Source organism: Hyperolius riggenbachi, chromosome 1 (genome assembly GCF_040937935.1).
Source record: "Hyperolius riggenbachi isolate aHypRig1 chromosome 1, aHypRig1.pri, whole genome shotgun sequence".
Lineage (NCBI taxonomy): Eukaryota > Metazoa > Chordata > Amphibia > Anura > Hyperoliidae > Hyperolius > Hyperolius riggenbachi.
In genome coordinates, this window is record NC_090646.1 from 535,153,871 (window position 1) to 535,225,959 (window position 72,089).

Below are 72,089 nucleotides of genomic sequence, written 5' to 3' on the forward strand. Positions count from 1 at the left end.
TCGCATCGCGGTGCGATAAAAACAGCACACCCGATGCGATGTTAAGGTCGCATGGGGTGCAACCTTAACGTTGCACCATGCGCCATTAAGGTCGCACCCCATGTGATCTTAACGCCGCATCGGGTGCGCCATTTTCGACATTGTGCGATCGCAAAACTTGCGCTCGATGTGATTTTAAAAAACAGTGCTAACCTACTTAGCACCCTGGTTAACACGCCCAAAGTCTTTAGGCGTGCTAAGTAGGTTAGCACCGCTTTGTGAATCGAGGCCTATGTGTTGTGTGTGTATGTTTTTATTTTGTTTTCGTTTGTTTTTTTTAGAAATAACATTACAGTGACCTAACGGACTGTTAGATTAGTTAGCTTTGTATTAATTGCCAATGGTCTCTAACAGAAATATTAGATAGTAACGTTCCCCAGAGACAAGGGCTGAAGTCAAGGAAATTTGTATTCTTCAAAATGCTGCAAAACTTGCTGGCGCCATACAAAAGAATTTCAGAGCAAATGATTAATTTCGACATGATGCTTCCTGAGCACAACTTAATTAAAAGGACAGTGAGATGTTTCTACTCAGTGCCGCGCATAGTAGTCAGGAGCTCTAATTATTTTATAAATAGTTTGAAGACAATGGCTTTGGGTCTTTTCAGGCAAATGACAGTATGGAATTCCAAGCTTCTCATTTTAGAAGAAGCTCGAGTACATGTTCTCATTCCTTTTCCAAATGTATCGAGCCATTTGGTAAACACATTACGTTTTCTTTTTTTTTTTCTTCGCAAAAGCTAGTAAATTCATTTCTGTCACTGTCTATCCAAAATGACCTCAATCCAACTCTAAGCAAACATAACCAGATTGATTCTGCACACAGTAAACTCTAATAAATGTATCCAGGTTAAACATGATGGGCGCATTGTAAATAAAAGGAATTTTGTACATGCTCTGTCCAGATACGCTGTCCATTTGTTTTCTGATTAAGGCAGAGAGTATGCCCTTCCAAGAAAACCCATAAAATAAAATAAGTCAAAGAAATGCTTCTGCTCCCAGTTTGGAGTTCCAGCTACTGACTTAATGGGCGTAATCTGCACAGTTTACTAGACTGGCTTTACTAAGTTACAGATGTTACTTTAGTGACTCTATGCAATACACTTAGAAGTGGTAAAGCAATCTTGTTTTTTTTTCTAAAATGTGTTTATGTCTTTAGTTATGATACATTTCAGCAATCGCAGCAGAAATGTGTCTGTTGTAAATTACACACATCTATGTTTGTTCATGCTCCAAACATATTCTGCTTTTTAGAAATGAGTGCAGGGAGTTCTTCATATAGACCGAGGTTATCTTCTAAATATGTGGGTGTGCAAATTACTTAATTTAAACAATAAATTATCTTTAAAAGTAATGTAAGGTGTTCAAATTCTGCTCTACATACCATATATCACCATGGATAAGCGTATCTGCAGAGAAGCTAACCTCCTCCCCACTAAAAGATAGGCCAGATGCAGTAACCCGCTGATAGGGCAACCTCCCAATGTCTTATCCAACCCCCCATTCAAACTGAGTGTTGGAAGAGTGCCCCTGCTGTAGAATGTGCATTGGAAGCATGCTGGGAATCATAACTACCGTACCTCTCCTTGCTCCAGTCCTCACATCTCCCCTGCAGCTTTGTAACTCACTGCTAGGCCCATTGTCAAGGAACTGCAGTGATGTGCATGCATAGTTACAATTGTTACCAAAACGCGCATGTACAGAATGCTTCTGCCCACCATGCACAGCCACTTGGGATAGATTCCCTACCCAACTTAAAAGCAAACATAAGCCAACTCAGTTTTGGAGATCTCCTCACTCTCAGCATATCAACCTTTATCAATTGATAAGAGTTATTATGAAGTCTTTTTGTGCTGTGCATTGGACGGATCTGCAGGTCAGACCCCGGTGTTTACACACATTGACATGCCTGTCTAATAGACTTGTGATAGCACCTTGGAATAGTCATGTGATCAGATGACACACCAGATTTTGAAGGCGGCAATGCAGTGCATGAGTGCACACAGCGGTGGGACAACAGGGAGCATGGACTTTGTGGAGGACTCCTAGTTTTCCTGTGCTGCAAGAGGGTACAGTAAGGGAGGGATGATGTGAATTCATACTTTGGTAAGAAAGTATGATGTGATTTCATTCCACCACATTTGTGGCCCATGAACAGTGTTATTGTGGAATTTGGCTCTCCAGCAAGGCGTTGCTGACCAGGAAAGGATTTGAGCTAGAGCTGTTGTGAAGTGAGGTATTAGGTAGGAGGTCAGCTGATACCTCCTTCTTCCTGTCCTACGTAGATACACACTGCTTATTACATGCCTATGCATATTTGTGAGAGGGGGCAAACCCAGGCTGCCGAGGTAAGATTCACACCCTCAGTTGCCCAGTCTTCCATCAGGTCCACTCTAGGACCTGATTGGTTGCTTTTGGGGGGAGGGATGATATAAAAGGTTTGTAAGGTGAGGCAGGTTTTTCATTGCTGCACTCGGGAAACAGTGTGGGACCGCTCGAAACAGCGACTGTCCGTTGTGCTTTATTCCAATCAGCCATGCGATTGACACACTGATCCTCGGGTGCTTTCCGCTGTGCTGCTGTGCATCTAAGAGCTATACTTACAGAGAGCTATATTTATATATTGCTTTATGTATGGGATGATGGCTAAAGAATTTACATTTGATGTGAATAAACAAACACCTTGAAAATCTTCAGTGCTGGTTATCGTGTTTGATTGTAGCCCAACTATATGCATACATGAAAAAAGCCTGGAAATTTGGTTGACAGAAACAGCCAATAGTAGAAGTAAATTTACAGATGTTCCACTCTTGCAGTGCTAATTACAATACTGTAGTAAAATATCAGTAATTAATACTGATATTTTATTACAGCTGAACCTAACCCTACTCTCACACAGAACCCGCCCCCCCCACCAATGCCTAACAATAACCAACCCCCCTGGTTGCCTAACCTTAATCACTTCCCACGCCTGACCGTAACCACACCCCCTGAATGCCTAACCCTAACTGCCCCCAGCCACATTCCTAACATAACCTTAAATACCAAACCCCAACCTCTCACTCCCCCGCAGCAAATTTTCAGTTTCCATCATGAGTGCCCATATAAATATCAGCTATGGGTGAAAATCTGGGTGCTATTTGTATTCGTATTTTGCATTTTGTGTGGCTCCAACACCCTGCTATTTATCAGTCCCCCACATTTCCACCCATAGCCACTATTTATATGGGCGCTTATGACGGCACCCTCACTTCCTGTTTCCCAGCTATATACCTATGGTAAGCTCTGTTTAGGAAGACATCAAGGCCCAACTGAAGGCTAAAAGAAAACTGACTAGTTCAGCCCTGCCTGACATGTTTTACCAGCCAGAGTGTGTAGCATCCCATTCCATGTACCTGTCTTGTATTTTGGCTAGCAATGTGCCTGTACAGCACTCACCCCAAAACTGAGCCCAAGGTATTGAGTGAACTCTCCAGCTCATCGTCATAGCTTTGTTTACCATCCATAGTGGCAATTATTTAGCTTTTGTCAGCATTATCTGGCCGATGTTTTCTTTTTTTTTCGATTTTATTTATATGTAATGCTTCTGTTCTTTGTTCCATAAGCTCAAATTCTGTAATAGCCAAATGACCAGCCTGGGATCCCCATTACTTTCTTTTCAGAATTTGTAACATAATGGACAGCCTGTTTCAACTTATTGGCAATATGAGATTTTACACCACATCCAGTTTGTGTGTCCACACTTACTTAAATAGACCATAAAGACTGCATTTAATGAAGTTCAGCATAATGTAATGTGTGTCTGTGTCTGTAGTGGGATATGACATGACATTGGTGCTCACAATATAATGTTACCAGCTTATGTAACTGTCATAGTGATGTAATTGTGTCAGAGATGATGAACCACTGAAACCAGACTGATGCCATGCCATTATATTTAGAGAAGAAAAGGCGCACCAATACCCGAAAGCTCTTTATGCACTTTGTGCTTGTTAAATTATGCAGCAGCTAAGGAACAGTACTTGGAAGTTTTCCTGAACCCTACAGGATGTGATAGTTGTAAGAAAGTGTACTGTATGCTGTCTGCTTTTAATCACCCCCAAAAAATAGTTATGTTGGCATATATACTATCTCTGACAGCAAGATAGTTAATGTAAAGTAGTCAGTGTACAGTACAGCTTGTATAGAAGTGTAAATTTACTGTGCCATCAAAATAAATCAACACACAGCCATAATGTCTAAACCGCTGGTAACAAAAGTGAGTACACCTCTAAGTAAGAATGTTAAAATTCTGCCCAGTTGGACATTTTCCCTCCCCTGGGTCATGTTACCTGTTAGTGTTACAAGGCCTCAGGTGTGAATAGGGAGCAGGTGTGTTCAGCTTGGTGAAATCACTTTCAAAGTCTCTCATACTGGTCACTGGCAGTTTAACCTCCTTGGCGATAATCCCGAGGTAGGGTTGGGGTGGAAAACTGCTGCTCAGAGCGGTTATCCCAACCTGTGCTTGGGGTAGCAGCCAGAGGCTGTATGCAGAGCAATGCGCGCAGCGGGCGTTTAAACATACCTCCCAGGGAATCCTGACGTCGGCCGTCATTCTTCTTGCGCTCCTCCGAGGCTCTGCTTCCCCCTGGGGAGATCACCGGCTGTTGTCATGACGACAGCCGGCAATCTCACTTTAGGGTGGCAGCGCCACCTGGAGGATGGAGGGAAAACTGCGGCGCTGGAGCCAAGGAGGTCAGTGAATGCTGGAACTGCTGAGGATCTCCCTGGCAGCACGATTTTTTTCCAGGTTTTAGGGTCTGAAAGGGTGCAAAAAAAATTGCACCGCTTTTAGACCCTAAAATCTGGAAAGAATTATAAGGTCAGTTTTACACTAAGTTTATGCATTGTGGTGCAATGCCATGAACCTGCCACATACCACTGAATTGCATAAAACCACAGTCATGGGACTCTGTGTCAGAGTGTGCCGGCCCTGTGGCATAGCAGGAAGTACATCACTGGGATTCCGTCCATCAATGCGTGCGCACTGTGCTCCGTTGTTTACACTACCTGCGTCATCCATAGACTTCCATTACCCAAAGCACCGTGCATTGTGTGTTGCTTGTGGTAACGTGCTGTTGCTGCCTGTGTCGGGATTGTGGCGGGATGATCATTTCAGGCGCAATGCAACGCGACTCGGTAAGTGTGCTAGGCCTCATTGACTTGCTTTGCCATTCCGTTGCTATAAAACAGGGTAATGCAATGCACACTTGCAATTAAAGTGTAAACGGGGCTTAAAAAAATAATTGTTGCTCTACATGAAGATGGCCTAGGCTATAAGATTACCAACACCCTAAAACTAAGCTGGCCAAGACCATATAGCGGTTTAACAGGGAAGGTTCCACCCAGAACAGGCCTTGTCAAGGTCGACAAGAGATGTGGAATGCATGAGTTCAGCATCATATCCAGGGGTTGTAGTTTGTAAATAGACATATGGGTGCTGGCAACATTGCTGCAGAGGTTGAAGGGGTGGAGGATCAGCCTGCCAGAACAGGCCTTGTCAAGGTCGACCAAAGAAGTTGAATGCATGAGTTCAGCATCATATCCAGGGGTTGTAGTTTGTAAATAGACATATGGGTGCTGGCAACATTGCTGCAGAGGTTGAAGGGGTGGAGGATCAGCCTGCCAGGGCTCAGACCATAAGCCGCATACTGCAGTGTTCCCCAACCCTGTCCTCAAGGCCCACCAACAGTGCATGGTTTGTGGAAATCCACAGAGGTAGTTAATCAGCTCTGCTGATACACTAATTACCCGCACCTGTTTGTGGTTTTCTGCAAAACATATACTGTTGGTGGGCCTTGAGGATAGGGTTAGGGAACTCTGGCATACTGCATCTAATTGGTCTGCATAGCTGTTGGCTCAAAAGAAAGTCTCTTCCAAAAATTATGCGCAAGAAAGCCTGCTAACAGTTTGCTGAAGACAAGCAGACAAAGGGCATGGATTACTGGAACCATGCCCTGTGGTTCTAATGAGACCAAAATGAACTTATTTGGTTCAGATGATATCAAGCGTGTGTGGCTGCAGCCAGGTGCGGAGTGCAAAAACAACTGTGTTTTGCGAACAGTCAAGTATGGTGGTGGGGTTTGGGGCTGCATGAGTGCTGCCGTCTCTGGGGCACTACAATTCATTAATAAAACCATGAATGCCAATATGTGTTGTGACATTCTAAAGCAAAGCATGATCCCCTCCCTTCAAAACTTGCTCGCAAGACAGTATTCCAACATATAGGCCTCAAACACACCTCCCAGAAGACTATTGCCTTGCTCAAGAAACTCAGGGTAGAAGTGCTGGACTGGCCAAGCATGTCTCCAGACCTAAACTCTATTGAGCATCTGTGGGGCATCCTCAGATGTTGTGTGGAGTAATGTTTCTAAAATCCACCAGCTGTGTGATGTCGTCATGGAGAAGTCGAAGAGGACGAGTGGCAACCTGTGAAGCTCTAGTGAACTCCATGCCCAAAAGAAAAAAGACATTGTTGGAAAAAATAATTTATGCCAAAAACAATATTGACACGTTGGTCAGGATTTTGATATTTTTCACTTTTGTTGCCAGTGGTATAGACAATAATAACTATGTGTTCAGTTATTTTGATGGGACAGCAAACGTACAAGCTGTACACTGACTACTTTACTTAGTAGCAAAGTGTAATATCTTCAGTGTTGTCCCATGAAAAGATATAGTAAAATATTTACAAAAATGTAGGGGATGTACTCACTTTTGTGACATACTTTATAGTTATATATGTTCACACAGAATTTATGGTGGGGGAATAGAATAGGTGCTTAACTAACAGTTACAAAATCTTGGTTCTTTGGACTGTAATTTATACACTTTTTTTCTGTGAAGCTTTAGTTGGCCATTAGACTGTTTAGGCTATAGTTTTTGTGATTAATCCTATTTTTTTGTGCAAACTATGATGCAAAAGATGAGCCCATGGCAAGGGAATGAGCAGAAGGAGCCAATTTGGTTGGTCAGGGAAAACAAGAGCTGATGTTTATAGAAGAAGTATTATATATATTATTATTATTATTATTGATTTATAAAGCGCCAACATATTCCGTGGCGCTGTACAAAGTAAGAAACAAACATGGGGTACATAATAATACAGACAATGGTGTACACCAATATACAACATACATAATTAGTGACAAAATACAAAGAATGATACAAAATACAAATTATAGAATTGGTAATGACAGTGATAAAATGAACATGATGAATAAAATGTATAATGGTTACCAAGACACAAAAGGGGGAGAGAGCCCTGCCCTTTCGAGCTTACAATCTAAAGGGAATGGGGGGGGGGCAGGAGGCGGGGTAGTATGCAGCAAATATATAGAGGCTTTGTGTGCAATTTGGTCTTATTACAAAGGGAAGTACCCTAAGGTAGAGCATATGCTTGTCGGAACAAGTGTGTTTTTAGAGAGCGTTTAAAGGTAACAAAGGTTGGCGAGTGACGGATGTGTTATGGGAGGGCATTCCAGAGGAGGGGTGAAGCGCGTGCGAAGTCTTGTAAACGTGAATGTGAGGAGTTGATTCTAGAGGAGGACAACAGAAGATCATGCGCCGATCTGAGATTGCGATTGGGTTTGTATCTGGAGATTAGTGAGGATATGTACCGGGGAGAGAGATTGTGAAGAGCTTTGTAGGTTAGGGTAAGAAGTTTGAACTGAATCCTCTGGTTAATTTGCAGCCAGTGAAGAGCTTGACAAAGAGGGTCGGCAGAGGAAGATCGAGAAGAAAGATGAATGAGACCAGCAGCTGAGTTCAGTACTGACTGGAGCGGGGCCAGTTTGTTAGACGGTAGTCCACAAAGTAGTACGTTGCAGTAGTCCAGACGAGAAATTATGAGAGCATGTATTAACATTTTAGTTGTGTCTTGAGTGAGAAAGGGACGGATGTGAGATATGTTTTTGAGTTGGAGATGGCAGGAGCTGGTTATGGAGTGAACATGAGGAATAAAAGAGAGAGATGAGTCGAATATCACCCCCAAGCACCGAGCTTTGGGAACTGAAGTTATGGGAGTGTTATTAACATTTATTGTTACTTCAGGCAGGGAGGTGGACAGAGACAGTGGAAAAATTATTAGTTCTGTTTTACTCATATTAAGTTTTAGGAAGCGAGAGGACATGAAGGAGGATATAGCAGACAAGCAGTCAGGAACACATTTAAGGAGGGAGTTAAGGTCTGGGGCAGATAGGTACAGTTGTGTATCGTCTGCATAGAGGTGGTATTGAAACCCGAATGAGTTGATTAAATCACCGAGACCATGCATGTAGATGGAAAAGAGGAGGGGACCAAAGACAGAGCCTTGGGGAACCCCGACAGACAAAGCATGAGGAGAAGAGATCTGATCTGAGTAGGAGACTGTGAAGGACCTTCCAGAGAGGTAGGAAGATAACCATGTGAGAGCAAGGCCCTTTATTCCGACATTTGAAAGTATTTGTAGGAGTAAGGTGTGGTCGACAGTATAATATATCATTTAAAGCACATCATTTTTTAGATGTAAATTAGTGTTGATCGTAATGAGTAACTTTGGTTATGTGAAATTAGCAGCTTTTTGATTGGATAGGATACCACAAAATGTGTTGCACTGTGACCTGTGGGGAAGGGGGTTATTGTGATGACATTACTCTAGGACAAAGGCAAGTATGACCGTTTTTTACTGAAGGACATGCCAGACTGTAATTCCACTTTAATGTATGAATTAACATCCTTCTAGATTGAGTAACTTGCAAGAAGGAAGTTAATGTGCGTTAAGGCCATCATGACTCAAATAATTCCTCTATAGATGACACTGGTACAGTATGCAGGCTTGAGGATTTGTTCATCTGTAATGCATCTCATCCCATCTTTTTTTTTTCATTTTAGAAAAATCAATATAATGATGGTTTATGCAAACAGGGATTGTTGAATAGACCCTTCTTTGGCTGTGTGCCTAAATTACAGGTCACAGAAGAAAAATACATTGCTTGTTTATAGAGAATTGAATTAGTAATGTATTTATGCTACATAGTCACCACACTAATAAACCCGTGTAAACTGTTTATATCTTAAGTCCCAGACTGCGTCATGATAACACCAAAATGGGGACACAGTAATGTACAATGTAAGCTGAGTGCAGCTCCCTCCTCACCTATTTATCCATCTGAATCTGGATTTCTTTAGAATGCCGTGGAATGTGAAGTGACATGGAAAATGGCAAGCCTCTGTGGAGAATGATAATAACTAGAAAGTTGGTCATGACAGGAAGCTGACAGACTTTTGAAACTACATAAAGATACTTCTATTTGGCAAAGGATATTCTCAACTCTGAGTAAAGACTGCAATTTAATCATCTGCTACCTCATTACACAGTTTTATGATTCAACATAAAACACTGGCAGCAAAGGGACAGATACTATACATTGATCATGTATAATAGCAGAGAAGAAACCGAGGCTAACAACAGTATATAAAGCTAGGAAAGAATTATTTTGTCAGTCATGGGACACTTCTCTCTTTATATCCTGCTTGGCTCCACTGTAGATCTTATCATTAGGTGATGATTTTTGTAAGCACTCGTCAGAGTTACATTATCGCTTTTACACATCTTTTCTGAAGGTAAATTACCTCAATACGAAACATCATTGAGAAAATGTGACTTTTCTATCACACAAAGGTCAATTAGTGAAACTATAAGGAAGGGCTCCACTGTGACTGTATGCACATTGCACACGATGCTGCCAAAGAGTATAGAGGACTTCTGGGTAAATCCCTTTCTTTTGCGTGAGTGCCTCTCTTCACTCAATTATTGCTGAATGGAAACTGGAATATGTGAACAATTAGGTTTTCATCATGCCTTACGGGCTGTCGCAGGACAGATAGTTTTAGGCCCTTTTTACACTTGCATTGAAAACCTGCATTGCGTTACCTGTTTTACCACAGTGAATGGGGCCTGTTACACTTAACACGTCCCTTGCGCCAGTTCATGCCAATGCACAGTTACCACAAGCACCTCACTTAACACATGGTGCTTGGGGTAATGGAAGTCTTTGGTGGATGCAGTAAGTGTAAATGCATCGCAGCGAGCATGCGCGGACCGCCAGAAATCCCGGTAATGTACTTCCTGTCTAGCAGGATATACGTCACTGAGCGAGGGGCGGTGCTATGCACATGACCCTGTCGGTGCACTCTGCCGCAGGTTCATATGTTTGTCATTCTTGGCGTTGCTGTGCATTGCATCAGAAGCATCACATTGCACCACAACGCCAAAAATATGTGTAAACCTGGCCTCAGTTTTGGTGTTTGAGTTCAGGTCACCCTTACTTTGGACCCAAACATTGGTCTTTCAAACCTTATGGAGGAATCCTAAAGGACAACTGAAGTGAGAAGGATACAGAGGCTGCCATATGTATTTCCTTTTAACCACTTAAGGACTGCAGTCATAAAACCCCTTAAGGACCAGAGCCTTTTTTTCCATTCGGACCACTGCAGCTTTCACGGTTTATTGCTCAGTCATACAACCTACCACCTAAATGAATTTTACCTCCTTTTCTTGTCACTAATACAGCTTTCTTTCGGTGCTATTTGATTGCTGCTGCGAGTTTTACTTTTTATTATATTCATCAAAAAAGACATGAATTTTGTCAAAAAAATGACTTTTTTAACTTTCTGTGCTGACATTTTTCAAATAAAGTAAAATTTCCTATACATTTGAGCGCGAAAGTTATTCTGCTACATGTCTTTAATAAAAAAAAAAACATTCAGTGTATATTTATTGGATTGGGTAAAAGTTATAGCGTTTACAAACTATGGTGCCAAAAGTGAATTTTCCCATTTTCAAGCATCTCTGACTTTTCTGCGCACCTGTCAGGTTTCATGAGGGGCTAAAATTCCAGGATAGTACAAATCCCCCCCAAATGACCCCATTTTGGAAAGAAGACATCCCAAAGTATTCAGTGAGAGGCATGGTGAGTTCATAGAAGATTTTATTTTTTGTCACAAGTTAGCGGAAAATGACACTTTGTAACAAAACAAAAAAAAAAAAAAAGTTTCCATTTCTTCTAACTTGCGACAAAAAAAAATGAAATCTGCCACGGACTCACTATGCTACTCTCTGAATACCTTGAAGTGTCTACTTTCCAAAATGGGGTCATTTGTGGGGTGTGTTCACTGTCCTGGCATTTTGGGGGGTGCCTAATTGTAAGCACCCCTGTAAAGCCTAAAGGGTGGGAGAAATATCTCCGTAAATGACAATTGTTTTATTTTTTTTACACACAATTGTCAATTTATAGAGATATTTCTCCCACTCAGCATGGGTATGTGGAAAAATACACCCCAAAACACATTATACTACTTCTCCTGAGTACGGCGATACCACATGTGTGGCACTTTTTTGCACCCTAACTGCGCTAAGGGGCCCAAAGTCCAATGAGTACCTTTAGGATTTCACAGGTCATTTTGAGAAATTTCGTTTCAAGACTGCTCCTCACGGTTTAGGGCCCCTAAAATGCCAGGACAGTATATGTCGCAAAATGACCTGTGAAATCCTAAAGGTACTCATTGGACTTTGGGCCCCTTAGCGCACTTAGGGTGCAAAAAAGTGCCACACATGTGGTACCGCCGTACTCAGGAGAAGTAGTATAATGTGTTTTAGGGTGTATTTTTACACATACAGATGCTAGGTGGGAGAAATATCTCTGTAAATGACAATTATTTGATTTTTTTTACACACAATTGTCCATTTACAGAGAGATTTCTCCCACCCAGCATGGGTATGTATAAAAATACACCTCAAAACACATTATACTACTTCTTCTGAGTACGGCGATACCACATGTGTGACACTTTTTTGCAACCTAGGTGCGCTAAGGGGCCTAACGTCCTATTCACAGGTCATTTTGAGGCATTTGGATTCTAGACTACTCCTCACGGTTTAGGGCCCCTAAAATGCCAGGGCAGTATAGGAACCCCACAAGTGACCCCATTTTAGAAAGAAGACACCCCAAGGTATTCCGTTAGGGGTATGGTGAGTTCATAGAAGATTTTTTTTTTGTCACAAGTTAGCGGAAAATGACACTTTGTGAAAAAAAAAAACAATACATATCAATTTCCGCTAACTTGTGACAAAAAATAAAATCTTCTATGAACTCACCATACTCCTAACGGAATACCTTGGGGTGTCTTCTTTCTAGAATGGGGTCATTTGTGGGGTTCCAATACTGCCCTGGCATTTTAGGGGCCCTAAACCGTGAGGAGTAGTCTTGAACCCAAATGTCTCAAAATGACCTGTGAAATCCTAAAGGTACTCATTGGACTTTGGGCCCCTTAGCACAGTTAGGCTGCAAAAAAGTGTCACACATGTGGTATCGCCGTACTCAGAAGAAGTAGTATAATGTGTTTTGTGGTGTACTTTTACATATAACCATGCTGGGTGGGAGAAATATCTCTGTAAATGACACATTTCTGATTTTTTTTACACACAATTGTCCATTTACAGAGAGATTTCTCCCACCCAGCATGGGTATGTGTAAAAATACACCACAAAACACATTATACTACTTCTCCTGAGTATGGCGATACTACATGTGTGACACTTTTTTGCAGCCTAGGTGCGCTAAGGGGCCCAACGTCCTTTTCACAGGTCATTTTGAGTCATTTGTTTTCTAGACTACTCCCCACGGTTTAGGGCCCCTAAAATGCCAGGGCAGTATAGGAACCCCACAAGTGACCCCATTTTAGAAAGACAACACCCCAAGGTATTCCGTTAGGGGTATGGTGAGTTCATAGAAGATTTTATTTTTTGTCACAAGTTAGTGAAAAATGACACTTTGTGAAAAAAACAATAAAAATCCAATTTCCGCTAACTTTTGACAAAAAATAAAATCTTCTATGAACTCATCATACACCTAACAGAATACCTTGGGGTGTCTTCTTTCTAAAATGGGGTCACTTGTGGGGTTCCTATACTGCCCTGGCATTTTACGGGCCCAAAACTGTGAGTAGTCTGGAAACCAAATTTCTCAAAATGACTGTTCAGGGGTATAAGCATCTGCAAATTTTGATGACAGGTGGTCTATGAGGGGGCAAATTTTGTGGAAACGGTCATAAGCAGGGTGGCCTCTTAGATGACAGGATGTATTGGGCCTGATCTGATGGATAGGAGTGCTAGGGGGGTGACAGGAGGTGATTGATGGGTGTCTCAGGGGGCGGTTAGAGGGGAAAATAGATGCAATCAATGCACTGGGGAGGTGATCGGAAGGGGGTCTGAGGGGGATCTGAGGGTTTGGCCGAGTGATCAGGAGCCCACACGGGGCAAATTAGGGCCTGATCTGATGGGTAGGTGTGCTAGGGGGTGACAGGAGGTGATTTATGGGTGTCTCAAGGTGTGATTAGAGGGGGTAAATAGATGCAAGCAATGCACTAGCGAGGTGATCAGGGCTGGGGTCTGAGGGCGTTCTGAGGTGTGGGCGGGTGATTGGGTGCCCGCAAGGGGCAGATTAGGGTCTAATCTGATGGGTAACAGTGACAGGTGGTGATAGGGGGTTATTGATGGGTAATTAGTGGGTGTTTAGAGGAGAGAAGAGATGTAAACACTGCACTTGGGAGGTGATCTGATGTCGGATCTGCGGGCGATCTATTGGTGTGGGTGGGTGATCAGATTGCCTGCAAGGGGCAGGTTAGGGGCTGATTGATGGGTGGCAGTGACAGGGGGTGATTGATGGGTGGCAGTGACAGGGGGTGATTGATGGGTGATTGACAGGTGATCAGTGGGTTATTACAGGGAATAACAGATGTAAATATTGCACTGGCGAATTGATAAGGGGGGGTCTGAGGGCAATCTGAGCGTGTGGGCGGGTGATTGGGTGCCCGCAAGGGGCAGATTAGGGTCTAATCTGATGGGTAACAGTGACAGGTGGTGATAGGGGGTGATTGATGGGTAATTAGTGGGTGTTTAGAGGAGAGAATAGATGTAAACACTGCGCTTGGGAGGTGATCTGATGTCGGATCTGCGGGCGATCTATTGGTGTGGGTGGGTGATCAGATTGCCCGCAAGGGGCAGGTTAGGGGCTGATTGATGGGTGGCAGTGACAGGGGGTGATTGATGGGTGGCAGTGACAGGGGGTGATTGACAGGTGATCAGTGGGTTATTACAGGGAAGAACGGATGTAAATAATGCACTGGCGAATCGATAAGGGGGGGTTTGAGGGCAATCTGAGCGTGTGGGCGGGCGATTGGGTGCCCGCAAGGGTCTAATCTGATGGGTAACAGTGACAGGTGGTGATAGGGGGTGATTGATGGGTGATTGATGGGTAATTAGTGGGTGTTTAGAGGAGAGAATAGATGTAAACGATGGATTTGGGAGGTGATCTGATGTCGGATCTGCGGGCGATCTATTGGTGTGGGTGGGTGATCAGATTGCCCGCAAGGGGCAGGTTAGGGGCTGATTGATGGGTGGCAGTGACAGGGGGTGATTGACGGGTGATTGACGGGTGATTGGCGGGTGATTGGCGGGTGATTGACAGGTGATCAGGGGGGATAGATGCATACAGTACACAGGGGGGGGAGGGTCTGGGGGGGTCTGGGGAGAATCTGAGGGGTGGGGGGGTGATCAGGAGGGAGCAGGGGGCAGTTTAGGGACTAAAAAAAAAATAGCGTTGACAGATAGTGACAGGGAGTGATTGATGGGTGATTAGGGAGGTGATTGTGTGCAAATGGTGGTCTGGGGGGTGGGCAGGGGGGGGGGTCTGAGGGGTACTGTAGGCGATCAGGGGGCAGGGGGGGCAGATCAGTGTGTTTGGGTGCAGACTAGGGTGGCTGCAGCCTGCCCTGGTGGTCCCTCGGACACTGGGACCACCAGGGCAGGAGGCAGCCTGTATAATACACTTTGTAAACATTACAAAGCGTATTATACGCTTCCTATCCGGGGATCGTCAGGTTAACAACCCGCCGGCGCTTCCGATTGGCCGGCGGGTTGACGTCGCGGGTGGGCGGAGCCTATTGCCGGTGGATGCGCGCGCATCCCGGCCAGAGAGTGCCCCAGGACCTGACGCCAATCTGCGTTACGTGGTCCTGGGGCTGCCACTTTGCCGCCGCCAATATGAAGTAGGCGGTCGGCAAGTGGTTAAGCAATACCAGTTTCCTGGCTATCCTGCTGATCATCTACCTGCCTTTAATATTTTTAGCCATAGACCTTGAACAAGCATGCAGCAGATCAGATGTTTCTGACATTATTGTCAGATCTGACATGATAAGCTGCATGCTTGTTTCTGGTGTGATTCAGATACTACAGCAGCCAAAGAGATCAGCAGGGCTGCCAGGACTCAGTAGACCCCTATTGTTTAAAAGGAAATAAATATGGCAGCCTCCATATCCCTCTCACTTCAGTGGTACTTTAAGGCTTGAAAATATTAAATAAGTTCAGGTGTACATCTTCTTCTAAATGCTAGTGTAGACTTTCATTCTCTGATCACTACAAACATTTGCTGAAATGATACCTGTGGATTATGTCACGAGTTTAGTGTTATAAATGGTAAGTTTAGTGTTTTGGAAATGTTAGTGAGGTCCTCCATGGCAATACAAATATTATTTTTCTCTTAGAGTGAAGAAAATAATGAAGTGATAAATGATAGCCTTTTCCACATGGGATGTATTGCACTTATATTAAAGAGCTGATGTGTGTCATCTGATAAAGCTGCTTGTCATCAAAGCTGTTCTTGACAAGTCTTGGAAATAATGATTTGAGCTGTGTCAGAATTTTCTGACTCTTGTTCTACCTGAGCCATGATTATTTCCTTATCACTGTGCATGAGCTCTATTTTATGCCTTTCTGTAGGTCCTAATGCCTTGAATGCAAGCCTCTTCCATTTCGGATCTGTGACTGGTCTGTACAACAACATATTGAAAATCGCTATTGTTACTGAACTTGGTTCCCTGTGGCCTGTATCTTTGTCTTGTAAGTAACCATAGGTTATTATTGTGTCCGTTTTCAGCGTAAAACCCTATTTTTTGCATGTGTTTAGTCTAGGTCTTTTTGCTTGTGAAAGATGACCATTTAGCCTAATAAGGTTGTATTATAGGTTTACTACTTTGTAGCCAGAGAGTCCCCTTCTTTTTGTAGCCAGAGAGCCCCCTTCTTTTGCAGCCAGAAAGCCCCCCCCCCCCCCAATTATGCAGAGGTGCAGTGGAGCTAGAACAGAATTTACCAACCAGGCAGGGACTCAGGAGACACCAGCAATCACCAAACTTCCTCCTTGGGTGCCTTGACTGCAATAGCTGCAGGACGTCAGTGTCATCATGTCAACATAGAGTAGTAGGGCTATTTGCAATTGGCACTGTTATTGGCCTGAGAAAGCGGGCTTAGACCCGTGAAATGCATTGCCTGTGCTAAATAAATATTTCTTTGTCTATACAAAGATCTCTTCATTGAGGTAAGCCACCTCATTTTTTTCGATTTTATGTTGTTTTCAATTCAATTTTATGCACACTAGAGCGCCTCTTTACCCAAATTGTGCTCATCATGTAAACCACTGTTGTGGTGGTTACATAATGACTGACATTGGGCAGCTGTTAAAGAGAATTTGTACTCTAAAATTCTTACAATAAAAAGCATACCATTTTATTCATTATGTTCTCCTGAGCCCCTCTTTGCTGTTTCTGCCACCTGCTGCAATCCTGGCTTGTAATTTCCAGTTTTAGGCAGTGTTTACAAACAAAAGACATGGCTGCTAACCAGCATGTGATAGGCTGAGAGAACCTCAGTCTGTGACTCATACAGAGCCTGCAGGGGGCGTGGAGAGGGTGTGTATAGCTTTTACCTATCACAAGCAGAGCAGCACATTCCTGCCTGAGTGCCTGAGCCTGACAAAGCTGACAAAGGAAGATTAGATTATATAACAGAGATAATACAGCCACTGTGCAACTAGGAAAGGCTGCAGTAAGACAGACCACATTAGAACAGGTATAGGAACTTATAGGATAGAAGAAATAAGGCTGACATTTTTGTTACAGGGTCTCTTTAAACAAAAGAAACAAGAACTTTTACTATACGGTATTATAAAGACAGAATATCTCTGTAATATTACACAGGTCTGACCAAATTAACTTTAGTAACAAGTTCTTTATTAAGGGACAAGATAAAAAAAACAACTAAAAACAAAGCAGGACCATCATGCCTCCAGAAAGCTGGTATAGAATTACAAGAAAAATTGCTACACTGCCCCTGTAAAAAGCACAATGACGATCCCAATAGCGATATCAATAGCTAATCGTCATTTAAGGGCAGAGTTTGTGGCAATAGTACAACTCTTCATAAATCAACTGAAGCTATTGAAATAGTTACTAAAAACCAAGCCATGATAAGCTCAAAAGGATTTGTTGACTACATATATCGGGCAGCTGTGGAAACCAAGGTCGCCCAAGAGGAGTCAGATGATCGCCAGTGTCTCCAAGGTCCCTGCTTGGATGGTGAGTTTTGTTCTCGCTCTGCTGCACTTCTGCATAATTTTACCTCTCCTTCTTCTGGACTGTGGTGCACCACCTGCTCCTCCCTGCTGCACTGCGCCCTGGGCAATAGCCTGCCTTGCCTGCCCCAAGAAACAGGCCTAATCAAGCTTAAGTTTTTGTGAAATATGTAAGGTTTTCATACCATGTCCAAGGCATTCAACTATTTTACTCTATTCAGCAGCAGATAGATCCTTTTTCTTTTCCACATTGCTTGAAAATGGTGGTCTGCTTGATAATGCAGAACACCCTTCCTAAGTAGCTATTCCGTTAATTGGTTTCACCTGGCAAACAAATTATCACAGGTGTCCGAGATTGATTTTAGTGATCAAAAGAGCCCTGAGGCACAATAGCATCCATAAGTTTAATTGAAAAACAAAATATTTTATCTATATGACACTTAAAGTGTACCCGAGGCAGTTTTCAATATAAAAAAGGGACAAAGGGGCATGTTCCCATCTAAAGGACATTCCTCTGTGTGCCCTCCGAGCCACTGACAGTCCCCCCTCTGCGGCACCTACCACCCTGTATTTGGCAACAAGGAGCATGTCGGCGGATTAATAGAGAACGGACGTCCATTGCAGGAGAGGAATTCCTGCATAACAGACCCCTCTCCCGTCTCTAAAGGTGCATATACAAGTCTGATTTTATGCCCGATTGTCGTTCAAACGGGACATTTGAACGACTTGTCATTCAAACAAAAAGGCGTTCAGGCTCCTTGTGCACACAGACAACAAAACATTTGAAATGCTAATTACAGCCAATTTACACGTCTTTTGAATGGTCAATGGACTTCATAGAACAATGGACTAGATGAAATGACTGATCAAATGACTTGTTGTTTGAAAGTCTATTAGTGTGAAACGAATAGATTTTCATACAACCAGTCGTTTGTACACATGTACAGACCGGTTAAGTCCACGGATCCTCCAAGCGGATTAGTCAAAACTGCTGCTATCAGTCTAACGATTGTTCGTACACAAGGCAAACTGTCATTCAAATGACCGGTTTGAATGACAAGTTGTTCAGAAAAATCAGACGTGTGTACGTACCTTAAGCGACTCTCACTGGCTCTCCTCTGCCTGCTCCCAGTGTCTCCCCCACCCGCCGCATTCTAATCTTTGCTCTGTGCTCACGAAGGAGAGAGTAGAGCTGCTTTTGCAGTGTTGTGACTCCAAAGGTCACAGAAGTGAAACTAACAGATTGCAGGAGATAGGAGCAGCGGGGAAAGGCGGCCATGGACACTACCTGATCCGGCCACCCTCCTGGATCAGGTAGTATGCTTTTTTTTAATTTTATGTCTGGCTCAGGCTTTCTTTAAAGAGAACCTGTAACAAAAAAAAGTTCCCCTGGGGGATACTGACCTCGGGAATGGGAAGCCTCAGGTTCCCAATGAGGCTTCCCCCACTCCTGTAGCTGCAGGCAGTCCAGCGCTGGCTCCCCCGAAGAGTCCCGGAATCCTCCCTCGACAAGCCTGACAAGCGCTGATAAGCACTGATTTATTTACCTCTCCTGGCTCCAGTGGGGGCGCTGTTGCGGCTCTCTGCATGGAGATAGGCGAAAATAGTCGATCTCCGTTGGGTCCGCTCTACTGCGCAGGCGCAGGAGACTTGCACCTGTGCAGTAGAGCGGCCCAACAGCGATCAACTATTTCCGACTATCTCCGAGGCGGAGAGCCGATACTGTGCCTGCGCTGGAGCCGGGGAGGTAAATATTTACATCGCCGCCGTTCTGGGAGGATTTTCGCCGCCGCCGTGGGACCGAGGAGGATGGGGGCAGCCTCAATAGGATCCGGAGGCTTCCCCCACCCGAGGTGAGTACCCCCTAGTGGAGGTTTTCTTTGTTACAGGTTTTCTTTAAATAGAATTTTCATAAGAATTTTTAATGCAGTGTATGAACAGTTAGTGTATGTTGGCTCTCATACTACATGGAAGTGGTGAAATTGGCTAATCATTGGCCAATCAAAATTGGATGCACTCTTAGTCCTCTGGGCAATGGTCCTTTAATGCACCCAGTGTGAACCCAGCCATATTCAGAAAAGCAATTTCTAATGATCAAATATGATGCAAGCGCTGAACAACTTTACTCATATTTGCTTTTTTTTTTTTAACGTCAGACTTGACTCTCCTGGCAACTAACTGAAGTCTCTCTTCTAATATAAACAAATGATAAAATTTACAAATGGAGATGAGTGCAACTGCAGCTGCTATGGGGTAAAAACGTTCTTCTTTTTATTATAATTTACATTATAAAGCAGTAGATATACATAGCTTGCTTCTGCTTAGATCCAGATGGGCATTTCATCTGGGGAAGTATGCATTGTAATATTTACAGACATCTGTGCACCAGTGATAAAGCTATGCTGTTCTCATGCTTAGAACAATAAACAGTCAAGTTATTAAGTCAGCTTCACGCTTCTAGCTTATTGCAGCACCTCACATGAAGCATCTGTCTTTCATACAGAGATTAACATGTATTGGGGTTGTGTGGGAATATTTAAACTAAAACTACAAAGATTTATACATAGTCAAAGAGGTATTCATCACTCTCTTGTTAAGACTGGCTGCATCCTAACTGCACCCACAGTTTACATGGGTTTTCTACACTAACGTGACCCTGACACATCACAAAACATGACCTAAAATTAGACTCAGGACCCTTCCACACTGGTGCGTTGCATTGGCCTATTTTACCGCAGGCCAGCGCTACGCCATTGAAAGTCTATGGGGGCGTTCACATTGACGCAGTACGGTGGAAGTGACATTTTCACCGCATCCCTGGCGCGAGCTTCTACCTACGTGGACGCCTTCTGCGGCAGACCGGAATTCAAGTACCTCTATGGTGATGCGTATGTTTATAAACGTTCGGCACAAGTTTTCGTGTCGCACATGAGCTGAAGCGTATTTTAGTAATACATTTCTGCGCAGTTGTGTGGTGAGCCACAGGAAGTGAGCATTAGAGTGCCTCACTTCCTGCTGCCCGATGGGGTATTAATGCGGTAAACCCCAAAGGCTTGTTTTTGGCGGTGCAATGCAGTCCCTGGACCGCCCTGCATTACAAATGCCGATCCGCAGTATGAAACTGGCCTTAAGGTGGCCATACACAGTTAGATTGCAATACAATGTGGCAAAGAGATCAGTACCTCTCTGATCTGAATCTCCCCCATACACATCCTCCCATACACGTCACACAGATTTTCAAATTAAGAAATCTATTGAAAATCTATTGAGCTAGGATGATGCAGTGTTCGATTCAGTGCAACGCTATGGGCCTTCGGTCTACTGTCGCTCCCCCAACTTGTCTAATCGACTGAAATTTACCATCTGGTCCGATCGTAATTTCAATCGATTTTTGCCATGCATCGATCTACATGACGATTGATGTGGCACATTGTGTCACAGATAACCAGTGTATGGCCAGCTTTACACTATTAGATCTAGTATCGTATTTTTCTGCGTATAAACACACTTTTTTCCCCAAAAATGGGGAGCAAAAGTCCCTGCATCTTATATGCCAAATACAGGGAGTCCTTGACAAAAGAACGCCCGTCAATATGAGCCGCCAACCCGCCATGATTTCGGGGATGCCCTGTACTATACTATGCTCCCCCATGTCCTCCTCCGCTCCCCCTGAATAATGTAAAGCAGCGGTAGCACGGCTCAGTGGGCTCACCTCATCCATCTGCTCCAGCGGCGATCAGAGACCTCTCCTCTCCGTCACGGCTGCCCTAGTACCGGCTTCTGCTGATGATGCAATCAGAACTGAGGTAAGTAATATATCATCTTTTTTAATTTTATAATACACTTAAGGTACCATATAACTCTTACACTGACAAAGCATCTCATAGGTGGGTGCGAAATGGCAGTCAACCGCTGTACTACTTGTTGACGCCTATCTTTCCCTTGTGGATTTTGTCACTGGCATATGCAGTTTTTACAGATTTTAACATGTTCAAATAAAAGTGTGGTTTTCTTTTTTCTTTTTTTTCCCCAAACAATCAGCACTCAGCAACGACCAAGCGCTTTATCCCAACCAAAGAATAAGCTTCATCAGAACCCTCTTAATGTTGGAAAAATATATGAATCATAGTTTGCTATCTCTGCATAAAAATACAGTCCCATAGGACAATCACACATACCGAACACAACCACACTCATTCCAACCTACTACCCCAAAAACCCACCCAACCCTTGAAACTCCCCTCTCCTACCCTCCACCCCCTCCCCAGCACTCTCACACCCTTTCACACATGCCTCGCAGCCCCTAACAAGTTCACATCATCAATTATTAATGCCTCTAATTGGAAATATCCTCCCATAACTGTTTTAAGATGTCCCACTTGATGATACCCTTCGTCCCACCCTCCTCAACTATTTCTTCACACACCCTATCACTTAGGAAGGTTGATAATTCCATTCTCCACTCATAAATAGAACAGGGTTCAACATCTTTCCATGTTACAATAATAAGCCTTCTAGACACCCTTATTCCGAAGTCCACCAATGACTATTGATGTCGGCACCTAACAGTTTTTTCTGTGGCTCGAGTACCGAAATTTGTGTTAGGGGATCTAGACCAACCCTTAGATTCAAATGTTGTGCAAAAAATCCTTATATATCTGTCCAAAAGCCCTCTACTACAAGACACTCCCAGAGCATATGCACAAAGGATCCCAGACTCTGATTACATTTCCAACAAATGTCGTTAATCACAAGGCCATATCTCGCCATCCGCACTGGTGATAAATACCATCTAGGAACTAGTTTATAATGAGATAGTTGTAAATGAGAGTCCAGAATACTCCAAATGTTCTCAAAGATTTTCAATCAAAGCCCCTTCTCTAACTCAGTTTTTTATTTTTTTCCCAACTTACACAACATTTAGGGATGTCCTTGTGGAAGGAATTGTCAACTATTTTATAGATCTTAGATAAAATGCTTGCTAGTGTGGTTTTCTATGTAAGTGTGCGCTGCCGCTGTGCCTTTGTGATACAAGTACCCTTTAACTCTTACACTTACCCTAACATTAGCCAAACCCTAACATTAACCATAAAATGCATCCTCTTATAATATTCTATTGCCTGTCCTGTGCCAAACAGGATTCATATGAGACGTGACGATCTGTTTGCTCAATGGACTTTGACAAACACAATGTAATTAATAATTTTTGCACGTAGTTATTGCAGTGGGACAGCATACTGCCATTTCTTTTCCTCATAATGATGACTAATTTGATGCATCTGCTTCAGTTTATGTTTTTTTCCTGTAGTCAAATTTAAACATAGGATCAGTCTTTAAGAGAAGATATTTTATGATAATTAAGTGCAAGACATTCATGGTTTACAATGCCAAAAGATAATTTGTGGATGAAGAGAACAATTTGTGCCTGTCCCTTGGGGCAGCAGTAATGGAACACTAGCCGTGATTTTGCAGTGGGAAAGCAGATTTTTATACACACATAACAAATATATATTAACAAGTAAGAATACGAATGTTATATGATAGCCTCAGTTTTTAGAGGTGTCAAGTAAAGATTCAATTTTTATTATGGTGATTTTTTATTTTTTTTTCCACTTTACAGATACACAGAACAATTCACATGACTAACTGGCCCTTCTAGGGAATAAGATACCCTTTAGGGCAGGGATGTCCAACTCAAGTCCTCGAGGCTCGAGGTCCTCACACATTTTTGGCACAGCTCGAATTAATTGATAGGACTGAATCAGGAGTGGTTCATCATGTACATTTCTCTATTTCTCAGTCCATCCTAAACCCTTGTATAGATATGGACCTCGAGGACTGGAATTGGACATCCCTGCTTTAGGGACTCAGAATGACATGCCCTGCCCCTTACTGCATTGGAGTCAGTTTTGAGAGAGAAGCCAATTAACCGGTTAGTTAAGTAGAAGGAGAAAGGCATAAAGCCAAGTGTTGGCACTGCAGCATTAATAGGAGGGTTGCAGCTACATCATCCCGGGCCAGTCAGTTAACCGTGCCATGCGTGCTCAGACATATAAAATGCAGTATGTTGAATGGAAGGAAAGAAGCAGAAGTCAGCACTGCAGGCAAATCGGTTTATTCCAGGATTAAAATGCTAACAGCAGTATGAAAAGTATTTCTCCATTGCAAAATAACACAATCATAAGTGCACATACCGGTCCTGGGTGGGCAGCCAGTGGGTGATGGGTGCAGGGCACAGGTGCCTGACAGCCGTTTCACGCAACAATGCCCTTCTACGGAGGCTTTGCACTGGAAAATACTTTTCATACTGCTGGTAGCATTTCATTCTCGGAATAAACCGATTTGCCTGCAGTACTGACTTCTGCTTCTCTCAGTTCAAAATAACCTGTTCGTTATTAGGATACCTTATAAATAATGCCAACAGTTATTTTTGAGCCTTATTTTTTCCCTGTACAGCATTCATCTGTATGTATTTAATAGACAGAAAATGCTCTTTTCAGAATGTATTAACCTCTAAAACTGACTCTAAGGCAGAACTGCGCTACCGTATATATTCGAGTATAAGCCGAGATTTTGAGTCCAAAAAAGTGGTCCAAAAGTGGGGGTCTCAGTTTATACTCGAGTCACTTCATCTGCCCCCCCCCCCCCCCCAAGTGTCCCTGAGTGTCTGCTCTATATGCTATATAGCATGTCAGTGGCTCATTTACCAGCATGCCAGCAGCTGCGCATGTCTCCCGCACGTCTTTTACCCCCCCGCTGGAGCGATGTGGTCCGGGCTGGCATAGCGGTGCACGGCATTCATTCACAGGACCACGCTGCCTGAAGAAGTCTCAGCTGTATGACACCCTCTAGTGTCACCTTTAACTGCGTGTGCCGCTGCAGGACGTCATACAGCTGAGACTCCTTCAGGCAGTGTGGTCCTGGTAAAAGATGCATGGGGAGCCGCAGACGCTGACATGCTATATAGCATAGCATATTTATATATAGCAACATTATACAGCACATATATGGCAGGGGACACAGGCGGAGGACTCGGAGAAGCTGCTAGCATACCGGTAAATTGTAGGAGCACAATTATTCCACCCATATATGGCAGGGGACACAGCAGGGGACGAGCAGGCACTGGGGGCACATATGTCATGCACGATGACATGTGTACATGATTCACCTCCACCATGGAGGGGGGCATTCTTGATGTCATTCGCAATAAAAAGTTTACATGAATTTTGTAAACATATTTATTGCTATCTGCTGATGACTTTGATCTGCTTTTCCTGTGTATGGTTGTGGCCGGTCACGGCTGTGAGTGGTGTTGTAGTTGTGGCATTTTCTACCCCCAGCTTATACTCGGGACAATCAATTTTTCTAATTTTTTTAAGGTAAAAGTTAGGGGGTCTAGCCTGAACCCCACAAAATGAATTAATGAAGAATTTAATGGGGTAGGAGTCCAAAATGCTATTAAGAAACTGAAGTTACATACAGCCCGGGGTGCTGACAAGTTTTTTTCTATGTACTATAAAAGTTTCATGCATATATTAGTTCCTAACCTTACAAACTGCCTTAACTCACTAAGAAAGAACCCCTTAACTCATACCGAATTTCTTGAGTACCACATTATAATGTGTCCCAAACCAGATAGGTACTTGTTAAACACTAAACATTATAGGACGATTGCCCTATTGAACCTAGAGTACAAAATTCTGATGGCAATACTGGCTAAACATCTAAACAGAGTCTTCCCGGTTTGGTTAATAGGGATGAAGATCTTTCCCTATAGGCAAGCCCGATCTCACAGAGGTGAAATATATGAACAATTGTCCATTTTTATCTATCCACTTCACTCAAAAGCCCAGCAGTTATCTGCCATAAAAGTACCGGTATTTTTTGTCTGCAATTCCTCATCAATGAGGGACTGCTATATTCCGACTGAGTCCCAACTGGAGAGAAACATTCAGTTGCATAGCTGAATATTAACTCTTTCAGGCAGAAAATGAACACAGCATATTTATTTGTTTGCTTGCCACTGTACATGCATATCTCTATCTCATCATGTCACATGTCACTTAAAGGAGTCATCAGGCGAAAATGGATAAAATAAGTGGTACTGACTGGGGGCTTCCTCCAGCCCCAAACTTCCGGCATGTCCCTCGCCGCAGCTCTGCAGTCAGCCGTTCGCCGCAGCTCTGTCCCGGTCCCCAGCGATGATGTCAGAGCGACCTCCAGGACGGCCTGAACTGCGCCTGCGCAAGCGGCGCTGTCAATCACCGCCACGTGGTCCGGAGAGGACTGCGAACGGCTGACTGCAGAGCTGCGGCGAGGGACATGCTGGGAGCTTGGGGCTGGAGGAAGCCCCCAGTCAGTACCACTTATTTTATCCATTTTCGCCTGATGACTCCTTTAAGTGACATGTGACATGTGTCATCCAATTGAACAAAAGATAGTTTCCAAGGATTAGCTATCGTTTGCTGAACAGCTACCATTAAGAAATGAATAATTGACAGTGATGTTTGAATATTTAAAATATAATAATGTAGCCCAAGTGTCTCTATGTAAAATAATTCCAGATAATGAATGCAAAAGACCATACACTGTAGACCAAATTCTTCTCAATTTTGGACAAGAACAAAATGTATTAAATATATGTCCACGTTGACCGCAACTAAAACCTAAAGCACTGTCATTTCCTTAAATATGAGGAAGTCTTGCAGACATCAGCTGCACAAAGCAGGAGGTCTTATAAGTTATTTTTCACACTTGCACTAATTGAGTCGCAGGCAGCAACATGGATGCTCTCACATGGACAGGTGGCTTTAGAATCAAGGTATGTAGTTTGGAACAATGGGTGGCATTTATCTTAGCAATGTGTAGAGCTGAACTGAGGGGATTTGTTGTATTTCTCAGGTGAAGTGGAGTTCACTTTACAGGGTTTGGCTCAGACTCTGCTAGAAGATCTAGATGTTTATATAAGTGTGATTGAAAAATATAGGAGACTGCACAATTTAAAAATCTAAGAAGTAATTGTCAGTGGCAGTAAAAACTGCCTTTAATTGTTAAACCAGGCTGTAACCCAGATGTATATTGAAATAAGTCACAATAATTGTTTTCCATATGATTTCAATGCTTAGGACAGCCATTAACAGGAGAACATAATGCATGCTATCTTGGCCCTCAGGATTACATGATGATCATCTGCAGCCTGCTTATAACGTAAGACATGATTTCAACAGTTTATTCCACTAAATACTTTATCAGGCAAAACAATAATCCACGGAATAGAGGCCGACCTGCAGCAAATGAGTCACAATATATGGTAAGAGCAGGCAGCTCATTAAACAGCAATTTTCAAACAGTAGTTAGGTTATACAAGAAGTCAGTGAGGTTAGAGCTAAATTCCAGCCTGCTGAAAGTCTATCTCATGCAGCAGCAGCAGCTTTCTCTGCACTGACAATAATGTCTTTCTAAAATGTCCATATTAAAACCTTATTTCCTTTTTGCAAATGTGGTCTTGTAACTTCTTCTGAGCGCCTCTTTATGGCCTCCGTCAGGCACCGTGAGAGAAGTGCAGCAAGTAAATGATGTAGCGCCTCCCCGTATACATTATGGGAGGGGGCATTTCCTCTACTACCAGAATTTTGAACCTTTGCGGGCAAAGTGTGACCTTGCGTGACCTTGCGTGCCTGCATGGCTGTTCACGGCACCACAATAACAGGTAAAAAGGAGTCTCCACATGTATTTGTGCTTGCAGCAAAACATTCATTTTTGACCTGGGTACGTGCGGCTCTTGCACTGTTGTCATTCATGCACTGTTGTAATTATTTTAAAAAGAGCCCAAGGTGGGATCATAAAATAGAAAATAAAGTAGGCTACCTGATCTGGGGGGCTGAGTGGATCAGGTAGCCGCAAAAACGGCCACTTCCCTCTGGGTCACGATGCTGCAAAAAGAGACTGTGTGTCTCTCACAGCATGCAGAGGAGTGGCAGGGGCATTGCCAGAGCTGCCCAATGGCAACTCTGGAAACCCTTGCAGGAACACCCCTGGTGGGTGTTTTGAACAGGGAATTCCTCTCCCCGTGTTAACCTCCCAGATAGTGACAGATATTGTTGTTAATCTGGGGGGGTCCATAGCGCGGCAGTGAGGGGCAGAGAGCGGCGGTGGGGTAACACAGAGGCATGTCATGAGGCAGAGAACATGCCTCTGTGTCCCATCTGCCCCTCCCCCCCCCCCCCCCCCCCCCCAAGAACCACCTCGAGTTCTCTTTAATAGCTGATATATGCTGGTCTTTTAATTGAATAACTAATTTGCACATAATTGGTTTATGGGCATATTTATTTCTTTATGCATTGACACTTTGATGGTAACTCTTATGCACTATCTTAGCGCATAGATTATCAGATTGCTAGACCCAGGTCTTTTTCCATACTGGATCCACCGATTCGGTATTGGAATTCTGTGCATGCTGCAGGTATATATTGAGTGAGTGTAACGGTTGGACATCAGCGCCCCTCTATACTCACGAGCTCCTAGGGGAGACTGCTTTATTTGGGTGTAATTTTAATTGGTGTTAATCGTGCTATGTATTCTTGTGTTGTTGCAAACTTACTTAAAATTATTTACATTATTTAATTGGTGGTACAGCTGATTTAGCAATCAACAGTGAGTGACAGTAGGCGACAGTGAGGTGACCTGATAAACTTGAATAAATACATCAGAGGGCAATACAAAAGCCTGGCAGATGAGCTTTTTGTCCCTAGGATTGTACAATGGAGAAGGGGACATGAACTGCATATGGGGGAAAAAGGTTTTGGAATCCATTTAGAAAGGGGTCCTTCACAGTGAGAGTGGTTACAATCTGGAGTATCTTACCTCAGGAAGTAGTTATGGCAAACTCTATTTTTTCCATTTTATGGCTAATTGGCCCAGGCCTTGTAAGAATGTTTGCCTTCCTTTGGATCAACTGGGATATGTGCGGGTTCAGCATGGTGGTTTTTTTCTGGTTGAACTCAATGGATCCAAACTAACCACTGTATGTAACTATAGGCTCAATGTTAGAACTTTCTTTGGGGTTTTATTTCTGTCTTTTTGACAAGAAATAGTAAAATCTCTTCACTGGGTTGGAGACAGCAACAAATCCAACCATCTCTTCTTTTGGAGTGGGTTAGAGTTACAGTAGTAGCCATTTACTGTTCCCAGGACTACTGGCCAGGAGGTCCTAGACGGACGCAGAAAGGAAAACAAATTCTAGCTCATTTCAATACTATACTAGTTATAATTACTTCAGGAGTTTGTACTCTTTTTTTTTCCTTCTCACATGTGTACAGTTCAGTTGCAAAGTCACTACATTTTCTGCTCTTTTAAATGATGTTCCTCTAGTTTTCTACGTTATCCTTCTATCTTAAGAGAGAAGTAAACATGTGACATTAAACTGAGGAAGATTTGCACCTGGCAATGTTCTTTTACTGAAGGCAGTTTGTGTTTGAAATGCAGTGATGGACAGTTCTGTTCTCCATTATCATCAATGTGTTGATAGTAATAAAGTACCCCAAGGAGCAAAGGAATTGCAAATAGTCATATGGATATTTCAGTAACATAAAAGCTTAACATGCCCCTTTATAAAAGATGCCTATATACAGGCAGATTTGATTCCAAGGGTGGGTGACAGGTGGTGAGTGACATGCCCATCCTCTGTAGTGCTGAAGTAATGTGGGGGACCTACCTTGATCTTTCTTTTCGCTTGGTTGTTGAGTACTAGAAATGGTGCACATATGGTGAGCACTTGCATCCCTTGATAGTACACAACTGAATAACTGGTATCTGCTCACCCAGAGATTTTATAAAAAGTTATAAGATTTGTGCGAGCATTAACAGGTTCTGTTGTTATCATTCTCCTCTGCAATGTGAAAGAATTCCAGTTACTTCAAACAGCTCTTGAATATAGTGACAGGCAGCCTACAGGGCCATCAAAGTGCAGGAATCCTGTACTTTGAAGCTACTGGACCAGGTTCCGGGCTGGTTCAGTGGACCTCTTGTTAAGAGTAACAAAGCGCCCTACAATATCTAAGCACAGCGTAATTTCACTGTGCATGCTATGGATGCATAGCGTGCGCAGGCCATTATAACAATCTCTGCACTCATTAAGCTGCATAGTGAATCAAGCCCATGTATTTAATCTTTCAGCGGCAGCTGTATAGAGGAGTTGAGCTGAGTCAGGAGATTAGGTCTGTGGTCACAGTGAACGAGGACCATACAGGATATGGACGATGTTACACTTGGTCACAGTCATTGAACTTACTGCTGAACACTGCTGAGGTGACAACAGGAGGTGAGAAAAGGAGGTGTCCTCCGTCAATGAGAAGAATGAGTGCTACAGGGAGGTCCATGTATAGATCCATACTCTGGCCCCAGCAGACTGCAAGCTGCTGACTCCAAAAAGAAAGGTCCTGTCTCTGTTATCTCTCCTGTTATCTCTGCTGTCTCCAATGTTTGAGGCCGATTTTACACTTCAGATGTGAATTTGCAGTGCAATGCCCAACCCCTGCCACATCGCACCACAATGCACAAAATAACAAACATATGACAATGCAGCAGAGTCCACCGACAGGGCCCTATGCATAGCGCCGACCCCCCGCATGCCCATGGCTGCCCCATACTCAGCAGTGCAGGAAGTACATCACTGGGAACCCCGGGAATCCCCATTATATAATGCCACTGCCAATCTTTTTAAAAGGTATGCTTCACCCATTGAATTACATTACTTCTGCCATGGTGGAAGTCCGGTGGTAACGTACTGTTGCCCCTGCATCGGCTCGACGGTGGACCCGGGCACTTCCAGTGTGCTAGACCCCATTGCCTTGCATTGCCGTTGCATTAACCTGCGGTAAATCTTGGTAACTCAACACAGGTTTTTAATACAAGTGTAAAAGGGGCCTGAACATGTGTGCTGCATGGGGAAAAGGTCCTCATTAGAGAGGTGAGTCCAATGTCTGATGTATGGGTACCTTTACTCTTCAAAACCAATGTTGTATGGGACTGTTTGAAGATAGCAGAGAAATATTTGAAGTAATTCTTAGTAATATCCAGAGAAGGAAAACATTATAGCACTCCAGTCTAACATATGTGTCTGTGGTCTTTTTTTTAAAAAAAAAATTTGTGTGTCTGTGGTCTTTTAAAGACTTGTGAAATGATTGAGCATGGAAAACCACACTAGAAATTAATTTCTAGTAGAAGCTCTCAGGATTACAGGTAGGGACAGGTAGAATGTCACTTATACACTCCTGACCAGGCCAGAGAGTCCTTTGTGGTTGGGAGCTAGACACAGTGTGGCTCTACTTCAGACCACAACTAAATAATATGTCTTCATGTTGAAAATCACTGAAGGATCCATTAGCTGTAATATTACAATTCTTGTAAGCAGACTTTTGGCTGGATATAATCTTGTTGAGAAAACAAACTTGCAGGCACTTTGTTCTTGATCCTGGGTATCTAAATACAGCCATGTTACCAAAATATTTATCGTTTAGCGATTTTATTGGCTGTTGAAGGCAGGCCGGCAGCTTCAAAAGTTGTGTATTGTTCTGTCATCTGAGAGGTGCCCATAAGTTCTGGCAGGTTGAGAGACGTAAAACTCGCCAGAATATAGCCACAATTTATCCAGACGGAGGGTATATGGAGCACACCCTAAATAGCTTGGGTTAGCTTTGGGCCAACAGCTCAGGAGTTGAATGTGAGAATGTGCCAGGCCAAACAGCCAGATCCTGCTTCTGGAAGTCTGTCAACCAAAGTCTAGCAATGTTTTGTGTGTGTGCATGAGAACAAAATGAACAAAGCATTTCTCCATTACAGCTTGTGGCCGATTTCAAGAGAAGTACAACATAAAGTTAAGAAGTCTCAGAACTGTTTAATAAAACGCAAAGGAGTGAAAATATAAAAAAGTGGTGATTAGGAAACACAAGAAAATGTGAACAGAAGGAAAAGAAAAGGCAAATGATTGGAACTGAATCCCCTTTACCCCAGGATGAAACATGTGTTAATGTTTTAAATTACAATAATCTGTTTGCCAACAAAGTCAAAGTCATACTTAGGAATGTTTTTCCTGGCCATATAATCTTCTGGGCTTCTTTCTAGGATTGAATTTGTAGCCTGTTATTGGAATATCTCTTTCTGGGACAAGCCCTTTAAAATCACAATGCTGAATTCCCTCCACAGAAAGAGTGTGACTGTAAAAGTTCACAGGTATTTGTCTTTTTGGGAAATAGCCTACTACGTTACTTTATAATCTAAGCATATAAGGTTATAACCTGCTTAAAGAAATATGGTAGGTTCACCTTAAAAACGTTTCCTCTTCCAGAAAACATTTCCTTACTCTTCTGGTGTGACTTTAGTTTTAACGAGTTAAGGGGATTTCTGGGAACTTTAAAAGTTGAGGTAATCTCCATACTTCCGTTTAATGAACACTATTATACACATATTCATTGTTTAAGTGCCTGTCTGAAGGTGAGTAGTGTCTTCAACATTTGAGTAAAAACCATGACAAAATAGTATTGTATGCTGAGGACAAGTGGTGGATCCCCTTTGCTTATCTTAGGCAGCATGGTGGCGTAGTGGTTAGCACTCTTGCCTTGCAGCGGTAGGTCCGTGGTTTAAAGGGACTCCGAGCAGTGCAGAAACTATGGAAAGATGCACATCATTTTAAAGCTCTCTTTTTCCTCTTTCCAATGATATATAAACCGCCACCCTACGCCTTTTAGTTTTCGCTATTTTCGCGATTGAAATTGCCGCGGCCGCGATTTCGATCGCGAAAATAGAGAAAACTAAAAGGCATAGGGCAACGATTTAGGTGTCGTCAGAAAGAGGAGAAAGAGAGCTTTAAAATGATATCCATCAAGCCATAGTTATATTGTATTACACAGGGCGACTTTTTGTCAAAGTCAGCAGCTGCATTCAGCAGAATGGAGCTGCTGACACTGGGGAAAGTGTCGTCCTGTGTAATACAATATAACTATGGCTTGATGGATATCATTTTAAAGCTCTCTTTCTCCTCTTTCTGACGACACCTAAATCGTTGCCCTATGCCTTTTAGTTTTCTCTATTTTCGCGATCGAAATCGCGGCCACGCAAATTTCAATCGCGAAAATAGCGAAAACTAAAAGACGTAGGGTGGTGGTTTATATATCATTGGAAAGAGGAGAAAGAGAGCTTTAAAATATTGTGCATCTTTCCATAGTTTCTGCACTGCTCGGAGTCCCTTTAAATCCCAGCCAGGTCATTAACTCCACAGAGTTTGTATGTTCTCCCAGTGTCTGCTTGGGTTTTTCCCCGGGCACTCCAGTTTCCTCCCATATCCCAAAAACATACGGATGAGTTAATTGGCTTCCCCTAAATTGGCCCTAGACTACAATACATACACTACACAATACATACAGAGGCATATGACTATGGTAGGAATTTAATTGTGAGACCCTCTGAGGGATAGTTCAGTGACAATATACTCTGTACAGCATTGCGGAAGATGTTGGCGAAATATATATATATATATATATATATATATATATATATATATATATATATATATATATATATATAAAGTAATAATAATAATGTTAGATTTATGGTTTCAGATTGACATACAGTAATCCTGTCCACCCCCTCTCCCAGGACCAAATTATTTTTTTAAAAAGTGTCTTTCACCTTGAGATGTAGAAGACTACAGGGTCTTGATCAAACCATTTATGTCAGGCCATGCACTTATTCTGTTTTGTTTTGTTTTTTATCACAAACTGCTACTCTCTGTACCCCTCAATATTCAGGATTGAGCACATTACTGGGCTTTGCTTAAGTTTTGGTGTTGGATCTTTAGGGTGTACACATTTCTGCCTCAATGTGATGCTGAGTTTGAAAACAGGGATAGTTGTCTTTTAAACAACCTTGTGAATTCAAGGAAGCTTATTTCACACCACAGTTGACACTGTCCAGCACTTCACCAAGTCTGTAAATTCAGAAACAAGTTTGAGAAACACAAGGCTAGATTTACTGTAACATTTAAAGCTTTATTATGAACATAAAATGACTGCTTATAAGGTACCTGCCTGTTATTGATAATGTTTCCGCCAAGACCCAGGCAGAATCCATCGCTTCTGGGTCCCGGCACTTGTTCCCTGTTGATGACACTGCTGCTGGAACGCAGGCTGCACATCCTGATAAGTGGAGGGCGCGTTACCAGTATGTCCTCCGCAGATGTAAACAGCGCGGTGTCAGCTGACCATACAGCTGACACCTAGGTAGATGTACTGCTGTGTGATTGGATGTGCGGATTGTGGCCGGCCACTAATTGGATCAAAGTTGTATTTAAGCCTGCAGAGTGCTCCCAGTCATCGCCCATGATAAGAATAGCTGTGGCTAGTTGCTGGGTGTGCACTCACATTGTTTGAATTACTGGATCTCGACCTTGACTTGTGTTTGACCATTCTTGTCTGCTGTTATTAACCCTTGCTTTGACTCCTGGATACTCTTGCTTGCTGCCTGGTCTGACCTCTGCTTGTTAACTGGACACTCTTGCCTGCCACCTGGACCAACCTCTGCTTGTTAACTGGATACTCTTGCATGCTACCTGGATCGACCATTGCTTGTGTACTGGACACTCTAGTTATACCTGGACTGACCCTTGCTTGTTGCTTGAATAATCTTGCATGTGGACCTTGCATGAACTCTTTCACTGCCTGGATCATTCACTGCCTGTTCTTGAAACATCTGTCGTAACTGGCAATCAACGCTGAGGGCCTCATCCTCCTGAATCAAGGTAATAGTCCTGTGTGATACTTAAGAACTATTAACCTGTGTATACTTGCCTCTGTGGTGTTCTGGTGGGTGATTGTCCTCTCTACTTCAGTCTGTATGACTTGCACTTTAAGACCTGGGGTAACCGTTGAAGACTGTGGGCCGGGCTCAGAGCTGTGGCAATAGATTGGGGCATAGAGACTGATTGGGGACATGACCTGTCAGGCCTTACACCCCTAAATATATCAGTGTACTAAAAACATACAACTTTGTTAAATAAATCCAGAAGGAACGCCACATCAAACACAAAACTCAAGATCAGCGTATGCTACAATAAATGAGTCTTGAGTATCTGCTCTGTCGTATATTGAGGGTCTAATCAATACAAATGGGTCGGCACCACCGAAGATAAATAAAGCTCTTTTATTGATAACAGCAGTCACAGAAGCTGTTTCGGGCTAAAAAGCCTTTTATCAAACTGCTCAATAGTGTAACAAACACCACCATTGATTGGACATTGTGGTCCCAAGAGACACTGGGACGGGGTCGTGGCACACCCACCTATGCCAAGGTGCTCCTCACTTCACCTTTTTGTGTATATTGAGGGTCTGGCATACAAGCTTTAACAGCGCAGGAGATTTGGCCGCAGACGGCACCACCATAGACCGTAATAGGAATTACGACCTATAGTAGTGCTTAGTGATAAATTTGGGCACCGTCAAAAGACGGAGGCAAGGAACACACTTGTCTTTCAGTTTTCCGCGCGCGTTTTTCTGCATACGTTTTCTGCACACCAAGTGTGTTTCTATGCAGTAAAACGCGTGAATTTTTTCACAGCAGCTAATGTAATTGATACAGAAAACTGACAAAATGTGCAGAATCAGGATGCAGTATGTCCGTTTTTTCTGTGCACGAAAAACACATTAAGTGTGAACTAGCCCATTGATTAACATGAGTTCTCAGTTTTTCTGTGCAGAAAACGCATACGAAAACTGTCAAGTGTGTTCCCTGCCGGAGCTCAAATTGCTTTTAAAACACAGTAATTCAGCCGCCAGCAATAGCTGGAAGCCGAATTACATCATTCCCCACCATCCACGGCAAATAGTGGGGGACCGGGGGAATAGTTATTAGTGCCATCGGGGCTTGTGCAGGAGCATAGTAAGCCATATATTGGCTTTATCCTGCACCCAAATCTCCCGATGGCTATTTCATAGGGATGCTCTAGTATATGGCATTTAAATTTGTCCTGCATGACACTGCATAGATCAAATAAGTTGATTGAAGTACCCTCCATCTCCGTCAGTCATCAAAGTTTTATTGTTACAAAAGTTAAAACGTGGTGCTGTATGGCAGGGACAGTCTGCTGTTTCGGGCTCCAGTAATAAGTAAGTACGCCCAATATTAACCACTTCGTCCACAGGTCAGAATATATATGTCCTCTGGGACTTCATCTAAGCCACAGGTCAGTAGATCTACTGACCTGTCCAGAAGCAGTGCTGTGCAGGATTGGGCTTGCTCCTGTGCACCTTTCTGTCACTATCTGATTCAGCACTAATTGGTGAATGGGAATATAAGTTTCCTGAGCTAATGAGATTTATTTTTACTATTAAAAATACTTTTATTTTCTCATTCATAGTAAAAAACACACTCTGTAGCATTATTTCAGAATCAAATATCTTCACCATAAATTGTGACAGGAACATAATCTAGGTTTTGTGATAAGCGGTAAGAATAGCCAAACAAAATTTGTGTTTTTCTATCTACAGTAGCACTTTTTACTTTTAAACCGGAATTGGTAAACTGGAATTGGTAAAACTGAGAAATACATGTTTGTTTTATTTTTTTCTTTGTTTTCCCATTAAAATTCATAGAAAACAAAATTGTTTGAGAGACAAAATGGCAATGAAAGCTTAGTTTGTCTTGAAAAAAACAATATATATTTCATTTCTGTGTCATAAGTAGGGATAAAGTTATTTCTGATTAAATAGGGACATAGCTAAACTGTCAAAACTGCTCTGGTCAATAAGTTGAAAACAAGGTCTGGATGCGAAGTGGTTAAGAATCAGTCACAAAACACTGCTATATATACTAAAATATTATCCAATCAGAATTGACCTGTGTACAAATCAGAAGCTGCCGATCATCCACCTTCGAAAAGGAGAGACGCAGTACAATAGCATAACACAGAAGCGGAAGTCCCGCCTACACCAGTAAGTCCTATGTAATAAGACCTCTCTTCAATAGTGCAGCAAGCATCTGCAACACCCATCCACCCTGTAATATAACGTCATCCATGTCACCATGGAGACGCTTACGCACTACAATACAGGAAGTGGTGGGTGCTTCATGGAAGTAAATACAAGCATATGCACTATACTCACCACACCAAAGAGTGGAAATTTCCGGCCCCCGCAGAAAGATGTGCCTATAGAAAGGAGACAAATGAAAATAGACACTAATGACTATACAGGAAAACGTTATAAACACTATATACAAATGACAGTATTTACAAATTAAAGCTCAGGTCATATTCCTTGTTGATTGTATCCAATTCCCTTATCCATTTCGCTTAAGTTTGAAGTAGCATTTTATGTCTATAACCTTTGTAGTGTGTAAGCATCTCCATCGTGATATTGATGATGTTGTATTACAGCATGGTTGGGTGTTGTGGATGCCTGCTGCACACTGTTGGAGTGAGGTCTTCTTACCTTGGACTTCCTGGTGTAGGAGGGATTTCGGCTTCTGTGTTGTGCTATTACACTGCCGCTTTCCCCTTCGAGGTTAGATGACCGTCATGGGTCTAATGTTGACCTTGTGTACCCATGCCACGGACTGATTTGGACCTGAATTATTCGCTCTCTAAGACCACTAGTCCATTGTATGATCTTGTATCTTGTATCCTACCTTGTTTCCTTGTATGATCTAGTGCTGTCTGCCACCCCTATTTATCATTGTCCTTAACCATATTTTGTTGTTAATAATAATAATCTGGAGTTTTGTGTCTTGTGTGGCATTTGTTTTGTTTTTGCTTTGATTATTTAAATAAAGTAAATGTTTTCATACTTATTTGGGCCATTTTTGGCCATTTGTGGCTATACATTATAGAGCATTAGATTAAATTAATTATCCCATTCAAACCCCAAGAGGATGGACTCAGGTCACTATGTCTTTTTAATCAAAAAGCAGAATACAGAATAATAACACTTGGGCCCTGGAACCTTCTAGTGGCTTTAAGAATGAATTAACATTTGCAAACCTTGGTGCCATTAGTTGATTCTATTTTTATGCTACTGGCAAATGTGTAAGAAGTCATAGTCATCCCACCCAGGATATTGCCACTGTTGTAGTTGGCTAAACAGAAGGATTGCAGTTCTCATTCCTGCTGCTTCGCAAATCAGGTCCACACTCATGAAAAACATCAGACACTGCATACACAGCAATGTGTGAAATTACTACTAACATGGTGTTTCATACTGAAATTTGATATCACACTGCCCATATTTGTGTGTACTGGTGTATTTTTGATCAATACAACTGAATAGGGGTCATCATCACCACATGCAATTGGTGTTAGTGGGATATAATATACTGTATGTGCTTAAATTCAACCTTGTAACTTTCCCACTCCCTATCTGCTTTAATAAACCACTGCTTCCCTCTCCTTCCAGTCACTCTAAACCCAATCTGCTCACATCTGCTACCATCTCTCTAACCCCTCTCCCCCCTCTGGCCATAGCCCCTCTAACTCTTAGCAGCTATCCTGCATAGATTCTATTCCCTCTGTCTTCTCCAAGGGGGCATTAGAAAGCGAGTTAAAGGGACTCCGAGCAGTGCAGAAACTATGGAAAGATGCATATCATTTTAAAGCTCTCTTTCTCCTCTTTCCAATGACATATAAACCGCCACCCTACGCCTTTTAGTTTTCGCTATTTTCGCGATTGAAATTGCCGCGGAAAATAGAGAAAACTAAAAGGCGTAGGGCAACGATGTAGGTGTCGTCAGAAAGAGGAGAAAGAGAGCTTTAAAATGATATCCATCAAGCCATAGTTATATTGTATTACACAGGGCGACTTTTTGTCAAAGTCAGCAGCTGCATTCAGCAGAATGGAGCTGCTGACACTGGGGAAAGTGTCGTCCTGTGTAATACAATATAACTATGGCTTGATGGATATCATTTTAAAGCTCTCTTTCTCCTCTTTTTGACGACACCTAAATCGTTGCCCTACACCTTTTAGTTTTCTCTATTTTCGCGATCGAAATCGCGGTCGCGGCAATTTCAATCGCGAAAATAGCGAAAACTAAAAGACGTAGGGTGGTGGTTTATATATCATTGGAAAGAGGAGAAAGAGAGATTTCAAATGATGTGCATCTTTACATAGTTTCTGCACTGCTCGGAGTCCCTTTAAGTGAAAATGCTCTGAAGGAACCAAAGATGGTTATTTTCTCTTCTAGGACATGCAGCTTCTTTGATTGTCACATGCCTGGTTGATGGAGGTACTGTCTTCATATTTAAGATGGCCTGGAAGCTAGTGAAAAAGAACATTCTTGCTTCCATTCGACTTGGCCTTTCAAAGCAAAATACTTTCTCCAGAGCAATCTTCTTCAGTGTTGAGGAATATGTCTATGGTATCCAGTGAGTGAGGGTCTGTTGTCGGGCTTTCTTGTGCTAGATTTGGAAATGTGGTAAACTGGAAAGAAACAATGCAGAAAAGAAGCCAACTAAATCATTGTCAAGCTTGTGATTCTATCTTATAGTTTAATTTTCTACTGCTTCATAAACATTTTCACCACAACTGCTTGGAGGCTCCTTTGAAAGATATGTGTGCCTACATTTTATTTGACTGCAATATATTTTCACAGTGGAAGGCACAGGAATTTGTCCTAGACATGGGCAAGGCCATGTCTACCTCTTAAAATATATTACACCCGGTATAATTTACACCTAATTTCCCTGGTATTCAATTAAGGTTGTTTTTGAAAGGAACCGAGAAGTGGTAGAAAGGAAAGCGATGGAATGTGTGTTTTTTTTTCCCAAGGAGATGATAAATGTTATTCTGAAATAAAATAATGTAAATCATTGGCATTTCTATGTTATTTTTTTTTAAATATATGAGCAAAGGAAACACTGGTAAATCTTCAGAGACATGATACCTTTGAAGAAAAAGAGAAATGGACCACACAGAGTAAATTTTAATGCAGTCTGGCATTTGGAATTTTAATAAAATTAAGAAAACATTAAGCATGAGATGTTGGTCTGCGTAAAAAGGGTCCCAAACTTTGTCAGTACTTGACTCAATTTCAAATTAAACAAGTGGCCATGAACCTGCAATCTGGATGAACTAGAACAGAGCAGCAGGACGAAGAAGTTGTATAGTGTATATATGACACAAACCCTTAACTATCCTTTATCTCCACCCTATATCAGTGTTTCCCAACCCTGTCCTCAAGGACCACCAACAGTGCATGTTTTGTGGAAATCCAGAGAAATAGTTCAAGCGGATCTGAGATGAAAAACTAACTATAACAAGTAACTTGTCTATATATCTTATCTAAAGTTTAGATAGTGTACACAGCAAATCTAGCTGCAAACAGCTTTAATAGAATAAGAATATTTCTTCCTGTGATACAATGACAGCAGCCATGCTGTTTGTAAACATTACACAGAGGCAGGCTTATCTGCATCTTGAGCAAAGAAAACTAATCCCCCCTCCTCCCCTCTGCCTCTGAAATCTCTGGCTAGTAATACCTCCCCCTCCTCCTGCCCAGACTGAGCTCCCATGAGCCCTTGCTACTGTCGGAAAGTGCCTTGGCTCTCTGAAAACCTGTGGGAGTGGCTTATTTAGTTTATAGGGAATTAGAGCATTAAAACAAAAACAAAAAAGTATTTGGCTTGAGGAATGCACTATAAACAATAGGAAAGGAACACAATTATGCAATGAGTAAAAGTTCATCTCGGATCCACTTTAACCTGCCTTTCTGAGACACTAATTACCCTACCAGTGAATGTTTGTCGCTTCTTGCAAAACATGAATTGTAGGTGGGCCTTGAGGACAGAATTGGGGAACTCTGTCCAATATAACTGGTTTATGTATTGAAAGTGTGTGGCAAATAGATCTATTTTACTATTTTCACTGTGAGGATAGCTCAGAACCCCCCCTCCCCCCCCCCCCCCCCCCGTATAGATTTTTATGGTTTTATCTTCCGATGTTCACAGCACTGGATGTAGTGAAGAGTAGTGATGGGCGAACAGTGTTCGCCACTGTTCGGGTTCTGCAGAACATCACCCTGTTCGGGTGATGTTCGAGTTCGGCCGAACACCTGACGGTGCTCGGCCAAACCGTTCGGCCACATGGCCGAACTAAGAGCGCATGGCCGAACGTTCCCCGAACGTTCGGCTAGCGCTGTGATTGGCCGAACGGGTCACGTGGTTCGGGCCCGAACGCGCTCTGATTGGCCGAACGGTCACGTGGTTCGGGTAAATAAATACCCGAACCACGTCATATCTCCGCCATTTCTCTGTGGGTTTAGCTTTGGGTAGGCAGGCAGGGTAGTTCGCTCTCCAGCCACGCTAGCCAGGGTCCCCCCCAGTCATTGTGTGTCGCTGCTGGGAACAGTAGTACACCGCTCGCTCAGCCACACTATATAGCATTCTGTTTACTGCCACTCTGTGTACCTCGCTCAGCCACACTATATAGCATTCTGTTTACTGTTCTGTGTCTGCTGGGAATAGTAGTACACCGCTCGCTCAGCCACACTATATAGCATTCTGTTCACTGTTCTGTGTCTGCTGGGAATAGTGGTACACCGCTCGCTCAGCCACACTATATAGCATTCTGTTTACTGTTCTGTGTCTGCTGGGAATAGTGGTACACCGCTCGTTCAGCCACACTATATAGCATTCTGTTTACTGTTCTGTGTCTGCTGGGAATAGTGGTACACCGCTCGCTCACCCACACTATATAGCATTGTGTTTACTGTTCTGTGTCTGCTGGGAATAGTAGTACACCGCTCGCTCAGCCACACTATATAGCATTGTGTGTACTGCCACTCTGTGTACACGGCTCAGCCTGACTATATAGCATTGTGTGTACTGCCACTGTGCACCTCGCTCAGCCACGCTATATATAGCATTGTGTTTACTGCCACTCTGTGTACACCGCTCAGCCAGACTACATAGCATTGTGTGTACTGCCACTCTGTGTACACCGCTCAGCCAGACTCTATAGCATTGTGTGTACTGCCACTCTGTGTACACCGCTCAGCCAGACTATATAGCATTGTGTGTACTGCCACTCTGTGTACACCGCTCAGCCAGACTATATACCATTGTTTACTGACACTCTGTGTACACCGCTCAGCCAGACTATATACCATTGTTTACTGACACTCTGTGTACACCGCTCAGCCAGACTATATACCATTGTTTACTGACACTCTGTGTACACCGCTCAGCCAGACTATATACCATTGTTTACTGACACTCGGTGTACACCGCTCAGCCAGACTATATACCATTGTTTACTGACACTCTGTGTACACCGCTCAGCCAGACTATATACCATTGTTTACTGACACTCTGTGTACACCGCTCAGCCAGACTATATACCATTGTTTACTGACACTCTGTGTACACCGCTCAGCCAGACTATATACCATTGTTTACTGCCACTCTGTGTACATGGCTCAGCCAGACTATATAGCATTGTGTGTACTGCCACTCTGTGTACACCGCTCAGCCAGACTATATAGCATTGTTCACTGCCACTCTGTGTACACGGCTCAGCCAGACTATATAGCATTGCGTACTCTGCCAGTCAGTGTGTATATTGCTGGGATCAGTAATACTCCACTCACCGTCAACCACTATATGAGCTCACCATGAGTTCCTCAGAGACCTCCGCTGTGAGCAGCACTCCCAACAACAGCAACAGCCAACGCCCCACGCAAGCTATAACATCCACCCCAGCAGCCAGTGGTCAGCAGCAGCCCTCCCCGGAGGAGAACGTTGTGTCCATCGGTCCGGCGCCAGAGCGATTAATGAGGGCTGCCATTGAGGGGATGATGGGGCCTGATGTGGAGGAGGAGGTCGGGCTCAGGCCAGCATCCCAAGTTAATGTTGAGGACGATGAGGGGTCTGTGACTGTGTCTGGGGATGTTGGGGTGGCAGAGGTGGTGGGTGGGTCAGACTCAGGAGAAGAGTTGTATGATGAGGATGATGATCGGGACCATCTGTATGTGCCTCAGAGTCCGACCCCGGAAAACATGTTGTATCGTGTGTTTAGGTACTAAAATCTGCGTTCCCAGTAGTGTTGGGCGAACAGTGTTCGCCACTGTTCGGGTGCTGCAGAACATCACCCCGTTCGGGGTGACTATATAGCAGACTATATAGCATTGTGTTTACTGCCACTCTGTGTACACGGCTCAGCCACACTATATAGCATTGTGTTTACTGCCACTCTTTGTCTGCTGGGAACAGTAGTACACCGCTCACCCGCCACTGTATAGCATTGTGCTCTGTGTCGCTGCTGGCAATAGTGGTACACCGCTCACCCACCACTGTATAGCATTTCTGTACTGCCACTGTACTGCTGCCAGTCAGCGTGTACTGTAAGGATAAGTGAAATGAGGAAGAAATCCGGTGAAAGAGGGAGGGGCAAGGGAAGAGGTGTTTCCCCTGACGGTTGTGCTGGGGAGCTGTACTCCACGGCGGCGGCCCCCCACAATGACATATGACGAGTTTGAGGAGATGGAAGAGGAGGGTATGGACAATGTGGACATAGACCCAGATTTTGTTTGTGAACGAGAACATCGCCGTCGTAGCAGCAGCACAGATGAGTCTGTTGAAGAACCCACTGCTGCACGAGTTCGCCTTGTGCCACAAGGTAGGCGGCGCGCAATTTCAGGCACCACAAGCGTGGAAGTTCAAGTGAGAGGCAAAAGAGGCGCAAACAGAAATCGCCAGCAAGGCAGGTGCTCCAAATTCTGGGCTTTCTTTGAAGACTGCACTGAGGATGTTACCATGGCGATTTGCAAGGTGTGCAAGACCCGCCTGAGCAGGGGGAAAAGTATTAACAACCTCTCCACCACCAGCATGAGCCGCCACATGCTATCCAAACATCCCACTCTGTGGGCAAACGCGGCAGGACAGGGTACCACCAGCAACACTGCCTCCCTTGGGTTCACCAGACTCACCACCAGACCCGCCTCAGCAGCAGCAGTAGCCCAGCCATTGCGTGGTTCAAAACATTCCAAAAAATCAGATGACGCTGACACTGTCACTTTCCGGAGTAGTGCTCTTGAGGTCTCCCAGTGTTCATCAAACACAACAACCAACAGCCCTTCGTTGTGCAGCCCTACGGTTCAGTTGTCTGTCTCGGAGATGTTTGAGCGCAAGAGGAAATTGCCAGCAAATGACCCCCGGGCCGTGGCAGTAAGAGCCAGCATAGCCAAGCTTCTGGCCTGCGAAATGCTGCCATATCGAGTGGTGGAGACAAACAGCTTCAAGGGCATGATGTCAGTGGCCATCCCACGTTACGTGGTTCCCAGCCGCTACCACTTTGCGCGCTCTGCAGTGCCTGAGTTGCATGAGCACGTGGTCAGCAAAATAACCCGAAGCTTGAAGAATGCCGTTGCCTGCAAGGTTCACGTATCCGCCTCTCCACAGAAAATGCAGACCGTCTGACTCAAATTAAAATGAATCAATCCTGGATTGGAAATGACTACGCAACACTCCAGGACCCCAACCAAGTAACATGACCAATGAACATCTGGGATGGTTTAGCGTTTCCGGTCCCTGTTTATTGAACCTCTCATCTGTATTACATTTATGACTGCATGGCGGCAAAAAGCATTGCTGCTATATCCGCACGCTTTTTGTCCTCATGCAAGGCCTGGGTTGTTGTGTCTCAAAAAGCATGGCCTTCTCCTCCTGCGCCTGCTCCTGTTCCATCACGTGTGCTGCTGCTGCTGGGTTAGCGTTTCCGGTCCCTGTTTATGGAACCTCTCATCTGTATTACATTTATGACTGCATGGCGGCAAAAAGCATTGCTATATCCGCACGCTTTTTGTCCTCATGCAAGGCCTGGGTTGCGTCTCAAAAAGCGTGGCCTTCTCCTCCTGCGCCTCCTCCTGTTCCATCACGTGTGCTCTGTGCTGCTGCTGCTGCTGGGTTAGCGTTACCGGTCCCTGTTTATTGAACCTCTCATCTGTATTACATTTATGACTGCATGGCGGCAAAAAGCATTGCTATATCCGCACGCTTTTTGTCCTCATGCAAGGCCTGGGTTGCGTCTCAAAAAGCGTGGCCTTCTCCTCCTGCGCCTCCTCCTGTTCCATCACGTGTGCTCTGTGCTGCTGCTGCTGCTGGGTTAGCGTTACCGGTCCCTGTTTATTGAACCTCTCATCTGTATTACATTTATGACTGCATGGCGGCAAAAAGCATTGCTATATCCGCACGCTTCTTGTCCTCATGCAAGGCCTGGGTTGTTGTGTCTCAAAGCGTAGCCTTCTCCTCCTGCGCCTCCTCCTGTTCCATCATGTGTGCTCTGTGCTGCTGCTGCTGCTGCTGGGTTAGCGTTACCGGTCCCTGTTTATTGAACCTCTTATCTTTATTACATTTATGACTGCATGGCGGTAAAAAGCATGCTATCTGCACGCTTCTTGTCCTCATGCAAGGCCTGGGTTGTTGTGTCTCAAAGCGTGGCCTTCTCCTCCTGCGCCTCCTCCTGTTCCGTCACGTGTGCTCTGTGCTGCTGCTGCTGCTGGGTTAGCGTTACCGGTCCCTGTTTATTGAGCCTCTTCTCTTTATTACATTTATGACTGCATGGCGGCAAAAAGCATTGCTGCTATATCCGCACGCTTCTTGTCCTCATGCAAGGCCTGGGTTGTTGTGTCTCAAAAAGCGTGGCCTTCTCCTCCTGCGCCTCCTCCTGTTCCATCACGTGTGCTGCTGCTGCTGCTGGGTTAGCGTTACCGGTCCCTGTTTATTGAACCTCTTATCTTTATTACATTTATGACTGCATGGCGGTAAAAAGCATGCTATCCGCACGCTTCTTGTCCTCATGCAAGGCCTGGGTTGTTGTGTCTCAAAAAGCGTGGCCTTCTCCTCCTGCGCCTCCTCCTGTTCCATCACGTGTGCTGCTGCTGCTGCTGGGTTAGCGTTACCGGTCCCTGTTTATGGAACCTCTTCTCTTTATTACATTTATGACTGCCTGGCGGTAAAAACCATGTTACCTGTGCAAAGAAACATGACATTTTCAGCATTTAAAAGACAATTTTTCCTTTGAAACTTTACAATCAATTTTCTCAAAAACTATAAGCTCTTTTTGCTAAATTTTTTTCCCTCTTGTACCCACTCCCAAGGTGCACATACCCTGTAAATTTGGGGTATGTAGCATGTAAGGAGGCTTTACAAAGCACAAAAGTTCGGGTCCCCATTGACTTCCATTATGTTCGGAGTTCGGGTCGAACACCCGAACATCGCGGCCATGTTCGGCCTGTTCGGCCCGAACCCGAACATCTAGATGTTCGCCCAACACTAGTGAAGAGTATGGTAAGCCATTCATTGCCTCCAAAAGAATAGAAGATGCAAAATGCAGCATGCTGAGGGTATGAGACATAAACCTTTGAAAAGTACACTGTGTGGCACACCAGCTTAAAAGCCTTAATTCTCTTTCTTAAGTGACAAGCAGGAAGTTGCAGGGAATAGTTGCAAGGATCACATAGCCTGATTCTGGAGAGACCCATCTGACCTGCACCGCCAAATACAAAACCTTTGATAACTGTATTAGGAGAACATACTGTAATTTGCTGCTGTTCAGTGTTGAACTCTAAGCTGTCAGATAGCTCAATGAACAAGGCCTAGTTGCAGGGAAAATATTAATGTAAAAACTGTGCATATAATTGTTGAGCACTACTGAGGCATGATTTTCCCAGTAACAACACTAGACTGTTTCTGTGCCTTTTGAGAAAGATAAAGGTGTCCTCTACCAGTGATAAAGGTACTGGAGAGACTCCTGCTCTATGCGCAAGAGCATGCTAGTAAATGTGTTTCTGCTAGACACAGTGAACACCAGACTGTGGATCTGTTTGGAGTGTGTGTTGGGTGAACTCTTTTTTTAGATTAAGCAAATTGGAATTTTATGTGATGGACAGTGTAGAGAACGGCAACAGAAACATTAGGCCATGGAAGCGGCACCTGAGATTGACAAATGGTGGTGCTATGTGTAAACTCAGCCCACTAAAGAAAGTCTCTGCCATGAAAGCAGCAGGAGACCGCATTGCTAGCTGGCAACATGAACTGGATGACATTGAGTCCGCAATATGTATCAGTCCATCACCTGCGTGAAAATGCTAAAAATGGAATGAAGTGAAGGTACTTTTTATTGAAGTGGGCAAGTGACAAAGTGTAACACAACTGCTATGTTGTAATTGTACGGTAAGTACATACATGCATTTCAAAACAGATCTAACTACAGTATATGCTATCTCTCCCTGCTGCTATTACACAGCAAGATAGAGTGATAAAGCCCTCCCTCCACGCCCTTTATATCTGCCTGTGATGGTTTCTCTTTTCATTGGCTGCTGGCGCTTACCGTGCATCCTGGGAGCAAATTATTTGCTCAGGAGACGCCCATTTCATGCTTTCTGACAAAATGTTGGCACCGCACTGTCTCCAAGTTTTGCCCACAATTGTTCAGTGAGAAAGCGATCGTATAGCGAATCAATGGGCTTTTCTCAAAGAAAGGTTTGGTAAGCGACAAAGGCCTGACCTGGCAAGATCAAACTTACTAATTTCACTCATCTCTTTAAAAGAGATACCATGTGGGAATTTGGTATGGCCAGCAACCCTCCTTAACGATAATTCAATGGGTAACTATGGCTGCCCCCAAACTTCCACCGTTAGCCTGTGCCCAGATTTCCTGTTACCCACTAATTGTCCCTCATAGGTGCTCACAATCTAATCCCTACCATAGTCATGTGTCCATCTTAGTCAAAGGCCACGTTGGGGGAAAGCCAATTAATTTCTCTGTATGTTTTTGGGATGTGAGATATCTTCATGATGTAGACCAACATAATATTTGCATCACAGTCCTTGAATGCAGAGAAACCAAGTAAGGTCTCTGTTCCTAAATACTGTTCTTAAAGCATACCTGGAGCAGCAAAATAAAAAAATATGGGTAGATACTTACCTCAGTAGAGGAAAGACTCTAGATAGCCCAAAGGCTTGCCCAATCATTCTGTGGCCCAGTGTTTCAGCTCAGGGTCCTTCCAAGCATATTCAGCAAGAGCTTTTGGAATAGGCTTTCATGGTCATGCACTCATACAAGGGCATGTATTTTTCACCTGTGCAGTTGCATGAAGCTGCTCATGCACTGCTTCTTCCTGCATTCATGAGTGGCTCCTTCTACTGTGCATGCGTGAACATGCATGCGCAGAATTGCCATGCACATACAGGGACGGCACCGTGGCCACAAACAAGAATAGGGTTTCAGGCAGCAGCGGTGGGGTCAAGGATAATTTGGGTAACGTGTGGAACTTCCAGTGGTTTCCCACTACTTTGGTAAGTATCTAACTTGCTTTTATCTTTAAAAGTCAGAGGTTTGTTTTCAAGAGTATCCTATTACTTACAGAATATTCTACACTAGTCTAACACAGTCCTTAGTAATTAAAAAAGATATATTGATACAGTATATAATTTCATTTTTTTTTTCAGTGCGTAATAAAATGTATTAGTTGGGATTTCATTTGGGTTTATTGTATAAAGTATGAAATAGTCCTTTTTAAAAGGTTAGGGAAAAGGGATTAATTAGTGTTGTGTTCTGCAGTAAGTCGTTAGCGTATTATCCCACTTTTCCCTCCTTAACATTGAATACATCGGCAATGCAGAATTCCGTGATACCGAGAAGAGACAGTGCCTGCAGGATGAATTTACTGTAGATACTTGTCACCTCAGCTGGCTAATAAAACTGGAACTGAAGCCTTTCTCAAAACTGCTGGGGAGAAATTTTTATAGCTGTACGAGATACCTTAATTACAAATCCCACCGTACCATCTGTTTTGTAGCAAACCCTTGAATCACTTTTCCTCCCTCATAAGCAAATGTCTTCAGCAGGCACTCTACATCCAGGATCTTCTCTGTTAAGTGCAGGTTGAAGGTTACAGTTGTATGTAAGATACACACATGTTCAGTTGAATTAACAAAGATTTAGTTACGTCTAGTTACAGCACAGAACTAATAAACAGCTGACAATGAAGCAGTTAAGCTGTTCTGCAGGCAAGTATTTTGTGTCTAATTATATGTGTGTGTTGTTTTATTATAACACATAGAAAGCAGTATTGATAAAACAGATGTCCGAAGACTCTCAACTTTTCACATGTTTTCTTGCTAATGCCTTTTCTTATTACCTTTTAATTATCACCATTCCTTACATGCCTCTGCATTTTCTGTTAACCATTTACCGACATCCATTCTTTGCAGAGTAATATATGCAGCAAGTTAAGTTGGATTATCTCCTTTATTCATAGGAAGATCTTCAAGAGTGCAGTTGGTGGCGCAAAGCTAGATGGGTGGAGCCAGATTGGTGCACAAGGCCGGATGTATAGATTTTCCAGCCCATAGGCCAACACATCAGCCGTATGCTACTCCCCATTTGCAGCCCCACTTTTCCTTTTCCAGTTTCCTCTGTCATATGCAGCTATCCTTCTTCCAAGGTCAGTCGCCCCTTCAGCCAGCATCCGCCCAGGGCCTGGGCCTTTGTGATCTTTCCAGAAATCCGTCTCTGGGTGTGCAGGCAGACACCTTTATCCAGTTAGCAGAAGAGAGCTACCTGCATTGTTTCTCACATTGGGCTGAGGCTTAGTTCTGTTGGAGACAAAGTCACCTGGAATATAGTTGAATCCATGAATAGAAGTTGGAGGGGTTGACCTAATTGGATTGGTTTGAAGATTTTTGTCCATTAGTGGTCCCAAACTATCATTTTCAATCATTCATACAGAGGATCGTTTGTAAATGATGGTTCGGTAAATTAGTGGCCACCTTAAAATGGCACCGAGATGAAGTTTTACACATTGCATAATTGTGTTCCTTTCCTATTGTTTTTAGGGCATTCCTCAAGCCAAATACTTTTTTGTTTATGTTTTAATACTCTAATTCCCTATAAACTAAACAAGCCACTCCCACAGGTAGTCAGAGAGCCAAGGCACTTTCAGACAGTAGCAAGGGCTCATGGGAGCTCAGTCTGGGCAAGAAGAGGGGGAGGTATTACTAGCCAGCGATTTCAGAGGCAGAAGGGAGGAGGAGGGGGGATTAGTTTTCTTTGCTCAAGATACAGATAGGCCTGCCTCTGTGTAATGTTTACAAATAACATGGCTGCTGTCGTTGTATCACAGGAAGAAATAATCATATTCTAATAAAGCTGTTTGCAGCTAGATTTGCTGTGTAAACTATCTGAACCTTAGATAAGATATATAGACAAGTTACTTGTTATACTTAGTTTTTCATCTCGAATCTGATTTAAGTCTTGTGATTGGATAGGGATCTTAATTGTGATGTGTTTTATATCAGCGCATTTACTAATAATGACTGCTAAAATAAAAATATAATATCTGTATAATGTACAGTTGAAACCATTTACTAATATACTGTAGTAGTTAAAGGCAATACAAGAAACAGTTGGTAGGATTTGCTGTATTCCATATTCATCATCATTTTGTTACAATAACACAGAAAAGGTCTGTTGGAAAAAATCAATGTATACAAAAAAGCAAGAACAGTTGTTGGCAAAGAGTATAAACATTTTGCATCATTAACTTTATTTTATTTAAGATTTTAAGGTAAAATTTCTACTGTTCCATTATATCAGGATTTCCATTATTATTGGCAGAACATTCTTCAGTTGTGCCTCAAGCCATTGCCAGAGTTATACTGTTTACTGCACATCAGCCCTGGTTAAAGTAGAAACTGAAAGAGTTCAGTCTGAAACATCCTGGTCTAATAACTTGAGCTTCACAGGGTAATGCTTTGTGTCCTATGGGAGAAAAGAGCTTTACAAATGTTATTGTATATTATTATGTTGTTATTGTATAATGCTCAGCTTTTCAATTCTGTTTCAGGTATAACTGAAAGTTAAAACCATAAGTTTTCTCATAGGCAGCGCTGGGTCCCCAGTTCAAATCCCAGACAGGGCTTCCCCTTAAATATTGGCACTAGACTACATTGGACATATGACACTGGTAGGCATTGGATTGTGAGCCCCTCTGTGGGACACTTAGTGACAATATACTCTGTACAGCGCTACAGAAGATGTCCATGCTATATAGTGCTAATACCAAATAAAAATAATGTTGTAAGCCACTAACAAGCAAGAAAGTAGTAATCATTTTGACATTACTTTTTCGGCTACTTTTTGGTACTTTTTCAAATGCAGTGCTTAACAGTTTCCTAGGAGAAAACTTAGGAGAAAAAGTGAATACATTTTTTTTTAGAAAACTTAGGAGAAAAGTTAATTAAGTAGGGGCCTTTTTTTTCATCTTACCATCATTTTTGCTAGAAAAGTAAAAATTTCCCACAGTTGGGAATATGCACAGATATACTGTATGTGAGCATGCAAGAATATACTTACAGGAAAGTTCTCACTTTCATGAAAATGTGTACCTTGTGAATATCTGATTTTGCAAAAAATATTGAGTGGTGGAAATTGCTTATTCCGATGTGAAACATGCTCTTCCCTGCTACAAAACCAACCACATTGTGCATAATAATGAGGGGCACTCTGCAAAAGGTGGGTGGTTAATAAGGTGACTAGTAGACATCTAATCTATCGCAGGAAAAAGGAAGTCAGTATTGGCCCCCTACCTATTTATAAGAAAGGTCAAGTGTAAAACTCTATTGGAAATAGATACTGGCAAATACATATTGAATTTAAATTAATTTTTAAAAGCATGTTCTTTTTTCATAAGTTTGTTTCTTTATTTATATGCATACTTTTTCTTCTGCTCTATATCCTTTCTTTTTCAATATCAATTGTATGTTGTGACATCATCTTCTTCCGTATCCTCCTTTCTTAAGTCATCTTCTTTTGTAAGCTTCTTTCTCCTTCTGTACTGTGTGCTGTCTATACTGTGTATCTTTCTGTGAATTTTTTTATAAATTCTTATGTCTTTAATCTTCTTTTCTTATATTGTTTTCTGTTCTTTAAACTTTGCCAGGAGGAGGTGTGCCCTCTTTACAAGCCACTTCTTGACACAACACTGATCAGGAACCTCATTGACAGATCTTTTGAGTTTTCCATCTGGGCTTTCTATTGATCCATTTGTGCACAGTACTTGAAAGAGAGAAAAATTGGGAGCCCAGGTGGGTTAGTATGCACATATAATGAGTTTTAAATAGTATATATATGGCTGTCGCTCTCCGTAGAAGTAGTATAAAGGAGGAACACCCCTCCACCCAGGGTGGACTCACAGATTTTTTAACAAATTGGGAACAGAGGCGCCAGTTATGCTGACATAACTTGTGGAGTACTTTTGAATAAAGAAGACAGACTGTTGTGTCCATTTGGGAAGGTAAGTCCACCACTACCTCCCTATTTTAACCACTTCCGGATACCGGGTGGTTTTGCTGATCGGTGCTGCGTGGGCTCTCCAGCCCGCAGCACCGATCAGCTAGCAGCCAGGCCGATCAGACTTCCCCCCTTTTTTCCCCACTAGGGGGATGTCCTGCTGGGGGGGTCTGATCACCGCCGGCTGCTTGCGCTTGCGGGGGGGCTCTCTTCAAAGCCCCCCTCCGCAGCGCTTCCTGGCCGCCTTCCCCTTCCCTCCCTCTACCTCCCCCTGTGAGCGGCGCAGGACGGAATTCCGTCCTGCGCCTGATGGGATAGGCTTCAGCCTATCAGGTGCCGGCGGTCCCCGGCCAATCAGAGGCCGGGGATCGCCGATCTCCGCCACGGCGCTGCTGCGCAGCAGCGCCGTATACATGTAAACACCGGGGAAGATCTTCCCCGTGTGTTTACATTTACCCTGCGAGCCACGATCGGCGGCTCGCAGGGTGTTCACGGAGACACCCTCCGTGAACTGACATGGAACGGCCTCCATGCAATCCACTTCAGGATTCAGGGGCGTAGTTAAGCGTACGCCGAATCCTGAAGTGGTTAAATGTTTTTTTTTAATAATTTTACCCTGAACTGGCACCTCTGTTGAGAATTTGTTCATAAACAAAACATTTGTGCACAGGATTCAATGCAGATGGTCATGCTTTAACAACACAACACACGGCATCTGCGTTTCTCTCTTCTGTCTGTTGCGGCAGAGGCTCTGTGGCGGTTTCTTAGGAGAATCTGGGAATAACTGGTCTGGTCACATACTATTTGAGCTGTTGAAATGGGCACCGCAACGCGTATAGTGTGAACGAGACCTTAGACCTTTACGAAAGTGAGGCTCAGTGCTGTATTCAAGGACTTGAAACCATTTAAAACATTTTTGTGTGAACGTATTGGTCATATAATGATTTCCCCTTGTAACCAGTCATTTCCCACTGTTTTCTAAAATCTTCCCATTATTATCCATCTCCAGCTTCAAGGAAAAAAAATAATGTATCTCTTCTCTGAAGCCAGTTCCTGTTTACATATCTCAAAACATTATTGGCTGCAGTATAGTAATCTAATTAGTGATTCCAGGCAAACTATCAGAATGTTTCTCTCTTTTACAAGTGAACTAAAACTACTATCCCATACAGTCCATCTCTTTTATGATTCCCCCCAGTTTATACTTAAGATAAACTAGCCCAAGTAAGATGATACTGTACACTCATCAGTAACACTGCTAGATACATAAAAATCTCCAAAATGGACGATGACAAGTATTCGAAGTTATATGTGGAGTGAGTGACTCTTTCAGCTTACATACTATGATTACACAGGATTTGACAGAGCATTTATAAACATGGACAGGGAGATTATTTTTTTTTGTTCAAACATTCGAATCTAATCTATATTACTGCTTCTGAAATTACCCTTTACTCACTTTAATTACATTCTGCCCAATTTTCACTCTCACATATTGGATATCACTGTGGTCTGCTTCCCTAGTCGTTTAGAAATTGCACCCCCATGTCTACAGCTTCTGTCGAGAGATCATGATTTTCCTGCTGTTATTTAGTACTTACGATTGCCAGACACTCTATTTCAACCTCTCCCGGACGGCCATAGTTAAAATCTACATTCTGTTTATGTCTGTTTATCCCTACAATCGCTCTGCTGTCATGCTGAAAGCAGAACTCTGTATCATGATCAGGAGCCATCATCTCTGTGAGCCAATCAAAGTGATCATCCCTTGTTTTTTTTAGAAAAAAATCCCTAGTCTTTAAATGGACAGAGATGTCGCCTCCCACAGGGGTTAAGTACTGGCTAGATAGTAGTTATTCAAAACCGGATGTGGGTTTATCACTTCTGTATCATCTGTACAGTGTACACTGCAACATCTGTGTTTTATTTAGGGAGCTCTAGCATCCATGCTTGTATATCATGTCTCCCTGAGCTATATGTACTGTGCCAAACCCAATTCCAGGCATGACCTAGTCATGCTTGGCGAAATAAAGAATTCCTGATTCCTGATGAAGGAGACCATGGTTCCATCTTGGCTGGAACCAGTACCTATGGGTAAACCACAAAAGATGTTTCAAAAATGTGACAAACGTCATTAGGTATACAATAGCCAAGTGATCCTGAACAACCTCTAATGGCAAATGACAAACTGCTCAGTCTATGTATTATTTGCCATTCAAGGTGCCCAGCATCTATGGGATCACTTGGCTATTGTGTACCTAATGACTTTTGTACTTAAACAAAATGCTACAGAGTATCATTTGTGTTTCCCAGTTTTTCCCATTAGTACTTTTTTATTTGTAATTATTATTCACTTGCATGTGAATTCTTGAAATTTGTTATAAATTTGATTTTTTTTTTGGAGACAGTTGTTTGATATTTTGTGGTTTACCTCAACACTGTATACATATGAAGCAGGTGTGGCTAACCCAGCTCTTCCACCATATATATTATACCTAGAACTAGAACCTAACCAGAAATGGAGTCCTTGTGCAAGACTCTGTATACTTCAAATGCCACCAGAGTTGTTTACTAAGTGCTCTCTAAGTGGTCAAACGTCTCAAGTGCCTTGAGTCAAACAGGTGAAAGGTGCTTTACAAACTTTAGTATTTTTTTCAATTTATCACAATTAATATTTAATGAACATACAGTACATGAAGAAAAAGGTTCCCTTATTTTAATTTTAAAAAAATGCTGATAGATAAAGTATAGTACAGTGGAGAAACTTATAAAAATGGTCTACTATTCTATAATGAGGACACTAAACAAAGAAACATGACTATAGTCAGCAATAAAGAGGTGTGAGTTTCACACAGTTGTCACTGTTGCACCCCTTTTTAAATTCCAAGATTCAGTTGTCCTTACTGTAAAGTATCTTGCCATGTTCTGCTGTGATCTGTACCTTACATGTATGTGTATCGGTATTGAACATGACTCCTGCCAATGACCGCACACAGAAAAAAGATGTCTTATTGTCAGTAAAAAATGTTTAATAAAACAAAAGTCTATTCAATATGCTATTTAATTTGAAAACTTAAAAAAAAACATGTAACTGTATGTAAATTAGTGAATACAATTGCTTATTTTTACAATACTCATTTATAAATCATTTGGTCATTGTTTGTCTATTGTAAAATCTTACCTGATCCTAATTTGCGTTCTTAAATTTGCCAAACGCCAAAGTCTTTACTGCTGGCAATGTGAATTTGATTTGTTTTGGTGCCTCCTTCTGTCCCCCTTTGTTCCTCCTTCTTTTTCCTTGTGCCTCCTTCAGTCCCCATTGCCACCTCTGCCCACCACTGTGTCCCTCTGCCTTGTGCCTCCTTCTGTCTCCCTTTGTGCCTCCTTCTGTCTCCTTGTGCCACCTTCAGTCCCCCTGTGCCACCTCTGCCCTCCCTGTGTGTCCAGAGATGGATTAAGGTGAAATGATGACCAAGGCAAGTAACGACTTTGGGCCTACCCTTGATGACCACCTAGTTTTTTTGGGCAAGATTTGTTGGGACAAGCATAAACTGGGCTCCTAGATTTTCCAGAGTCAGTAGGCTCCTGCCTAAGTTGCCTTGTGGATGAACCAGCTCTGTGTGTTTCCCTCTGTGCCTCCCTCTGTCCCACTGTGCCTCCTTCTGTCCCCCTTTATGCTTTCCTCTGTCCCCTTGTCCCACTACTTGCTCCCATCCCCCTCCTGCGCTCCTCCAGTCCAGTATGTAAAGGCAGAGTATAGTGCAGCAGAAGCTGTGCTCTAACCTCCCCTCTGGAGTCTAGTGCTGTGCCTGTGCGATCATCCTGTCTGTTGTCTGCTCCTTCTAGTGCTGGGCCCTCACTCTGCTCATGTTGCGTGTAATCACGCTACATGTGGTTGGAGATGCTGTTCACTAGGATGACCGTTGAGCAGACAGGCAGAAGCACAGCACTGGACTCTGGCAGAGAGGTGAGAGCACAGCTTCTGCTGCGCTATACTCTGCATTTACACACTAAGCTGGGGTAGTGCAGGAAGGTGGTGTGCAACAAAATGCGACAGGATTGGTGGGTTTTTTGGTTCTCAGGGACTGTATTATGCATCCACCCTATAATGCACATGGTTCATATTCTCGTGTGTGTGTGTGTTTTTTTTTGGGCGTGACACAGGCCTTCTTGCCTGGAGTGACAAAAAGACTAGAAACACCCCTGCCACCCATTTGCAGGAGCACTCAGGCTCCTGAAGACTTCCGAAGCCTCCCGCTAGGGGAGATTTGAATGGAAAGGCCTGTGGTGGAACAAGGGGACCAGGAGAGGAATTTGGGAGGCTCTGTAGAACCCAAAGCATTACCTCTCCATAGGTACCATAAGTATCTGTTTTTTATTTTTTTTTAATTACCTCAGACTCACTTTAAAGTGCCTCTTAAAGTTAATTTTAATGCTTTTTTCTCTCTTTAATGAATGAAGTGGTATCACATGTTAAATACGTATCCTTTGATCTTTGCATGTCAGATGCATGAGGCCCAACGTGTTACTCAAAATTTAACAGCTGAAACTGAAGTCTTGCTCTTTGTTATTCTATACATTATAGGACTGTTCAGAATTTTTATGAATCTGTCCACATCAGTCACTGTATGCAATAAAATAATGGCTGTTCATGTATTTTACTTTCAGCCAAATATGGTTATGGATTCCTTGACTCTAGTGACTACTGTGGTTTTATGGGAAGACCAAGCAGTAAATTTCTCTGTAACTTCAGTCTTGCTGGAGGACTGCAAAGAGTGAGGAACCTCCTTCTCTCCAATGTTCCACTCATTTGCAATTTATTGAAACATACTTTACAGTGGTGCTTCTGCTATGCAAAAATGATAAAATGTGTTGTAATGGAATCATTCAATTTATATGTCTCACACTTTCAGCTATTTCATGTTATAAAATAAGGTTTACAATACATTTTCCTCAGGTAAGATGCATACTGAATTATTTAGTTAAAATAAAACATAAGGTAGTTTACATTTGTATATTCAGGTGTGTGACAACTCTGGTTGCATTTTTTAGTAGATTTTTTTCAAGGGGTTAAAGTAGTTCTCAACTTTAAAATAGGCATATTAAAGAAGAACTGTAGTGAAAATGAAATAATGAATTAAATTGCTTATTTTTTAATAATAATAATTTGTAGAGTATTTAATCAGTGTTTGCCCATAGTAAAATCTTTCCACTCCCTGATTCACTTTCTGAAATATATCACTGGTGGTGACATCTTTAATTCAGCCAGGTGATCTGTATGGAATGTTCGTTACTGAGAGAAAGAGACACTGGTTGCTTGGCAATTTGAGAAAGCCGTTATTTCCCACAATGCAACCAGGTTCACAGACAGCAAACTGTCAGGACCATGGTCATGACATTACACTATGGGAGGGGTTTCACCACAATATTGGAAACACAGATCCCCTTGATAATCTGTTTAAGAGAAGGTAAAGATTTCTTGTGGGAAAGGGGATATCAGCTACTGCATGGGATGAGGTTCAATCATTGGTTAAAGTACTTCTTTAACATGCATTAAGCAAACCTGTATTGAGGAATGGTGGAGAGTTAGATAAATACCCGAAGCTAACTGGATCATCATAGAGCCTATCATTGCAGTGCAAGTTGCTCCTCATCAGGGTTGCTCGTAAACTACGCCAGCGCGAATCTACGCATCGTAGTACGCAACTACGCATCGTAGGTCGTAGGCGAAGTTTAAGAACTACACTTACGCATTTCCGCGTAGTCGTAGTCCCGCTAGGCGTAGCTTCGCCCGCTACGCGTAGTTGATGTATGTATTGCGAAGTGAACTACGCGTGCGGTAACTGCATTTATATGGGTCATTGCGCATGCGCAGAAATTTTATTGCCCTTTATACGCATACAATTCCGCATTGGAAGTTGGAATGTATGCTTAAATTAGTTTGTGTATGCGCATGGTTAGCAGATTATTGCGGAAATTTTTCCGCATATGGGCATAAGCGGTCGCATCAACTACGCTACGCAATACGTGAAGCTTGCGTATTTTAATGCGTAGTCTACGGTATGCTAACGTAGCGAAGTGGCTGATTTCGGAGCCGTAGATTGCGAAGCGTATTTGCGTAAAAATATGCGTAGTTCCAACGTAGCGAAGTTGGCTGCCTACGACCATCCCTGCTTCTCATATTCTGCTTGCACTCCCAGCTGTGGATAAGCATATCCAGACTGGGCAAGCCGGAGTAAGTTTGGGGCATTAGAGCTGCTAATGTACAGATTTCTTCCTCCATGTTTGAGAGCTTCATTTTAATGGACATGAATGGATCTTACTTGCGCAAACCCAGTTCTGATGACCTTGTCCATAGCTGGTAGTGTGGCCAGAAGAAAACTATTTGACAAGCTTATGTTGAATAGGTTTCAAGGGACCCTGCACTGGAATGGTGGGTTGTAGGAGGATACAGGAAGCATCTGGACCCATCCCACTCCTGACTTCATATACACTTTTTTTTTTTTAAACCAACAACATATTTATTTATAAACAGGATCATACATAACAATTGTGCTTATATAGTAAAAAGCTTGAATATACATACGAGTCTTCCAAGGAATGGAGGCTAGAAGCTACAGCTCATATAGAGGTATCCATTTAGATTCAATCTGATCAAAAGAGGTACAGTACATGTAGTAGCATGTGCAAGTATAGCACATACAGCTCATAACAAGTATAGTTAAGGTTCTGGGTCAGGAGACAGCGGTGTACATAGGCCTGGTATGCTGATAGACCTCAACAAAGGGCATCAGATACACTTTAAAGCTTGAAGCCAAGATTAACTAGAAAGTTAATACATGAAAATTAAAAGACATGCTTTGTAAAAAAAATATAATTTTTTCTAAGTACTGTATACTGTTACCATCACTGTTATACTCACAGGGGAAACTTTGCTTTGCAAAATATTTGCATTTATTGTCTAAAATCTTTCAGTCACCTGTCCTATTTTAGAACGCAATACTATGGAAACAGGACTGTTCCATTAGTAGTATGGCTGATTTTAGCTGGTTATATAACTTTTTGAATGCATTTTGTTGTTATTAAGAAAGAGCAAAATGCCTCTGAAAGTCTTTTGAAAACCTTCTCAAGCTTTGGGTGGTACTGCAAATTTTTGACAAACCAATTTCACTAATTGCATTTAAGTCAATGGGTAAAAACAACTATACATGTTAGAACCACCAAATTTGCTAGGTATATATAGGAGAACAGTGGCAACAAGGAGAAAAAAAGTTCCAAAAGACCTTGTGGAATTTCAGAAAATCAGTTATTTTGTGTTGTAAAAACGCTCTCCTATTCACTTGTTTTTTTGTTTTGTTTTTTAGCCATCCCATTTACTTGGTTAATTAGTCTGGTAGAGGGTCACAAAAAAAAAGGATTTTTTAATGTGACACTGTCACGTTAACCATTTCAGCCCGCGGGTATTTTTCACCTTATGGACGAGAGGAATTTTCCCATTTCAGCGCTCCTTCCCTTCATTTCCCAATAAGTTTATCACTACTTATCACAAAGAAATGATCTATACCTTGTTTCTTTCCACCACCAATTAGGCTTTCTTTGGGTGGTACATTATGCTAAGAATTATTTTATTTTAAATGCATTTTAACAGGAAAAATTAAGAAAAAAATGGAAAAAAAATCATTATTTCTTGTTTTTAGCCATTATAGTTTTATAATACCGCATGCTACCATAATTGAAAGCCACACATTTTGTGTGCTGATTTGTCCCAGTTATTGCAACATTAAAATTATATCCCTCGTATAATGTGTTAGTGACAATATTTTATTTGGAAATAAAGGTACATTTTTTTAAGTTTTACATCCATTGCTAATTTTTAACCCATACATTTATATTAATATTGCCCTCTTGACATAAATATTATTATTTTTTTATTCCCTAAAGTCAGTAGATGTAATTGTACTATTTGGCCACAAGATGTCCCCACTGAGCAAAATCCTATGTAGCGTACAAGTACGCTACATAGGAAACAATGTGTTGCTACATTGTTACTAGGGAAGTGATGCAGGCTTCAATGGAAACCTGCATCATGGGTGTCCTGCGGGGAGATAAATGAATGGGAACAGAAATCTAACGATCGGGCTGCGGAAAGCGTAGGTGGAAAGAAGGACAGTGGCTCTATTTAAGAATAAACACTGTTTTTGAACAAAAACAGTGTTTATTCTCGGCGGACATGTACGGATTGGTACAGGGTACTTTTGTTCCCTGCAGCCAATCCCCCCTGTTGCTGGCAACATCTCGATCATGGACATTTGCCCGCACTATTGCCTGCACAGCCCCCCAGACTGCAGGGACGTGACTAGCACGTCCCTGCGGCTGTAGCAGTTGCCACTGCGGACGCGCGGCATAAATGGTTTACTTAAAAATAAAAAACTTTTAAGCTTTTTTTTTTTTTTGTAAGTTAATTTGAATGATTGTTGCTAAGTCAGCAATCGCTTACTACTGAATGGTGCATGAGTAGTGGCAGCGCATGATTATGGCCGCCTTTTTTAATGCTGGACTTGAATCTCAGGAATCTTTAGAGTAGTTCATTTGGACATGAGACTCACGTCATAGAGGGGAAGCGGTTAAGTTGCTATCATGCCTTGTCCTTGCTAAGACTTTTCTACACATTTATTTCTACCATGCTTCCCTATGTTTTAAAACCCTTATATAAATTTCTAATGAGTTGCAGGTGATTTCCACTTTCAAGCTTGTAACAGTTATTCAGGAATCCTTTTCCTGTTGAAAAGCCATCTGTATCCTTTTCTTTGCTCCATAACACAGATCTAACGTTTTTCTCCCTCTTGGCTTAACAGAAATGATTATATTTTACGTACTGTAATATTTCACTGATAACCGTGACCCCACGACCGACTTTAATATAACTGTAGTGTAAATGAGGAGAGGACTATGGAATGAAATAGGATTACGTAGTGCAGAAAACAGCTTTTTTTGTTACTCTTTTGAACTGTTGGGAAGTTACGCCTGTGGAATGTTGTGTTAATTAAAAGATGCATAGCGTAAGGAAAAACAATGCAATCTTTGTTTCGGTTGCGGCTGGGGTGGTTTGAAGCACATTGACTATACATCACTTGTCTGGTTCTTTAGATGTATTTTTGTCTTCAGACTTTGAAATTCATTAGTGTATGGTTCATTTAAAATAGGCCCAGTGTTCCAGTGGATGGGCATGAAATACTGATGCAAGTCCAGTATCCCTGGGAGAGATTTCACTTTACCATTAACTAAATGGCCTTCTTTAAATTGTTAGCATGTGTATCGTCCATTCTGTAAAGTGGACCTGTCACCAGAATTACATGTCACATGAATGTTTGCATACTGTGCCATAAACATACACATTTCATGCAATTTGCCATATAACTCCATTGTGGTTTCCCTTGAAAGATCAAAATATGCGGTTTGTTGCAAAGTTTGCAGTGTTACTGTGTGTAATGATGTAGTATTTGTAGGTAATGAGCTAATGAAACTGGAGGTTTTCCTGCTCTGCTTTCAGTTATTCTTATTACATGGAATAGGGGAAAGGTGGATTTAAGTATCAGGCATGTCATTAGGGGCATAGATGAGGGACCCATGCTCTGATTCTTTCACTAGTGTGCTCCAATTGTTAGCTGCCATTGTGCTCACCTGTGTACCCTAAACGTTATGGCACTGCCATCATTGTGGGCTGGCCATGCCCTTCCCCTGCTGCAATGTAATTCTGCTGCATCTGCCCGGGACCAGTACTAAGCTGCTTCCTCTGCCCAATTATGTGTTTCACATGGGCACTGCATGGCCAGCAGCCTTGCTATTTTGCTGCCTGCAGTTGGTGGGGGACATGGTTTCTTCAAAAGGTATGAGCAGCTGTGGCTTTGCTTCCCGCAAATCTTGGGCCATGTGGTTTTGGGGTGCCCTGCCACTAAGGTTTACATACGGATAAATAATGTGAACACACCAGAAGAAGAACATTTTAGTTGTCATATATTACCTTAGATAAACCACCTTTTTTACACCCAAATTTTGGGTTTAAAGTGTGTGTGTGTTTCTTACCTGCGGTTGACATTCTTTGTGTGGAGCCCCCTATGCTGAGCACCCATTGGTAGTGCACTGAAAAAAAATAGCTACCTCTCCAGCTTACATCTTCATTTCTCAGGTTCTGAACTGGCTGATTGAGCTTGAGGCTCTCTGCGGTCACATGACAGTGAGCCTGAAGCTCTAGCAGTCATTTCCAAGCTGCTGGGGAGAAGTGAAGATGCACTCTGGAGTGAGAAGAGGTACTTAAACTTCCATAAGCACGCTCCAAAACATGCTTTGCATCCACCCCAGGTTTTTCAATGCGTACTCTGCATGCTGGGCTATAGCAGCCAACTGGGGGGTTGGCTAATAAGTGTGACATATCATTTGGCCTATTTTTAAAGAGGAGCTGTCAGCCATACTATTTCAGAAATATAAAACACATATATAAGTGGATAAATACTTGCTCTACTTACATAACATATGTATTGCACTGTCCACGTTTTGATTTGAGTGATTTTTCTGCAGTTAAAAAAAAAAACCTTCTTAGCATTTCCCATTTTAAGTGTGGCTATTTTGAAGCCAATTCTGATGTAATTTCCTCCCTTAGCCTCCTCTGCCTGATTTGATTGCCCTTCACTATAGAAAGTGCATTGTCTCAGCATGAGAAATATTGGCCAATTAGAGAGGAACAGAGGTGTGGGAGGAGAAAACAGGGAAAGAGGCTTCAGCCAATCAGGCTGAATTAGTTAAGGACTACCCAGCATGCCCTACAACTTCCTTTTTGTGTACCAAATTTTGTGTGTACCAAATAAGAGTCAGGTAAACTGGGAAATGATAATTTATCAACAAGAAAAGTAATAGAGATTTTAACTTTTGGATTGCCTGGTTAGCATCCCTATTACTTGTTTACCAGATAAAAATAAATTATTGATTTTTGATTGAATGCCCGACAGTTACTCTTTAAGCCAAAAATTAATAGGCTTTTCCATGGATTGGCATATTTGCTGCAATACACTGTATGGTAATTAAAGTATAAAATAATGTTTGTAAAGTATTCCCACACAATTATGGAGTGTTCCTAATAAATGTGTCATGGGGCACTCAAGATGATTTTATCCAAAACAGGGGGTACGTAGTAAACTCTTTCTTCCATAATGGGGTACAGCATGTAAAAATGTTGAGAAAGTGCTGTAAGGCACTGAAGAAAATGCCAGTTGCATATAAACAATTAAAGTAAACCTGATAAAAAAAAGCAAAAGTTAGATACTTACCTCTGCCAGAGGCTTCCCATGTCCTCCTCCGGACAACCGATCAAGCGCTGGGACCCTTTGGAAGTTCAGCCACGCTGGTTCATGGATGGGAATGCAGCCGCACTGCACAGGAGGCCTCATGCCTGCACAATACCACAGGTGGAAAAAGACAAGCGCAATTGGCTCCATGCTACTGCATAGATGATCATTCAAAGGAGTACAGCTGCATGCACTCTTCCACATAGGCTTGTTGAAGACGTTCCGGGGGTCCCAGTGCTGAATTAGTGGAGGGGAGCGAAACGGTGAAAGCCTTTGGATTATCCAGAGGCTTCCTTTACATATTTGGAAATTGCGCAAAAGGTGGATCAGCGCATCACCAGGCCGCCTCCGAATGGCCTACAATCAGAGGCGCGCTGAGCCCCCCCAGAAACTGCAAACGCACCTTGAACCCAAACAGAAGCTCTGCATATACACCAAAAGCAAGGCTGCTAAGTGGGAGCAGCTGACCAAAAATGAATTAAATTAGTACATAGCAAAGAAATGAACAGCGCTACTTAAAAACAGATAAGTGCCTACCTGCAAGAGAGTGCAAGCCCCACTTGTGGGATAAAATACACACCTAGCATACACATAACCTGTCTACCACTGGAGGATGTTGGTTTCCTGTAACAGCTTGCATGCAACTTGTTAAGTACTCATCCCTCCCACTGCGGAGAAGTCACCCCCCTTTGGGAGGGGACCTAACACTAACTAAATCCTAACCTATGCATATGCATAGCCTGGGTGCGCTACCACTTATCTGTTTTTAAGTAGCGCTTTACATATTTGAAACACTTTTTTCCCCATCAGGTTCCCTATAAAAACAATCAGGTAAAAATATGATTTTAGGAGCCTGATAATAATCTAACAATTCCTAGCCATACCCAGCTTTCTTACTTGCTTTAGTTGTTGAAACTATATTATCAGTGTGATCATTACATTTGTTTATGCAGCTTTAAAATGGACCAGTCAAATTCCACTTCAACTTTATTCAATCAATGCATGAAATTTAGGTGCCGGAGAGTTACGGAAGTTTAGGTGCCACCATGGGCACTCATACAATTATCGGTAATGAAATTAAAACTGGAGCTACAAATAGTAATAACAGTACTTCCACACTCAAATTCATACTATTACCTATAATTGTATGGGCACCTATAGCAGCGCCGATAGTTAGCTTTTTTCTGTGGTGGGTATTGGTGATTAAGGAGTGGGGGGAGGGGTTAAGGTTAGGTTACATAGCCCAATAGTTACTTAGTTATTTGAGTTGAAAAAAGACGTACATCTAATCAAGTTCAACCAGAAAACAAAGTACAACACCAGCCTGCTCCCTCACATATCCCTATTGATCCAGAAGAAGGCAAAAAACCCTTACAAGGCATGGTCCAATTAGCCCCAAAGTGGAAAAAGTCCTTCCTGACTCCAGATGGCAATCAGATAAAATTCCTGGATCAACACCACTGGGCATTGCCTAGTAATTATAGCCATGGATGTCTTTCAACACAAGGAAAGCATCTAAGCCGCCTTTAAACGTAGATGTAGAATTTGCCATAACTGCTTTCTGTGGCAATGCATTCCAGCCAGGGCACGATGGTTAAGGTTGGTATAGAATTTGCCATAAATATTTTCTGTGGCAATGCATTCCAGGGCGGGATGGTTAAGGTTAGATGTAGGGGGTGTTTTTAAGGTTGAGGGGGGGTTAAGGTTAGGTGTGGGGGGGTTTAAGGTTAGGCATGGGGGTTAGGGTAAGACATCGGTAGGGGGTTTGGTTAGTGTTAGGCATTGGTAGAGGGAGGGTTCTGTGTGAGAATAGGGTTAGGATTAGTTTAAAGGAGTACTGTAGGGGGGTCGGGGGAAAATGAGTTGAACTTACCCGGGGCTTCTAACGGTCCTCCGCAGACATCCTTTGCCCGTGCAGCCACTCACCGATGCTCTGGTCCCGCCTCCGGTTCACTTCTGGAATTTCAGACTTTAAAGTCGGAAAACCACTGCGCCTGCGTTGCCATGTCCTCGATCCCGCTGATGTCACCAGAAGCGTACTGCGCAGACACAGACCATACTGGGCCTGCGCAGTACGCTCCTGGTGACATCAGCGGGATCGAGGACTTGGCAACGCAGGCGCAGTGGTTTTCAGACTTTAAAGTCTGAAATTCCAGAAGTGAACCGGAGGCGGGGCAGGAGCATCGGTGAGTGGCTGCGTGGGCACAGGATGTCTGCGGGGGACCGTTAGAAGCCCTGGGTAAGTTCAACTCATTTTCCCCCGACCCCCTACAGTGTCCTTTTAAGTAACATATCAGTAACATTTACCAATATTTTTTCATGGTAATTACCACTAAAATTGCAGAATGTCAGTTAATGTTACTGATATTCTGCTACCGGCTATTCCTGGGCACCCAAATTTCATTGTGCTTTTATTTTGTATACGCTATTTGTTTTGTCCTTTCTTAAGCTGCATTAATTTGCATAGTAAACTTGCATAGTTCTGCATCCGCTCAGAATGATTGGAATCTTATTGACCGTACCAGGAGCTCACCAGAGAATAATGGAGACAAGTCTCTGTGACTGAACACTGTTTACCTATTAGCAGCTGCACATACTGTGAAGCAACCGGCAATGCATCGGCACTTTCAGTTCGCTCACAAGAGAAGTGCAGCATTGAAGTGGAGTATGTTCACAATCACTGGAGAGAACGCTGTAATCCATCTAGATTCTGAAGATATATATTAGACAGTCAGGTTGGGAATTTTCTTATTAAACATAGTATGAAACATCCTTTATAACTAGACACAGATTAATAACTGGTTTAAGCAAAACATTGCTTTGAACCTTGTGAAGGGTTATTGGGTCCGCTAAAGAATTTCCGTATATACATAATGGCCCAGGGTGGACTTTCTTAAAGTAGATTAATATGTTTTGATGGTGACATTTGGTCAGGCACACTATAGCTGGCTATCAACAACACATCTTTCTGATCTCATTCAGCATCTGTTTAAGTCGATGTAGCGTCACCGATGTGGAATGTAAATATTTGCTTTGGGGAAAATTAATTGCGCTGATAATAACAAGATTTCAATCAAACTACTTACAGACTAAATATTTAAAGAAGAATTGACCCACTGAAATATTCAAGCTGATAAACAGTAATTATTGTAACATTACTGTACATAACAGCAAATGATCACTTGGGAACTACTCTCATGCACTCAAAGGGAAAAAAAATCACTCCAGCTTCATATTCAAAAAAACGTGTATTGCAGACTCATTTTTCTATATTGTCTAAATCATACTAAAGAGGAACTTTAGCGAAAAGGGGAAAAAAAAATAAATCAATACATTGCAAAATTAGAAGTTAAAAAATAGAAGAGAGATCAAGAAATGATTGATATTTGCAATGTCGTTTGTTCATGTTGTTTGATCCACAATGAGCCTGCACGTCATCGTCTTTACTACTAGCAGACATTAACTACCTGCGGACCGAGCTAGTACGAATCTACGTCGGGCAGGGGGCGCTGCGGTCCTGACCGGACGTAAACTCTACTTCCCATTGACCGCGCGCTCCCGCCCGTCCGCTTCGCTCGGTCCACTCTGCCCCTGCCGCAATGTGATGCCCTGCCACCTCTATGACGGCAGAGCACTGTGAACTGGGCAGGAGCCGTTTTCATTGGCTCCTGGCCCTGTCATTCCTGTAAGCCGTTCCTGACCGGCGCACAGCGCTCTGCCGTTATAGCGACGGCAGAGAGAGCAGCCTGTGGCGGGGACAGAGCGGCGTGTACGGCAGGAGCGACGGTAACTTGCGGCGATTCGTCAGGAAGCGGCGGTTTGCTGGACCAGCACCCTCTGGTCCTTAAGGGGGCAGAGGGTGCTGGTCCAGAAAGGGTTAAAGAACACAGACAGCAGTTGGAAACAGCTATTATTTCCCACAATACAACAAGGTTCACAGACAGGAAGCTGTCAGGACCTAGGTCCTGACATCACACTGTGGGAGGGGTTTCACCACAATATCAGCCATTGAACCCCCCGATGATCTATTTGAGAAAATATAACTATTTCTCATGGGAGAAGGGGTATCAGCTACTGATTGGAATGAAGTTCAATCATTGGTTGTAGTCCCTCTTAATTGAGGTGCTGATTGAAAGGGATCTCAGCACTGATTTTATAAATTATAGAAAATGAACCTCCACCTAAGGGAGTTGTAAATTGTGTGGGCTGTGGTTGGGTGACAAGCATAACTTACCTTTAGGGTGCTGCTCCCTAGCCCCCATCTGTATGCACTCCACCATCTTCTCCATCCAGAGATCCCACTGTTTCAAGCACCCGCAGTGGTAGCGCATGTATCTGGCTGTCACAATGCATGCCAGGGGGCGTAGCCCTTCAGAGGGCGTACAACTCTCATGCATCTTATATGTATGTGCACACACAGATTTTAAATTTAAATATTTTTTTTGCTAAAGTGTTCCTTTCATATACTGTACATATGTACATTGTCCTGAAGTATAAACTCTTTTGAATTTCTGTTCTGTCCTGTGTCCCTGCTGGTAAGAATTTCTACCACTTCCTGATCAGAAAGAAGTGATGGAATTTCTCTAATAGTAACAGAGAAAGCAACAAATATTTTATTCATATATTTATTTATTTTGTTGAGTGGGAAAGAGTTAGAATATTTGACTAGTTTTTTTTATATGTATATCACAATGTTTAGCGCACATCCATAAAATAAGTCCCCTTTAAAGTTCATTATTATTCAAACTGTCATCCCTTCTTTTCCTTAATGGCAATATATCCAATCATGCATGATGAAGTCCTCCACCATAAGCACTCTTCTGTGAAAAGACTCACCGGATATCTCTGACCACTGCTAGACTGGTCAGACATACTCATATCCAGGAGGCTTTGGAGCCTCAGAATCCTGGTGCTACCATTAACCTCACTTGCGGTCTATTAAAACCGCCAGGGTGGAGGCACAGCACTTTTTTTTTTTTTGTAAATCAAATAGCTAGCCTAGTGCTAGCTACATGATAGCCGCTGTGCAGCGGCATCCCCCCACCCGTTCCGATCGCCTCCGGCGATCAGAGCACACAGTTTGGCTTCCCTCGTCGCCATGGCGATGATCGGGATGACGTCATCCACATCATCCACGTCATGGCGTCTGGGATAGTCCCGATCCACCTCGTAGCCCAGCCTGGCGGTGATTGGCCAGGCTGCACAAGGGGTCGGGGGGGGGGGGGGAGCTCTAACGTGGTGGGTAGCAGCAAATCGGTGTGGAGCTTGTACACGCAGCCAGCAAAGTGCTAGCTGCGCTTAACAAAGCAAAAAGTGTGTAAATCGGCACACCAGGGGCTGAGAAATCCTCCGGGGTTACCGCTAAGGAGGTTAATGGAATATATCACGTTACACAGTGATTCCATACAGTACAAAAGTACCTTAGCATTCCATGCCTTATCAATTTTCATATTGAAGTAATAATAAAGCGAACCTGAAAAAGGTTAGATGCTGACCTATGGAGAGGGAAGGCTCTGGATCCCATAGAGCCTTTCTGGTCCTCTTTCCATGCCCTCCATCCTCTGCTGTCCCTCCATGAAAGGTATTAGACCGAAGTGCTTATGCAGTACGGATGCATCTGTCTTTGGAAGCACTAGGGGATGCAAGTGCTTCCAATGACTTCCGAAGGGCTGGACTTTTTGAGAGGGTCAGGGATGGACAGTGGTGGACTGAGGGCAAGGTGAGAGCACCAGGAAGGCTCTATGGGATCCAGAGCCTTCATCTCCCTATAGGTGAGTATCTAACATTTTGTTTCAGGGTGGCTTTAGCTTTGTTTTAAAGCTGCAAAAGTCCTTGGAGGTTCCAGGGACATCAAGTGAGGGACTGGGGGAAAATCTCTCCAATGGGGACACAGCAGTAAAGAAACACCAACATTTCTAACCCCTTTCCAGGCTTTCCAAACCTAAAATAAAATTCTGGCCCACTTTAAAGTGTGTCTTAGTTAATTAGGCGCTACTCCTGCTACTGCTGAAATTCTGTTTGTCCCCACATTTACTGCCTGATGAAGTGGGCATGGCCTGCGAAACGCGTTGCACTTTTGGGGTACTATATAATAAATGTGATTACTATTATACAGTCTTTCGTGTCTGCTTTATGGAGGTAAGTCCACCGCTTCCTCCAAGCAAATTTTAAAGGTTTTATCCACTTTTACCCTGCTGGCGCCTCTGTTCCCCGTTTGCTCTTAGTTAATTAGCTTCCCCAAACACTGGCCTTAGACTATGATGGGCAAATTACCAAGTTAGGGATTAGATTGTGAGCCCCTCTGAGGGACAGTAAGTGACAAGACTATATACTCTGTATAGCGCCACGGAAGATGTCTGCACTTACTAAATAATAAATAAATTTGTGACTCTTGCACATGAGAGTCCCTTTTCATTACTATACTGCAAAGCTAGAGAATAAACAGAACTGAATATATTCTCCACTAGCTAATGGCCTGACGTTGCCCGGGTATGTATTTGGCTGGTGTTGGCTCCACACACTTTTTCTAACCCTAACACACAATTACTCAATTGCTCAATGACTAAGTTTGTGAGCTTTGTGGCCTTTGGCATCAATAAATTGCATCGAATTGAAACAAATCTAATTGGCTGTTTGTGGCTCCACCCCTTTATCTGAATTTTGGAACCCCAGTCACCCAATGGCCAACTGTACCAGGTTTGAGGATTGTGCCATTCACAGTGCAAGAATGGCAGCAATTAAATATTCCTCTTGAAAATCAATAGGTGAATTTTGTTTGGCTTTTGTAGGCTCCACCCACTTTTCTGAATATTAATCCCAGTCACCCCGTGACCAACTGTGCAAAGTTTGAGAACCTTACCATTAACAGTTTGAGAATGGCTGCAGTTTACATTTTCCCAGTGAAATTTGTATATGTCTCCACCCACTGATGACTCAGCATTGCCCGATTATGTATTTGGCTTGTGTTGGCTGCCCCCACTTTTTTAACCCTAACACACAATTACTCAATGACCAAGTTTGTTAGCTTTGCGGTCTTTGGCATCAATAATTTGCATTGAAATTAAACAAATCAGATTGGCTGTTTGTGGCTCAACCTTCTTTTCTGAATTTGAACCCCAGTCACCCAATGACCAACTGTACCAGGTTTGAGGCTTGGGCCATTAGCAGTGCAAGAATGGCAGCAATTACCTATTCCCCATGAAAAGTATTAGGTGAATTTTGTTTGGCTTTTGTAGGCACCACCTACTTTTCTGAATTTTAATCCCAGTCACCCCGTGACCAACTGTGAAAAGTTTGAGAACCCTACCATTAACAGAGTAAGAATTGCTGCTGTTTACATTGAAATTTGTATGTGTCTCCGCGTACTTTTTAGTTATGGGAATAAAAAAAGTATCCTATATGTCATTCCAGGTAATGTACTATGTGTGAGCCAAATTTCATTCAAATCCGATCAACCATTTTTGCGTGATTGAGTAACAAACATCCAAACATCTGAACTTTCCCATTTATATTATTAGTAGGATTGTGTGTACCAGATAAGACACACACAGCTGCATAAGGTCGAGCACTTGGTAAATTTTGTCTGTATTGTTTTACTTGATTCGCATGCACTGTACTGTATGTAAAAAAAATTGATCAAGACTCTGAGGGAGGTGTGTCTAGCATTTCCTCTTTTGTCCTAAGACTTAAAGGAATGCACAGAACATCTGTATAGAATTAGGATGGCGGTTCTTCCTGTTATGCACTGTTCAGAAGATCATGCAGTCAAAACCTTGTGATCAACGCTTGTACTTTGGCGCTCTTTTGATACAGTAAATCATATGTGATACAGAAATAAATGGCTTCAAACATTTTCCTGCAAATGCACTGAAGCATTCAATAAGTGGGTGTAAAACAGCTATTGGCAATGTGTACTGGCATTGCGAAATGAGACATATATATTTCAAAGAACTTGATATGAACATAACCAAATGAAGGCAATCTTCTTCTCATTACATATAGAACATTGCTTACTGTAAGATATGAAACACGGACAAATGTAATGCACAAGTGAGTACAAATAAAGTGAGATTTGCTGCAGTGACCGATGTCCCATAACTGTTAGGATTTGTGTAGTTTGCCAATTAAAAGACAACGTGTACAGCAAAATGAATAGATGTATCACTACAAATAACCTTAAGGCCCTGTTCACAGTGGTCAGTTGAGTTGCATGTCAACTCACTGCCCATACAATGCTATGGGGTTGTTCACAGTGCTGCATTGTAACTGATTGCGTTATTCTAACTCTCTGCATGCAGTATTAAAGGCTATGTTTCGTCTCCATTGCAGTTCAAACTCATTATAACGCACTATAATGTGTGCATTATGCAACTGACCCCTGTGAACCTAGCCTCCAGGCCAGTTCACACTTGCTTCTGAGGGCGGTGAGTTTAGGCAATGCTAAACACTTTTCTGCAACCAAGCATGCCATTGTATTTTGGGCCCCATGGGGGACACAGAACAGCTGAACACAACTGCCATGGGATGCTACATGCAGCATCCCAAAAATGTAATCGATAGTTGTTAATCGATAGTTCCTGTAATCAAAATTAGAGATGGAGTTTATGGACACTTTCCTAGGTTTTTGTTGCATATCTGCTACACCACCAGCTACACAATTTAAATAAGCCCCTTTTTACCCTCCCAAAATGCTAGTCATGCAGACTGTGCACCAGTTTACAAAATACTTTCTGTTTAGTTCCCTGGAAGTGTGCTTGACTGCTTTCCCCAGGTTTGTGGGCTGCTCATTTAATTTACCTATTTGTGTGCTCAGGGTGGTCGACTCAAATGGAGGTAAAAGTAGTTCATGCCCTTCCCTAGGTTAGTAGACAAGTAGTAAAAGGCAGCACCCAACCATCCAGA

At 42.7% G+C, this 72,089-nt stretch overlaps 1 long non-coding RNA gene across 1 annotated transcript; it reads left to right on the forward strand.

The window, feature by feature from the left end:
• The first annotated feature begins 18,761 nt into the window (after positions 1 to 18,761).
• LOC137556701 (uncharacterized) lies at positions 18,762 to 39,368 on the forward strand. Its single transcript, XR_011029346.1, has 3 exons — positions 18,762 to 18,835; positions 19,678 to 19,774; positions 38,744 to 39,368. It is a non-coding gene; the product is annotated as an uncharacterized lncRNA (long non-coding RNA).
• Positions 39,369 to 72,089: the final 32,721 nt, after the last annotated feature.